Raw genomic sequence first — 72089 nt, 5'->3', positions numbered from 1 at the left:
TGGCAGTCAACTTCAATGTGTTTGGTGCGTTCGTGGAAGACCGGGTTTTTAGTAATGTGAAGTGCTGCTTGACTATCACAATAAAGACGAATTGGGTCAGGATGAGGAACATGTAGAGAAGCGAGAATGTCTTTAATCCACTTTAATTCTCGGGTGGTCTTAGCCATTGATCGATATTCAGCCTCAGCAGAGGAGGCAGAAACCGTTTGTTGTTTCTGGGTTTTCCAAGAGATTGGGGAAGTGCCGAGTTGAATAAACCATCTGGTGAGAGATTTCCGTGTCAGTGGACAACTTGCCCAATCAGAATCACACCACCCAAAGAGTTGTAAGTTGTTCTCTCGAGGTAGGAGTATTCCTTGTCCAGGATGCCCCTTTAAATATCGAACAACACGAAGAGCAGCTTGCCAATGCTCAGAGCGTGGATTTTGCATAAATTGAGATAAAGCTTGGACACTGTAGGCAAGGTCAGGTCGAGTGAAACACAGATAAATTAACCTCCCAACAAGTCTACGATAAGTAGCCGGGTCAGAAAGAAAAGAACCAGTAGCGGAGCTCAATTTGTGATTTTCTTCACATGGTGTAGTGGCGGGCTTCGCACCCAACAATCCGACTTCAGTAATGATATCTAAGGCATATTTCCTCTGACAAAGGAAGATTCCGTTGGGGGAGCGAGCAACTTCAACCCCCAGAAGTACTTGAGGCGGCCTAAATCTTTCATATGAAAGCATTGATTTAAGTAGCCTTTAAAAAATTGGATGGCAGTACCATTATTCCCTGCAATCACAAGATCATCAACGTAGACTAGCACAACCAACGGTATGTCATTATTATTGAGAGTAAACAGGGAATGATCCTTCGGGGATTGTTGGAAGCCGTAACGAGTGAGAGAAGAAGATAGTTTAGCAAACCAACACCTGGGGGCCTGTCGGAGGCCATATAGAGACTTTTGAAGCTTGCACACTGCCCCTGGTTGAGATTCTTGGAAGCCAGGAGGGAGTTTCATATAAACCTCATCATCAAGATCACCATGGAGAAACGCATTGTGAACGTCCATCTGATGAAGCTCCCAATCTTTTGCGGCTGCTACTGCTAGAGTTGTGCGAATGGTTACCGTCTTTAAGACAGGAGAAAACGTCTCGTTGTAATCCAAACCCTCCACTTGATGATTTCCAAGAATTACCAATCGAGCCTTGAATCTTTCAATTGTTCCATCCGAGTTGTATTTGATTTTGTAGATCCATTTACACCCAAGTGCCTTCTTTCCAGGAGGGAGAGCGGTGAGTTTCCAGGTGTCATTGAGTTCGAGAGCATGAATCTCCTGTGCCATAGCATCACGCCACCGGGGTTCTCGGACCGCTTGAGAAAAGAACAAGGGTTCCTGCTCGGTGTGTAAAGAGGCAGGAAAACTTTGATGATGGTTAGAAAAGGAATCACAATTCACAAAATCATGTATAGAATACAAAACACCTGAGGATTCTGTTGAAGGAGGTGACGGAACAGAGGGGCTTGACGGTATCGTGGTGGCTGCGACAAAATCGCGTAACCGTACGGAAGGCAGCTTCGCGCAATGCCCTCGCCCAAGGGGAACCGCGGCCGTCAGCGGTGGTGAAGAAACCGACGGCGCCGTCTCCGTCGGACGCGGCGGTGGATCCGCGGGTAGCGTCGAGGCTTCTATACACGGATCGGAGTCGTTGATAGTATGGTCGAAGTCATCTGTGATGGTAGCATCCTCCTTGGCTGGGATGGGAGATGCAATGGGTTGGTTGACGATGCATTCATCTAGGTTTGAGGAGGCAACTTCATGAAGAAAATGTGGGTCCGTTCCAATTTCTAAAGAATTGGCAATAATTGGGTTTTGCAATGGTGGTGCAGTGTCCATCTTTTTGGCTTCAAAATATGGAAATTTATTTTCGAAAAAATGTACATCACGAGAGACAAAGAAAGTTTTTGTTTCCAAATCAAATAATTTCCATCCTTTTTGGCCATATGGATACCCGACAAACACACATTTTCGGCTACGACTATCAAATTTATCCCGCTGTCTATTTTGATTATGAGCATAACATAATGAACCAAATACTCGTAAGTGCGCGTAGCTGGGTACACATCCATGGATCACTTCATAAGGGGTTTTTCCTTTTAGAATGGAGGATGGTGTGAGATTGATTAAGTAGCCTGCAGTCAAAACGCATTCCCCCCAAAATTTAATGGGAAGATTGCCTTGAAACCGTAATGACCGAGCAACATTCAGAATATGCCGATGCTTGCGTTCGACGTGTCCATTTTGTTGCGGGGTCCCGACACAGGAAGTTTGGTGAAGGATACCTTGTTGAATGAAATAGTGTTTTAGACACATGAATTCGGTTCCATTGTCAGAGCGAACCATTTTAACACATTTGTTGTATTGCCTCTCAACGAGTGTGAAATTTTTTTTCAAAGTCACTGATACCTCTGTTTTTTCTTTTAACAAATAGATCCAAACTGCCCGTGAACAATCATCCACAATTGTCAAAAAATATGAAGCACCACAGGATGAAGGAGTTTTATAAGGACCCCATATCTCCACGCCCTTTTTCTTTGTAGTTGGCCTGCATCGTGAGACCCACGACCAACCCCCTTTCTTCCGTTGATTTGGCCATCATTCTCATTCTTTCTTCTTGTACCAACATAGCATATACACGGTTCAGAGACGGCAATGGATCTGAGGCCAGAATGTTTGATCTTACTGTCCCGTAGCTTGCGTCATCCAACCCCATAAGGAGTTGATGAACCTTCTCTTCCTCCCTTCGTTTTTCCAACTGAGCACCAATCCCACACTTGCATCCACCACACGTACAAGATGGAATTTTGTCACTGTTAGCAAGCTCATCCCAAAGGACCTTCAATTTACCAAAGTAAGTTGCCACCACCATTCCCTCCTGCTTGCATCTTGACAAGTCTGACCTTAGTTGTTGAATTCTATGTCCATTCACGACCGAGAATCTTTCTTTAATGTCTTCCCACAAGTTATGTGCAGTCTCAGCATATGCTACTGTGGATCGTAAGCTTGGTTCAATGGTGTTTAGAATCCAAGATACAATCATGGACTGCACGGTCCACCAATCTTCAAGGTCAGGTGCCTCATCCTCTGGTTGGATATGCGTTCCATCAATGAAGCCCCATTTTCTCCGAGCACGAAGCGAGATCTTTACTGCTCTTTCCCATTCGTCGTAATTTTCTCCGCGCAATTGGACTTGCGTGATTATGTTTCCGGGATTGTCACTCGCGTTGAGATCATATGACGAGTAGGTCTTCTTAGCACCTCCTCCTTCGTGCTCTGCTTTGTTGGCATTATTCTTTTCTGGTGCATTTGCCATGGTTGTGCACCGTTGCCTTTGCTTTGTGTTTGTCGGGTATCAGAGTTTTGTGCTCTGATAATATTATCTGTTTTATTCAATCTGTCTTTCATCTATAGCAATGATACATATATATATATAACCATAGCATTAGAACCGTACAGAACCGTACAGATTCTTTTTCTCACATAACATCTGTAATTAAGACTAATTATAGTGATTATATTCCTATAATTTATATTCCTGTAATTAAGTCTAATTAAGTCTAATAATGATTTTGTCCGGTAATAGAGACACTACCTAGAAATCAAATATTAATGTCGCCTAGACCTATGCTAAATATAATAAAATATTAACTTGCTTTCACTTTGTGTCGCCATTCTCGACACAGTATCATTCTACAACTTTTTTTTTATTGCATCTACTTTGTGTCTTCATTCCAGACACTAACTTATTATTATTATTTAATAACTTTTAACTTGCATTCACTTTGTGTCCTCATTTTAGACGCTAACTTATTAGTATATTATTTTAATAATTTTTAGTGTGAGTTAAAATTCTTCATTTTGGACACAATATTTGACAATTATTTTTGTGTCCAACTTGAGTAGACTTTACCATTGCTAGTGACTTCTTTTTTATAGTCCTCGCTTTTTGTTGACAACTAAAATGGATTTTTCTTGTAGTGAATATTATAATTATAATTATTAATATTACTAATATTATTATTAATAATAATATTAAGATGATTGTTATTATCTACATTAATATTACTAATAATAATAATAATAATAATAATAATAATAATAATAATAATAATAATAATAATAATAATAATAATAATAATAATAATAATAATGATAATAATAATAATAATAATAACAATAAACGAAAATTTACATATATAATTTTTTTTCATATATAATAAGTAGGTGTATTTATTTTAATTTTTTTTTTGTATGTAATGACTATAACCATTTACATATGAATTTTTTTTATATAATGACGTGGAGAATTTACTAATAATAATAATAATAATAATAATAAACGAAAATTTAGATATATGACACTTTTCATATATAAAAACTAGGTGTATTTATATTTAAAATTATTTTCGTATGCGATGACTATAACCATTTATATATGGAATTTTTTTTTTAGATGATAACGAGGAGCATTTACATACGAAAATTGTTCCATAAATAATGACTAAGACTATTTATATATATAAAGATTTTCTTTTATGTAATTATTAGGATTATTACGCATGAAATTTTTCTCTCTATATAATAACTAGATGCAGTATTGTTATTATTATTTTTAGTAATGTTATTATTATTTTTATTAATAATATTAATAATAAAATAAAAATATTAATAATAATAATATTATTAAAAATAATAATATTATTATTAACAATATTAATAATAATATTGTTAACAATATTAATGATAATATTGTTAATAACATTCATAATAATATTATTTTTATTAATTAAAATTATTATTATTAATATTAATATTATTATTATTAATATTAATAATATTAATATCATTAATATTAATTTATAAATAATAATCCGTATGTAACATATATTCATATGTAATGTTTAGATATTATAAACAAATGTATCTAATAATTCATAGATAAGTTTGAAATTCGTTACAGTGAATCAACATCTCAAATTGACTAGTTAAATTAAAATCCTAAATGGTTAGTCTTTAAATAAAAGTAGGAGACACGAGTTTAAAGAAAGGTTAATTGAGATAATTGTGACTAATATATGCATCCAAAAGGTACAAATATGACCCAACTCAAAAGTTAACAGTAGGGTGGCAATGTAAGCCACTATGTTGGTCTCATTTTCTTTAACTCCCTATTTGATCAATCAAAAGTAGATTAGTCTAGTTTCAACTTTTTCAAAACTGAACTTGAATGATGATTAAATACAATGATTGTCACTAACCAAAAATATGATTAAGTAATGAGACTTGAAAATTATTAAATGAGACTTGAAAATTAATTTGTATTTTTTGTTTATACATATAATTATATCATAATTTTTTTATTCCATAAGATTAAACTAAGTTAATTCCTTAATCTTAGTTGACTAAAAATTTAATATCAATCAATAATCCCTTAATTAAAGTCATTTAACCCTTGCATTAATATCACAACAATGATAATAAAAAACAACCACTTTATTTTCAACTGCTTAAAACTTTGGTTGATTTAGTTTGTTTTAGACAAAGAAGACATTTCCCTATTGTCAAGTCCTGAGATTTCTCTATTGTCTGACATTAAGCACAAAACCAAATCAAATAAGAACAAATTATACTTGCATATATGAATAAAGTATGTTACAAAGAAAGTTTGAAATGCCAACACACTGGAAGTCACTCATGGTGAGTAGGATCTTTGACTGAATAGAAGGGGTAACTAAAACAAGAAGGAATAACACAACTCTAAGGTGTCCTCAGTTCTAATTTCTTCCATGCACCCTTTGCTCTTTTTTTTTTTTCTAATCTATTTTTACTTCAAACAAGTTGCCTTTTGCTGGTGGCTTACGCTCAATGCTTAGATGATTCGCTCACAAGATCACTTTTCTTCAAACTAAAGGCTTCTTATGTGATAATTAATTTTATAGCTCACTCAGTGAAATTTGGTTTCATATTTTATCTTTCTGGAACAAACCCATTCAACACCATTTGTCTCCACTTTGAGTAACATTTTGGGGGTGTTCTTTACCCTTAATTCGCTCAGCTCCAACATCCTATGCAGAGCATAAGTGCTTTTTTTGTTGCACCCAAACCTTAAGATAGAAATAGGAATGGCAAAGTGGGGTGAACCATGTGGGTCGGCCCCAGCCAGCTACCAAAAAGTGCGGGACGGACTCACTAATCTAGCTCGCTGACTCGCTTTGGCCCACCCTCCATAACTTGCAGCCCACGCGAACCAACAGCGAGGCAGGGCAGGGCGAGTTGGCTAGCATAAATAAAAAGATAATTATTTTATTTTTAAAAAAAAAAAATCATACCCCATCCATCCATTATTGTAGCAGTGTGACCTTTATTTTATTTTGTTTAAAAAATTGAATTTAATGTACTAAAAAGAAATGTCTTATTTTAATCATCTAAGTTAGTTTTAAGAGTGACAATGAATTTAGTTTTAAGTAAAATCTTATATTTAAAATTTGTTAATAAAAAAAATAATATAAAGAAGATATTTCAATAGGATAGTTAAAAAATTAGTCATCTTCATTAAAATATTTTGTAGTAAAACTTTCATAAGATACTATAAGAATGCAAAACAAAACTTTAATTATTTTTAATCAGGTCTTCTAACAACCCTCATACATGAATTTATATTTTTATCTTAATTGAATGAATTAAAACATGGATAAAAAATTAATTTTTCAGTAATAGAAATAAGTTTCTTTATAATTAATGAAATTTTAATTTAAAAAAAAAATTCTTATGCGAGCTGGCCTGTAGGCTCACGGGTTACCTCTTATGCGAGGTTAGTGAAATAAGCTCGCACTCCTTGCACGGGGCGGACTAACCCGACCCGCATTTTGTGAGTCAAACACAGGACAAATCAGTCTGCATTGCCATCCCTAGATAGAAAATCACAATACTTAAGTAACTTCTCTTAATACAAGTATTTCTAAGTTTCAGAGTTTTGTAAGAGCACTTTTTGCATAAAAATATTCAATATGATATAAATTAAGTGTCTAAATAAAGTATATGAACAAATAATTTTAACAATTATCAAAACTCCAACTTAGAAGTTTAGTTGCACTCAAACAAATTGCAATAGATAAAAAAAATCGACTCAAAAACTAATTTGGCAACTCTTCTCGAGATTGTTACTAATAAGTAGTGAATGACATTCCCATCTTCAACTGCATATATACATTTCATTACACAAGTTATGAACCTACACCTACCTTTCTCAAGACTGCTCACAAAATTCAATGTAGTTCTCTCAAGTGAATGTAGGTAGGGAAATGATTTTTTTTGGAAATGATTTTTCCTTTTTTGAATTTAGAAAGAAGTACCATAATGGAGGGAATGAAAAAACGCAAAAGTAAAAAAAAAACAATCTATTTATTAAACGATATTCACTATAAAAAAAATCAGTATTATTTACAGAATTTTACCCACAGATCTGAGTCCGTAGGTAAATTCAGCATTACCTACGGACAACATTACCTACAGACGTTACCCACAAATTCTGAATTCGTAAGTAAATTCAGCATTACCTATCAACCATTACCCACGGATCTTATTACCTATCAACTTTTACCCACATATTTTATTACCTACCAACTTTTACCTACGAATCTTTATTACCTACCAACTATTACCCACAAATCTCTATTACCTACGAACTATCACCCACGAATCTCTATTACCTTCCAACTATTACCATAATAATTATATACATATTATTAAAATATTATTATAATATGAAAAATTATAAAATCATAATTAATATTCATAAATAATAATAATCATAACTAATAAGTATACATATTATTAATATTATAAAATTCATAATATTAAATAATAATTTAAATAATATAGTTAGTATTATATTAATAATATGAATAATATTAATAATATAATAATAGTATTAATGATATTAATAATACAACCAAATTAATAATATTAGTAATAATAACATTAATAATATAAATACTGTTAATAAATATATTTATAAAATTAAAATTATTTATAATATTAATAATATTAAAACTATTTATAATATTTAATAATATTAAACTATTTATAATATTTAATAATATTAATAATATTAATAACATTTAATAATATTTAATAATATTAATAATATTTAATAACATTAATAATATTTAATAACATTAATAATACTTCATAATATTAATAATACTTCATAATATTAATAATATTTCATAATATTAATAATATTGCATAATATTAATAATATTTCATAATAATAATACTTAATAATATTTAATAAAATTAATAATATTTCATAAGTATAATAATAATCATAGCATGACAATAAAACTTGACTGGTGTAATGATTATGGCTTTTATAGAAATTCCTCAAGGAACTTGGCTTCGAGTAAATCTTTACTATTAACGTGATTTTTTCTAGTGATGCTAATAAGCAAAAAAATCTAAATTACATGCCAAGGGCAAGCCTACTTATCATAGGCCTAAGTCAACCCGAATCGACCTAGTACCAAGTTAGCTTAGGTCGGATTGAGCCCAGGTCAAGTCGAGTTGGTCTAATTCCAGGTCAACCTCAGTTGGCATGGGTGTAGGTAGAGCATAGTCGATCTGGGCCCATGTCGATTTGGACCCAGATCAAACCGAATCGACCTGATAGGTCGAGCTAAGTTGGCTCGGGCTCAAGACGAGCCGAGTCGGCCTGGGCCCAAGTCAAGCTATGTTGAACTAGGCCCAAGTTGATTTTAGTCCTGAGCCAAGTCAGTATGGGTCATGTCAAGTTGAGGTGGGCTAGCTTAGGTCGAGCTGAGTTGGCCTGAGTTATATCGAGTCAAGTCGATTGAGATTGAGTTGAGTTGATCCCACATCATGTCGATCAAACATGGGATTTAATTTAGATTTAATATATTTTCAATGAATTTGAAAATATCCAAATAAATTTGATCTATTTAAAATGGATATGAATTTTAGATCCAGTCTATTTTATTGGATCTAAACTGAATTTTGAAAAATCCATGATCACTTAAGAAAGAATATGATTCTTCTTCATATGCATGCATGATCTTTACCCATGTTGTTAAGCTTATATCACCTCATAAAACTGCACACAATTCATATCCATCTTGAAAATAGAAAAAATAAATTAGAAAATAGTCTATCAATTAATGTTACTAGACATTTAAATCAGAAATGAAAATAGAGTTTGAATGGGTGAATCAATCAACATTTCTGTAGCGGCGTGAAAATTAATCGACGAGACATGAAAATTGCGGCTGGTGCGGCGTCCCAAAACTAGGGTTTCGCAGGGCAACAACGGCGTCCCAGAGCTAGGGTTTCGTAGGGGCGACATCGGTGTCCCGAAGCTAGGGTTGCGTGTGCGTTCTACAGGTGTGCTGGCTTGAGACGACACAATAGTGGTGTGGAGCGCGAACAATGGTGGTGCGCGTCTTCGCAGTTGCGGTCCAGTGCAGCGGAGCGCCAATGCAGTGGAGACTGTGATCGGGTCTGTTGGTGAGTGATTTTGGGTGGTGCAAAATTTGTGTTCTTGATTAAAAAAAAAATTGCCAAGATTTGAAATTAGTTGTATCGAGTATCTCGACTAGTCGTTTGAGATGGCAGAATACGGGAAGTTCCGAATTGAAAAATTCGATGGTACAAATTTCAGTTGGTGGAAAATGCAAATTCAGGATTTGCTAGTTCACTTAATGAGCACATCAATAAAATGAATTCGATCTTAGCTAGACTTACGTCAGTGGGCTTTAAGTTCGGTGATGAAGTTCAAGTTTTACTACTGATATCATCATTACCTAACGGTTGGTCCGGAACGGTTATAGCAGTTACCAGTTTAGCGGGACCCTATTGATTCACTTTTGAGAAGATTCGTGATGTCGTTCTTGGCGAGGACGTCAGTCAGAAGAAGGAGTTCTGGGGAATTATCTAGTGAATCACTAAATGTCATCATAGGTACAAGAAATATCAGAGGTAGTGGGAGCAAGATCAGAAGAAGGAGTCAGTGAAAGACTCAGGATTGTTCAAGTGTAACATGTTGGAATTGCAAGGAGGTGGGGCATTTCGAGAATTAATGTCCAAATGATAAACAAGTCAACATTGCAGAAGACTCTGTGGACGAGGACCTCTTAGTCTGTTACACGGACAACAATGTGGATTTCTGGGTCATGGATTCTAGTGCTTCATTTCATGCTACCCACAACAGTGAAGCATTGCAGAATCTAGTTATTGGAGACAATAGAAATCTCGATGTTACGGGCATGGCTGACATAGTGTTGAAGACGTTAGTCGATTTCTGAACTTTGAAGGATGTCAGAGTTGTTCCAAGCTTGACGAAAAGTTTGATTTCTATTAGGCAGTTGGACGAACAGGGACATGATGTGAAGTTCGGAAATCAACAGTGGAAGGTCGTCAAGGGAAATATTATCATGGCCCGCGGAAGAAAGAGAGGTTCACTATATATGGTTGGATTACCGTCTGAGGGAATGACCGTCCCAGTTCGGAAGATAAACAAAGTCCGGTTCACAGAATCTTCTGGGCAGAAGAGGGTTGTCTTTACAAGAGAGAAACCTAGAGCCACAATTCAGATTCAGGATGAACGAGCATGGAAAGGTTCAAGTAGACCAGTCAGAGGTACTTATGGCCGGGGGAGCACGGTTCGTGCTTCAGATGAGGTTCCTAGACGACAGTGGGTTAGGAGAACCAGTATTCTAGCTGTTGAAACATCTCCAGGAAATTTCTTGTTAAGTATGAAGTATGTTTGTTCTCAGGCTATTCCAGGATCCGGCAGTTTGTGTAAGTGGGAGCCGGTAGGAACAGAGGACGAGTCAGTGGCAGTTTCAGTCATGACGAACGTGTTGAAACTCAGGAGAGTTTCAACGATGTTTTCAAGATGATTAAGAAGGCTGGTGGCAACTAGAGGTGGAACATTGAGTTTTGTTGATAAATAACAGAAGTACATGTAGACAGTTGAAGCGCAGGTGAATATTGTTTCGTGCCTTCAAGTGGGAGATTGTTGAGTGTGAAGCCAAAACCAATTGGGCTGGGCTGACTAGACACCATGTTTTAGTGAGTAAACTTAATTATTGTGTCCCCTCTATAATCTCTATTTAAGAGATATTTGTGCTTGTAATAAAATTATAACAAACAGAATGAAAACCTAAATAATTGTTGTGGACGTAGGTTGCAGATTGGCGACCAAACCACGTTAAATCCTGTGTTGTTTATTTTCTGCAGTTGATTCGTGATTGTGTGTTGCTTCCGCGTGCATTTTTTCCATCACCGGTTGCATGAACCAAACAATCATGATGATGATCTGACAAATAGTAATCATCATCACAACAACAATAATCGCAGACAAAGAAAAAGAGAAAAAAAAAATACACTACCCAGTCTTTTCAACAAAGGAACAAATTAAATATGAAAATGACAACTGAATGAGATCAATTAACATACCGGATATTGCGTTTGTCCCTAAAAGTTGCACCAGTTTATAAAGCATTTTTGAAAAATTTCTCATCTATTCATCCATAACTCCTCTCTAAATGATAGATAAAAAATACATAATTTAAGATTGTCATATATGTTAAAGTAAAGCCAGAGGATATATACATGTTCAACAACAAACACACCTTCAAAGAAGATATCTGGTTGTGTTTGAAGAGTCTGCATGTTGGTTAGGAGTAGAGCTATATATGTTCCCCTTGGTTGGTCGCATTGAACTTTTAATGTAAGACACATCATAGAATGAAAAACCATGAAACATACAACTGTTAGTTATTTACGTGTCAATAAGGCCCCTGAAATATAGGGCTGAACGGGTCTTTATTTGTTGCATTATTTACTCCTAGTTTAGTGTCACTTAGTATGCAGTTGCAGTTAGTTTGTTTTTTCAGAGTCTGTAAGGCTTATATAAGTCATTCTTTGCATTGAATAATATATTATACTCTTGTGAGATTTACACATACCTAAAGAAACAACAATTGGTATCAGAGCTCTGTAAGGGGCCTGATCCAGAAAGTGAGTTACGTGTGCAGAGAGAAATTATCCAGATCTTGTGTGAAGAGCAATTTGGTATAGAGTGTGGGCAATATCAATGAGAAGTGTGAGAGTAAGAATGTATGCACCAGAGAAGTTTGTTCAACCGGCCATTCCAAAGTTCGATGGCCACTATGATTTCTGGTCCATGACCATGGAAAACTTTCTGCGCAGTAAGGAACTGTGGCAATTAGTAGAAGAAGGCATACCGAAACTTGGAGCCACGCCCACTGAGGCGAATCTGAAGGATATGAAAGTAAAGAACTACTTGTTTCAAGCTATTGATAGAGAAGTCCTTGAAACACTACTAGAGAAAAGCACGTCACAAGCGATATGGAGGTTCATGCAGCAGAAATACCAAGGATCAACACGAGTTAAACGGGCTCAACTTCAAGCACTACGATGGGAGTTCGAATTGCTGAACATGAAAGACGGTGAGAAAATTGATAGCTACATGGGACGTACTCTCACCGTAGTAAATAAAATGAAGGTAAATGGTGAAACATTGGACCCGAGCACAGTGGTCAGCAAAATACTTCGATCCTTAACCCCAAATTTTAACTACGTGGTGTGCTCCATTGAGGAGGCCAACGACTTGAGCACTCTAAGTCTTGATGAACTTCATGGGAGTTTGCTTGTTCATGAGCAAAGAATGGAGAGTTTTCAACCTGACGAACAAGTGCTGAAAGTCATTCATGATGATCGTTCAGGAGCAAGTCGCGGTCGCGGTAGAGGAAATCGTGGACGGGGAAGAGGACATGGGAGACAACCCTTCAACAAGGCGCTTGTTGAATGCTTCCAATGTCACAAACTAGGACATTTTCAGTACGAATGCCCTGGAGTAGAGAAGCAGGCTCATTATGCAGCATGTGAGGGTGCAACAAAGGCAGAAGATGAGATTCTATTGGTGGCATATGAAGAGATGACACAATATGTTCAGAGAGAAGATTGGTTTCTAGATTCTGGATGTAGTAATCATATGACTGGTAATAAGCAGTGGTTCACAGAAATTCATAAAGAAGGGCTCAATAAAAATGTGAAACTTGGAAATGACACACCACTGAATGTTGCTGCCAGAGGAAATATTCGGGTTCAAATCAATGGTGTTACACATGTTATATCCAATGTTTACTACGTTCCAGAACTTAAGACCAACCTCTTAAGTTTGGGACAACTTCAAGAGAAAGGCCTGGCTATCTTAATCCAAAATGATACATGAAAGATATTCCATCCAGATAGAGGATTGATTATTCATACAAACATGAGAGGAAATAGGATGTTTTATGTGACAATCTCAATGACCTCCCAGCATTCTCAGTGCCTCCAAGTTGAAGATGATTCTGATAAGGCAGCTTTGTTGTGGCATAAACGATTTAGACATCTCAACTTTAAAGGACTCAGCACACTTGCAAATAAGAAAATGGTAATTGGTCTACCTTTTCTGAAAACTCCCAAGGATATATGCACTACCTGTCTCTTGGGAAAACAATATAGAGATGTCATACCAAAGCAAAGTTCATGGAGAGCAGCAATGAAACTCCAATTAATCCATGCTGATGTATGTGGTACCATTTCGCCAGCTTCACACAACAATATTTGGTACATTTTAAGCGTTGTTGATGATTATTCTCGTAAGACTTGGATTTATTTCTTGCATGCAAAATCCGAAACGTTCAATGCATTCAAAAACTTCAAAACATATGTTGAAAAAGAAGCTGGCACTCACATTGTGTGTTTAAGAACTGATCGAGGTGGTGTATTCAATTCCAAGGAATTTTCAACCTTTTGTAATCACCATGGTATCTCTAGACAATTGACAGCGGCCTACACTCCTCAACAAAATGGAGTTGCAGAGCGTAAGAATCGTACCATCATGAATGTAGTCAGAACAGTACTTCATGACAAGCAAGTTCCAAAATCCTTCTGGCCTGAGGCAGTACGCTGGTGTGTTCATGTCCAAAACCGAAGTCCAACCTCTGCGGTAGATTAAGGGACTCCGGAAGAAGTGTGGAGTGGAGTGAAGCCATGTGTTGATTACTTCCGCACATTTGGATGTGTTGCACATGTTCACATTCCAGATCAAAAGCGAAGCAAACTAGACGCAAAGAGCCAACAACGTATTCTCTTGGGTGTAAGTGATGAGTCAAAAGCTTACAAACTCTATGACCCTATTACAAAGAAGGTTATTGTAAGCAGAGACGTGGTGTTTGAAGAAAATAAGAGTAGGAATTGAAATGCACAGGTAGATGGAAGCACACCTCTTGCTCTTGATTTGGGAGACAAAGAAGAAATTGAAACTACAGAATCTGCATCTCAACAAATAACAGTCGGCCATGATCAACCAGAAACACTCGAGCCAACTTCAGATTCAGCATTCACTGATCCTGCAGTTGAAGGGAGGGCAATCAGGACCCGGAGACAACCATCATGGATGATTGACTATGAGACCAACCTATCTATAGAAGAGGAGAGCTTACTGGCGATGATGATAACTGATTTTGTAGATCCTCAATCCTTTGAAGAAGCTTACATGAGTCAGAACTGGAGGGAAGCAATGGACACTGAAATGAAAGCAATTGAAAAGAACAACATGTGGGAGCTTGTAGAACTTCCAGATGGTGTTAAACCCATTGGCGTGAAATGGGTCTTCAAAACCAAATTCAATGAACATGGCCAGATAGAGAAATATAAGGCCAGGTTAGTGGCCAAAGGTTATGCCTAGTAGTATGGAATCAATTACACAGAAGTATTTGCTCCTGTAGCTAGACTTGACACAGTACGGGTGCTATTAGCCGTGGCAGCTCAATACTCATGGGAAGTATTCCAACTCGATGTCAAAAGCGCGTTCCTACATGGTGAACTTCAAGAAGAGGTATACGTTCAACAACCTGCTGGATTTATCACAAAGGGCAAATAAAATTACGTATACAAACTCAGGAAAGCTCTCTATGGACTTAGACAGGCTCCACGACAGTAAGATAGAAGCCTATTTTGCCAAAGAAAAATTTGTACGTTGCTCTAGTGAACACACCTTGTTTACAAAAAGGGTCCATGGCAAGTTCTTAATTGTTAGTCTCTATGTTGATGATCTGATTTTTGCTGGAAATTGCAAGGATATATGTGAAGAGTTCAAAAGCTCTATGCAGTTAGAATTTGACATGACCGATTTGGGTAAAATGAGACATTTTCTGGGAATAGAAGTTATACAAAATGAGGTAGGAATTTTTATCTGTCAAAGACAGTATGCACGTGAGATATTACTTCGGTTTAACATGCTAGAAAGTAATTCTGTTCGCAATCCTATGGTACCTGGAACTATACTGTCTAAGGATGATGTAGGAGCACCAGTAGATGTCACAAAGTTTAAACAAGTTGTTGGTAGTCTCATGTATTTGACAGCTACACGGCCAGATTTGATGTATGGAGTAAATCTAATCAGCAGGTACATGGCCAATCCAAAGGAGTCACATTGGGCTGCAGCAAAACGGATTTTTAGGTACTTAAAAGGCACCATAGACCACGGTCTTTTCTATCAAAAAGGAAAAAAAAAATAGGTTTCACAACCTACGGTGATAGCAATTATGCAGGGGACTTAGATGATAGAAGAAGCACTTCCGGATTAGTATTTATGATGGGAACTACAGCTGTATCATGGGCTTCAAAAAAACCAGCCTGTAGTTAGCTTATCTACTACAGAAGCTTAATACATTGCTGCAACATCTTGTGCATGTCAATGCATTTGGCTTAGAAGAATTCTCAAGCACCTTGGGTTAGGAGAAAATGAAGCCACTAAAATTCTATGTGACAACAATTCTACAATTCAATTATCCAAAAATCCTGTTCTCCATGGAAGAAGTAAACACATTGCAGTAAGATTTCACTTTCTGCGAGATTTGGTGAATGAACAAGTAGTTCAACTGAAATACTGCAATACAAATGAACAAGTGGCTGACGTGATGACTAAGGCTGTGAAGCTCGATCAATTTGAGAAGTTCAGACACATGCTTGGTGTAGTTGAAGTTACTGAAATAAGCTAAAGCTTAAGGGAGGGTATGTTAGTTATTTACGTGTCAATAAGGCCCCTGAAATAAAGGGCTGAACGGGTCTTTATTTGTTGCATTATTTACTCCTAGTTTAGTGCCACTTAGTATGCAGTTGCAGTTAGTTTGTTTTTTCAGAGTCTGTAAGGCTTATATAAGTCATTCTTTGCATTGAATAATATATTATACTCTTGTGAGATTTACACATACCTAAATTGGTTGGTCGCATTTAACTCCTAATGTAAGACACATCATAGAATGAAAAACCATGAAACATACAACTACCTCAGATTTATACAAAAGTAAAATGGAGAGTTCGGGTCCAATTTAACAAAGGGTAACTGACATGGAATAAAATACAATGCTGAAGAAATTCAAACAGATCCACAAAGGCTTCGTGCTTCTTCAAAGCTTGATTTGGGGGTATAAAATACGTTTGAAATTTGTGTTTAAAGGGAAACTCTCCCCATAGATGTTTTTCCTTACTTAAGGGTAAGGTTATTTATCATGTACAAGTCATTATATTAGTGTAAAATTTCAAATGATTTTGATCTCTCAAAACATCACAATTGTTTATTTTAGTTCTATATGCATTTTATTTATTCTAGCCCCTCTTTACACTTGTTTATAACCCCTATATCCTAGAGAGGGATTAAAATAACTTTATTCTATTAAATGTATAGACTAAAGTGAATAAACTTTTTATAGAGCTTAAAGGAAAAATGAGACTTTCTAAAGCCCATGCTGGCTGACACAAGTGGTAAAGGATGAGGTAGGAACTCCCACCTATCCATGAGCGAGGGTTAAAATCCCTCTTATGCCACTTTCCTTCCCTAGGGTGATCCCTTGGTGCTTAGGGGTTAGTTTTGAGTGGGTGCAACTGAATGGAACTGCTTGCAGTTTAGACCTATGTATTAATCCTCAAGGTAGACCTCAGCTAGAAACTCGAGCATGGCATATGGCATATTGGAGGTGAATCTCTGAGCTACCTACAATTAACCAACATAATGGATTTGAGCAATATAGAAACACAGAAACCAGACAACAGAAAGAAAACCACTATTCTATTGAATAGAATAAGATTGCACTCACAGAGATCACATATTCAAATGCACATAGAGAAACAATCAACAATCTATAAAGACCTTAGTGTAACAGCCAGAAAATCGGTACACATAGTCGGTTAAAGGATTGTAGACCATTTCAACATTGTTTCTGCCACTAGTAATGGACAACATGACATCAGGTGTCTTTGAAGCTGTTGACAGCTGCGCTAGCTCAACAGATATGTCATCATTGGGTTCTGAAGGCACAATCTCTGTCGTTGCTATAAGTTAAGAACCCAGCGAAAGGGATATGACACCAAGCATAATATATATAGTGAATCTACGACTTATTGTTTGTGTGAAGATTGGTTCAAAAAAGTCTATGGTCAAAGGTTCCTAGATCTTCTTAGAGATAGTAGATCATCAGTAGACCATCTACTGTTCAAGACTGTCTAGTGGTTCAAGATCGTCTATTCGAACCATAGCTTTTGTTTAGATCGTCTACCTCCTCTGTATAACTCCCAAGCGTCAGTTGGCATTTTGCACTCCCCAGTGCACGTGACTCGTACATGTTTGGCGTGTTTTTTTTTTTAGAATTAGTTAGACAGTTTTATTTGTTTATATAGACCTTGTATTGAAAAAAAAAATTCCTTAATTTGAGTTGAGAGTTTACTTTTAATACTTGAGAGAAAATTTGTGTTGTAATCTCAAATTCTATTCATAGTGAATTTTTGACTGTGGACGTATACTAGGTTTCAAGCGAACCCTGTTAAATCTTTTATTTGTGAGATTCTTCGTATACTCTGTTTTTTGTTTACTTTCTCTGTTCTTGCGGTTTTCTTTGTTATTGTCTTGCATTTGTGGGTCAGACGGTTGAGTGGATTGTGGATTTGCTTTAGAGTTTGATTAGTGAGGTAAGCATTGGTTCATGTTGTGTGCTTTGCTTGATGAACTAACTGGAAAGCTCAATGCATTCCCTTGCTGTTGGACCTTTATTTTATTGCTATATAGTGTGTTTGTGCGCTTTACAATGTGCATTGACGGTAAAACATTAGGCATGCTTTACAAAACTCATATTAGGCATCACTATGAATTTTGACATCTCACCTAGAATGACACCTCAAAATCCACCAATCATTTGTCATCACATGAAACATAACATAAAAGAGAAAATAATGGAATACAAAACATGGAGGAATCAAACCAAACCCACGTAAGAAAAAAAGGAACACAACCTAAATACGGAATAAAGGAAATTCGTATCCCTTATGGAAAAAATCCAAACTAAGACAAGAAGGCATAATAAAGTACCAAAAAAAATGTCTAACTTATTATCCATGCCAACACATAGCTGCATACACCTTCTCCACCTCCCTTTAAGAGTCAAAGGAATCACTTAACAGAAGAAAAAGCTTGACAGAGCAAAGTAGAATCACTCTTCAGCCAAAGCTTTTTGAACCTAGCCCTCTGAGCATGTTTAGTGGCAAAAGTAGCCCCCATGACCTCAACATACAAGACATTTTGATTCCTTAAAAAAAGTAGAGAAACCACCAATATATTCCCCGCGAATCACTCTGAAGATACCCACACAAGCAGCGGGGCCTGGAGGCCCCCGAGCAACGCCTTTAGTGTTCACTTTAATCCAACCCACAATAGGGAAGTCCCAATACGCTTGCACATGGAGAGACCTAAAATATACCCAATTAGATGAGTCTCAATTAAAACAATAGATTTATTTATGATGACAATCCAAAAAATTGTGACAAAAGCTTTAAAGTGTGAATGAAATTATGTTTATCAAATGCTGTCACACTTATCCTTTTGCAATTTTGGGAAAAACACTTTATAGACTCGTAACAAATCAAAGGAACAAAGTAAAAGCGAATTGTTTTGCTCTTGCAACTGTTTGTTTTAGTGGTAGCTTTCTTTACCTAGGAGAAGGAAAAAAAAGATAAACATAGAGCATGCTCCTCACTATTTTCTTTACCTGAATTATGAAGACTTCCTCCTTTCCATAGTCATAAGTTCATAACATAACTGGGAAGACCACAAACACGTGTGGTTAATATTGTGAATTTAGACAGACAAGGTCCTGTAACATGCCATGCTTGGCTGTAACAAATTTCTTAATTCTTTAAAAGGTAAAGTGCATGAAAATTTAAAATATTGAGTTCATTAAAAAAATAAAGTTACCAATAACATTTTGCAGTGGGAATGTCATCCTCCAATTGTCCAACTGGTTTCTTTGCATCTTTCAAATTTTGTTTTATATTCATCCAGGGTATCACTGGTCCATTAAATGGATTTCGAACATAACATTGAAATGGAAAAGAAGCAAAAATGTCATAGCTTATTAAAATCACAGAAAATAACTGAAAGCCAAATATAGTGTGAATAATTAAAAAAAGCGAAGTATAAAAATCAAAATAGGATATGTAGATACCTTACGTGAGAAAATGATGGTTTCTTAATTTTCTTCGGATTTTGATTTATGTCTTAGACTCAATTTCCATACGTTTGAAAACTCTACAAAATTAGAGTTATAGTATAAACTCTAGAAGTTGGCATGAAAAATGGAGATTCATGGAGTATAGTTGAAGTATTAATTACCTTTGCACAGTGGTATTAAGATCACCATCCCAACGAAGATTTTCAGTCCATCCAAATCGTACATTTGAGAGACAGGGTGCGCTTACATTTCCATAACAAAAAGTTTTCATATTGGGACATCTAATCACACGTACTTTTTCTAGGGCTAGAAACCTGAAGTTATAACTTTCCTCGCAAAAGCTTCCAAGCCTTAGTAAGTGCTCCAAGTACAATTCTTTCAAATTCATAAAAACTATCTCATCTGCATCATCACCTTTATTTTCTTTAAATGGCATAAAAACTGCATCACTATTATTCTTATGCTTGCGAAGGGCACCACCACTAAGACTCTTTACAACAATGTTCTCTATGTTACTAGACCTTGATATTTGAAGCACTTGAAGCTGTTGAAGCTCCTTAGCCACAACAACTGGAAAAACATGATGCAGGGAACGACATCCTATAATTTGTATTTTATTCAGCTTGTGAAAAGAATTTGGACCTTGAAAGTTGTTCCATATTGAATTCAGACCATTCATGCCATTGATAAACAGTGTCTCCAAGTTTGGGAATGTAACCTATCATCAGCAACATATCAACATATATTCTAAGTAAATGCATTAGTATGTATTTGTTAGATTCAATAGGGAAGTCTAACATGCTCACCTTCTCTTGTTGGACAAATATCTCCATCAATGCAGGGCAAGATAGAATCTCAAGATGTTTCAGTTTTGTTAGTTCTCTAGCTGTCGAGGATGAGAACAAACTTTCTGTGTGATTGAGATAATCGTCCGCTATCAAATCCTTCAAGTTTTTACTGTGAAAGGGGACTCGCAATTTTTCATCCCATATCTTCCCATATGAACCGATGTTAGACAACTTCAAGTTTTCAAGGTTGGGCATTGCAACCTATTAGCACTCACAGTCATATCAAAATGTTATTCTACATGTTTATTGATAGGAGAAAGAGCATTATTAAGATAAATCATATTATTTGCATAGCTATAATGAGGTGGAGGGTGAGTTAGAAAATGAAATCTGTGCAGACTTTGGAACTTGAGTAAATTAAATAGATTAGGTTCACATTCCACATTGCAGATTAAAAACCACCATTTCCTTTTTTTAGAAAGCCCTTGAATATGGAATTCAATATTTAAGATGCATAAAAGATTTTAAATAGTGAAGAAGTAGTCATATACCTTTTCGTTGAACAGATTAAGCTCATTATCCTTTTGACCATTTTTACCTCCCCATTCAAGCTCTGTTCTTGTGGTTAAGTCTACATGACCAGAAGACTTCAAATTACATCCAATTATCTCTACTGTTTTCAATGAAGGAAATTTTAAGTTGTAACTTTCTTGGCAAAACTTTGTGAGCCTTGGCAAGTATTCCAACTTTAATTGCTCCAATTTTGGTAAAGTAATCTCATCTGGTGCGTGTTGAATATTATTATCTTCAACAATCATCTCTATCTTAGATGTGGATATTTCAAGCACTTGGAGCTGGAGAAGCTCCTTAGCCACAGCAGTTGGAAAAACATGATGCAGGGCATGACATCCAGTAATTTTTATTTCTTTCAGATTGCTTACAGAATTTGGAGTTTGTTGATTGTACCATATTGAGTTCAAACAATTCAAGTTGATAATAACCAGCATATCCAATTTTGGGGAACTAACCTGCCATCAATAACATTCAATTAAGATTTCAGCTAATACATCAGCATCAGATCTAGGCACATAACAAGTATAAGCAATGCCAACAAGTAGCAATAGACAGATTAAAGGATCTTGCCAATAGGTGATTAAAAATATCAAATTTGTTTCGACATTGAAAATTATGAAAATGGTTAATGACAAAGTGCATAGTATTATTTTTTAGGAAACTTGTAGAAGTTCAATATTTATGTTGCATAAAAGAAATTAAAGAATGAAGAAGAAATCATTCATAACTAAAGTGTGGTTTACCTTTTGATTGAATAATGGCAAAGGAATTGATCCATCATCCTTATTTATTTCCAATGGCAAACTAAAACTTCGAAGCTTAGGTAATGTATTCAACGTAAGAGAACGCAATTTAGGGAGCATGATCTTGGAAAATTCTTTCCCATCCTCAAGTTTTTCCTCAGATATGATCTCTTCTAGAACTTTACATTGGAAAATTTTCATCTCCTGAAGCTGAGGAAGGTTTTTAGCAAGGGCATATGGAAGTAATTTCTTCAACTTATGACAACTTTGGACATTAATAACTTGAAGTTTTTCAAAAGGATGTATGCCAATATCTTTCATATTATGCAGATTTTCATCCTCAAGTTTTTCCTCAGATATGATCTCTTCCATAACCGTACAGTTCAAAATTTCCATCTCCTGAAGTTGAGAAAGGTTTTCAGCAAAGGAATACGGAAGTAATTTCTTCAATTTATGACAACCCTGGACTTTAATAACTTGAAGTTTTTGAAAACAATGTGTGCCAAAATCTTTCATATTATGCAGATTTTCAATCTCAAGTTTTTCCTCATATATGATCTCTTCCATATCTGAACAGTCGAAAATTTCCAACTCCTGAAGTTTGGAAAGGCTTTTAGCAAGGGAATACGGAAGTAATTTTTTCAATTTATGACAATGATGGACTTTAATAACTTGAAGTTTTTCAAAACAAAGCGTGGCATTGTATTTTATATTATGCATGTTTTCATCCTCGAGTTTTTCCTCATATACGATCTCTTCCATGGCAGTACAATTGACAATTTCAATCTCTTGAAGTTGAGAAAGGTTTTTCGCAATAGAATACGAAAGCAATTTCTTCAACTTATAACAATCTTGGACTTTAAAAACTTGCAGTTTTTCAAAACACTGTGTTGCAAGTGGACCATAGCTTATGTCTTCCATAACACGCAGATTGCAGAGAAGCAATGTCTGTTTTGCAAGTGGACCATACATATCACGCAGATTGCAAAGAATCAGTGTCTCCAAATTTCGGAAAGCATCACTGTTTTGGACATATAAATGTCTCAAATTTTGAAAAGCTTCCGTATTCAGTTGATAAGACACATCATCAACAAAATTTAATTTACCTAAGCTCAGTTCCTCAATTGTAGTGAATAGCATTTGTACCCCACGATTTAAAAAAATGAGTGTATTCAAAGAGTCAACAAGCTTAAGTGTTCTTGAAATTTCCCTAGCATCGCCAGACCATAATGAAGACCACTTCCACATATTCCCAATGGATATGTTGTATCTTTGTAGCTGTTTAAATACATCCATATCTGCAGGTAAAACTGAAGCATCATGGATTGACAAGTCCAAAGTTGTAAGCTGATTCAAATTCCTTAGCTCACCTAGACTTGCATGGTTAGTTTGGCTTTCTCCTCCTTCACCCTCCCATTGAATATTACAATTCCCCATATACAACTCCTCCAAGCATGTTAAGCTAGATATAAGATTTTTGGGGATGGTTTTTAACTGACAGCAGTTTGTTAAATTCAACATTCTAAGGTAAGCCAATTGTCCTATATCTTTTGGGAGCTCCTGAATTTTAGATCTTTCAAGGGAGACAATTTCTAAATTTGTGAGTTCTGCAACAATTGTTATATCATCCAATACACATTCATACAGATTCAATGATCTAAGGTTTGTCAAGAGACGAAAAGAAGGAGGTGGGGAAGGGGCAAAGTTCATTCGATGTAAATTAAGAACCTTCACTTCTCCCATCCCAACAAAAAAGTTATCAGGGATTGTTAAGTGGCCAAGATTGCTTTTCAGTGACATTAGCTTCAACTCTGGACAATCTAGCTTCTCAGGAAGCTCATCTAAATTATACGAAGGAAAGTTAATATAATGACATTTTTTAAGTTGATCTATGTCCCATTGCTCCTTATGTGTGAAATTTGGTACTTCATAAGTCAGGTGAGTCCTTGAGGATATTGCTTTGGCCGTATCACGAACACTATCATGCATTCTAACGTACTCAATTTCAACTTCAATCAAAAATGAAGATGCCCTAAGATCATCAATTAATTTGTAATATTTATTTCTTGCCTTTGTTAATTCGTAAGAATCTCCATATAATCCCCAATAGCATGAAAATAGTTCTCCAGTGTGGATGCTGTTGATTTTGGCTTAATCCCAAGTCCCACATCGGTGGGTTCATTGTTTGGGAAGGAGGTTTGAGGGTTATATATTAACATCCCCTCCTTCACTGTTATATATCCCAAATTTGTAATATCTTCTCTCATAATAATAAAAGGGAGTTGTTTTTGCTGTGCTCGGAGATTAGGCTAAAAGGCCGAACTCCGTTAACAATTTTCGGGTGTGTTTTTTTCTTCTTTATCTCTTTTATTATTCCGCTTTATTTATTCAATATTATTTGTCGGGTAGCTGTTAGGGTTTTGTTTTAGTGGGAAAATTACCCGTTTTTCCCAACAAGTGGTATCAGAGCCGAAGGTTCGCCCTTGGGTTGTTTGAAATTATTTGTAATATTGAATATTATATTTTGAGTTTGTAATGGCAAATCAAGAAGAAGAAGCCAAGGATGTATCCAGAGTGTCGGGCTCCTCTTCATCATGGTTGAGGTTCCCGGTGTCCACCTTGAAATTGGCGGTGGAAATATTTGATGGCACTGGACATTTTGGCATGTGGCAAGGAGAGGTCTTGGACTCTCTTTTTCAGCAGGGTCTTGATATTGCTATTGAAGGAGAGAAACCAAAAGAGGTAGAGGAGAAAGATTGGAGCATCATCAACCGGTTGGCATGCGGAACTATTCGATCCTGCCTGTCCAGAGAGCAGAAGTACGCTGTAAAAAACGAGACTTCTGCACACAAACTGTGGAAGGCATTGGAGGACAAGTTTCTGAAGAAGAGTGGTCAGAACAAGCTCCTGATGAAGAAAAGGTTGTTCCGATTTGACTACCAACAAGGTACTACTATGAATGCACACATCACTATGTTTAATCAATTAGTAGCAGACCTGTTGAATTTAGATGTGAAGTTTGAGGATGAGGATTTGGCTTTGATGTTGTTATCATCTCTTCCTGATGAATTTGAACATTTGGAGACTACGCTCCTTCACGGGAAGGAGAATGTGTCGTTAGATGCTGTTTGTTCTGCTTTATATAGTCATGAATTAAGAAAGCAGGATAAGATGAGAACCAAATCAACGACATCAGAAGAAGCATTGGTGGCAAGAGGTCGTCAGCAAAGCCAAACAAAGGAGAGAAGAGGGATGTCTAAGTCTAAAGGTCGAGTCGTTGCCAAAGATGAGTGTGCTTTCTGTCATGAGAAAGGACACTGGAAGAAAGACTGTCCAAAACTGCAGAAGAAAGGGAAGACTCCACAAGATGCAAATGTTGTAGAATGCAAAAGTGACGTGGAATCAGATATCTCTTTAATTGTCTCGCTTTCAGCATCATCGTATCCAGATGAGTGGATATTGGATTCAGGTTGTACTTATCATATGTGTCCCATTCGGGAATGGTTCTTTGATTTTCAAGAACTCGATGGCGGGGTTGTTTACATGGGTAATGATAATCCATGTAAGACAGTCAGGATAGGTTCAATCAAGCTGCGGAATCATGATGGATCCACCAGAATTTTGCGGGATGTACGGTACGTGCCAAAGTTGAAGAAGAATCTCATCTCATTGGGGGCTTTAGAATCTAAAGGCCTAGTTGTGACGATGCGAGATGGAATTCTTAAAGCAACTTCAGGAGCACTGGTGATGTTGAAAGGCGTGATGAAGAACAATTTGTATTACTATCAAGGTAGTACAGTGGTGGGGACAGTAGCGGCAGCAACTTCTAGCTCTAAGAAGGATGCTGAGGCAACGAAGTTGTGGCATATGAGGTTGGGACATGCTGGAGAGAAATCCTTGCAAATTCTTACCAAGCAAGGATTGTTGAAAGGTACGAAGGCTTGCAAACTTGAATTTTGTGAGCATTGTGTTCTGGGAAAGCAACGAAGAGTGAAGTTTGGCACTGCAATTCACAATACCAAGGGTATTCTGGATTATGTGCATTCAGATGTGTGGGGACCTGCCAAGACTCCGTCAATCGGAGGTAGGCATTATTTTGTCACTTTTGTGGATGATTTTTCCAGGAGAGTTTGGGTGTTTACTATGAAGAACAAAAATGATGTGCTTGAAATTTTCCTTAAGTGGAAAGCTGAAGTTGAAAACCAGACAGGAAGGAAGATTAAGGTTCTCCGAACAGACAATGGAGGAGAATACAAGAGTGATCCGTTCCTGAAGGTATGTCAAGATTGTGGCATAGTTCGGCACTTCACTGTTAGAAAAACACCACAGCAGAATGGGGTGTCGGAGCGTATGAACAAGATACTTGTGGAGAAAGTTCGTTGTATGTTGTCTAATGCTGAGTTAGGCAGAGAGTTTTGGGCTGAGGCTGTGACATACGCTCAACATCTCGTCAATCGTTTGCCATCATCTGCTATAGATGGCAAAACCCCGTTAGAGGTATGGTCTGGAAAACCTGCAACTGATTATGATTCTTTGCATGTTTTTGGTTCTATTGCATATTATCATGTGATTGAATCAAAGTTGGATCCACGGGCAAAGAAGGCTCTTTTTATGGGCTTTAGTCCTGGAGTGAAGGGATACCGTTTGTGGTGTCTAGAGGCAAAGAAGACGATTATCAGCAGGGATGTTACCTTTGATGAATCTGCCATGTTAAAGAAGGTAAATCCAGAAGGAGCTGATAGTACTCCACAACAGGTGGAGTGTGTTCGGAAGCAGGTGGAGTTTGAGCCGACAGTGGTGATCCCAACACGAAATACCACAAGTGACTCTCCTATGGCAGAAGAAGAGTCAGATGAGGAAGAGGTTCCTACCCAAGAATCTCAACAACAATCAGCGCCAATTGCAGTTAGAAGACAAAGACGAGATATTCAGAAGCCTGCTCGTTTCATGGATATGGTTGCCTATGCACTTCCAGTTGTTGATGACATTCCATCCACTTACCCAAAAGCCATTCTGAGTTCAGAAAGTGGTAATTGGGCGGGTGCGATGGAAGAGGAGATGCAGTCTTTGAAGAAGAACAAGACGTGGAAGTTGGCACAATTACCAAAAGGTAAGAAGGCAATTGGGTGCAAATGGGTATTTGCAAAGAAAGAAGAATTTTCTAATAAAGAAGATGTTTGCTACAAGGCAAGGTGGTTACAAGGGCCAAGTTTGAATATTGTTTAGACTTGGTTAATATTTTGCACATTTGAAGTTGGCGCCCGGAGGCGCAAATTTGAAGCACTGTAAAGTTTGTTTTTTGTTATGTTGTGAGAAGATTTGTTTTAGGTGGGACTTGAAATTAAGCCAAGGTGGAGATTTGTTGATTTTGGCTTAATCCCAAGTCCCACATCGGTGGGTTCATTGTTTGGGAAGGAGGTTTGAGGGTTATATATTAACATCCCCTCCTTCACTGTTATATATCCCAAATTTGTAATATCTTCTCTCATAATAATAAAAGGGAGTTGTTTTTGCTGTGCTCGGAGATTAGGCTAAAAGGCCGAACTCCGTTAACAATTTTCGGGTGTGTTTTTTTCTTCTTTATCTCTTTTATTATTCCGCTTTATTTATTCAATATTATTTGTCGGGTAGCTGTTAGGGTTTTGTTTTAGTGGGAAAATTACCCGTTTTTCCCAACAGATGCGGCCAGGTCCAAGTGAAACAATGGATAACAACAATGTCCTCAGTTCATTACTTTTTAAATAACGATAGCCTAATTCTAAAGGGCACACAACTTCCTTAAAATTTCCTTTTTCATTCAATCCTTTCAATTGCTTCAAGGCATCCTTCCATGTTGAGAGGTCCTTTGTTCTTAAAGCCTTTGCCACAACAACTATAAAAAGGGGCAAACCATTGCAACACTTAGGCACATTTTCTACAATGAAATTTATTTCATCCAACGCAGAACCATAATTGTTTGTGGTAATCAATTTGATATCTTGACCCGCAATCTTCTCAAACAACTCCCAGCTATCCTCATCAGATAAAAGCTCAAGTCTGAAAATTTTTTGAGTACCCATTTGACGTTTAAGCACATTAAGTCGTTCAGATGTCAACAATAACTTGCATCCTTTATGGTCATCACCAAAAGGAATCCCCAGTTCCGCCAAATCAGCTTTCTCCCAAATATCATCCAAAATAACAAGAATATTCTTCTCCTTTCTTATCCTTCGACGCAATTTTTCCGCTCTCTCTTCTTTAGTCTCCTCATCAAATTTCAGAGCCAAGGCATTAGCAATTTGGCCTTGAATATTTTCCACATTTGGAGAATCGGTCACCTCAGCCATAGCTACAACATCAAAAGAACCATCTTTCTTGACTTCTTGAGCTAACTCTTTCGCTAGTGTTGTTTTTCCCACGCCATCAATCCCATACAACCCAATCTTGTAGATGTTAGGATCTTTCAACACTTGTTGAATTTCTTTTAATATTGGTGGTTTAGAAATTGTATCAAAAAATCCTTCTGCTAGGACTTGATCAATCTCATGCATCATCTTCTGCAATTTCTTGCTATGCTGGTGCCTAAACTGTATATTGGGAATGTTCATCGGATAATTTGCTTGGATACCATTGAAAATAAGAGTATTTGCCTCAACAATTGTTGCATCCATTTTCTTCAACCAAATCTGGACATTATTTAAAATTTTTTCTCCATTTCTTTTAGCCTTTTTAACCATTTCTTGCACACAACTTTTTCTGAATTCCAGGATTTCAACCTCCTTTATGAGCTTTGCATGGTTACTTCTGTAGGAGGTTATGTATCCTAATTGACGTCTAACATGTTCAGTCGTGGATTCACCAATTTTAGAATCCATTGCCACCACTTCCTTCTTCACTTTCTACTTTAAATCAATAACAGAAACATGGAATATATCAATAAACAGCGAATCACCTTAACTCTACTAATGGGTTTATTCAATATCACATAACTCTACTAGTCCTTTTATGAAAAGAAAAAAATAACATAACTCTATTAGTCAAGATTGGATGTTTAGTAGAGATTGAATGCTTATTGAAAGTCTATAAAGATATTTAGTGCCATTTATGTGACCCTTTATATTTCTAATTGTCAGAGCACTCTTATTACTTGAGTTATTATTTTTGTCTTTAGAATATCATTGAATAGGTAAGAAAAGAAAAAAAAAATAAAAAATAGAGACGGATTCCACCCTAAATTACCTTCCTCTTGTTATAAATTTTACAGCATAATTTTGTAGAAATTAAGTTCCTTGACTATTAGATACCAATATCACCTTCAGATACCACCAACAAGGTGGTGACAGAGTTGTAGATCCTTGCAAAAATAAAAAATCAAAGTGAAGAATAATGGTAATAAATAACACTCCATTCAGCAGCATTTGGTTATAGCTCCATGTCAAAGAACTATAGACCAGAAAACTTGAAGACGAAGGTGATGTTACTCAAGATGTCACATTTGATACGAAAGCTTATTGAAATTGGCAAGAAGAAAAGGTTGAGGAGAAAACAATTTAACTATTTTGCAGCATAATTCAACACCTAAAAAATAAGGAATTAGCATCAAATACATTAAGTTTTTCACCATCATCAGGCCCTCTTAGCTCAAGTTCCTCATTTCCATACTTAACTCCTCAAAAAGTAAGACTTTTGAGTGATATTTATATAAGGTGCAACTATTGTGTTGTGGAACCAGAAAACTTCAAAAGAGACAAGAGAAAAAGCTTGGGGGAATTAGGTACCAAGAAATTGATGTAATTGAAAAGTAAAAATAAATGGAAGTTGATTGAGAAGCCAAATGACAGATAAATAATTGGTGTGAAATGGGTGTACAAGTAAAGCATAACCTGAATGAGTCAATCTAAAAGAATAAAGCAACACTTGTTGCAAAGGGCTATTCAGAACAGTCCAATGATTTTAAAGAGACTTTTATGATCATCAAACTCTATGGTCAACTCAGACGAGTTTACGAGTGTATTCACTTTATCTGAGTTGACTCACATGCAAACCTATTTTTGGGTAGACTCAAATTAGACTCAGAGCAGACTCAATGAACTTGGATTAGACTCGCAAGTCCAAGTCATATGAATGAGTCACGTCATTTGGCAATGTGTTGCATTTGAAAATACCAAGGACCATTTTGATCTTTGACTCTCACATTCACGGTCTTTCTCACATTCGCAATCTCCTTCTTTGTGTCACGTGTCTTCTCCCACAACTGCATTGCTCGTCTACTTAGGCCATTGTGTCTTGCCAAGCCACACTGTTGTGTCTTCTTAGACCACGACACATCTTTTTTGCCCGTGTCCTTTTCGTTGGTGTCTCTTATTTTTACAATGGTAAGTTCTTTCTCTTGTTACAAGATTCGTTTTTTTATATAGTTTAATGGTTCTGTCTTGTTTTGTCCCTTTTTGCTAGAGTTGTTTTTCTATTCACTCTAGTGTTTAGTTTAGTTTTATTTTACTTTTTTCTTTCTTTCTATGTCACGGTAAGTTTCTAGAAATTTTAAAATGTCCAGAAATAGAACTAGTTCAAATTATTCTTATGCTAATGTTGGTACATACTCACTTCCAAGACCTAGAAGTGAAAATATTGCAAGAAATAAGGCAGATGTTGAATGGAAACCTAAACTAGATGTTTTGGGCAATGGGAAAAAACTTTAACATAATTATTTCTCAAAGACATTTAATGGAAGAATTTTCATATTCAAGCATTATATTGTCAGTACTAGATATGATTTTGAACCTTGTGCCTCAATGCTAGAAGAAGTTAAATTGTAATGGTGAAAGTTTTGGCAGAGACTGAGTTAAAATTCTTGAAGACACTTTTCTATTTAGTTATTTAATTTTTATGGCCTTTAGAACTTATATTTGTAATTGTATGGACTTATCTACTTGGTGTGGTTGGCACTTACATAGTAGTCATATGCACTATTGAACTTAATTATTTTAGAATTATGGAATTATTGTCAACTATTTTGATTAACTAAGCTGTTGAATGTTGAAATAGTAGGTCATTATATCTATTTTTCCCATGATGTAGACTCTTTATGAGTCTACTTGAACTCTTGAGTCTAATAACCTTGCTTTTGTTCTTATGGAACATCTAGACACACCATTAGAGCTTTAATTTTCCTTGCAACTGAAAGTGGATGTGAAGTCAATGTTTTTGAATGGTGAACTGAAAGAAAAGGTCTATGTTGAGCAACATCAAGGCTTTGTGATTGAAGAACAAGAAGGGAAGGTGTATAAACTAAAGAAAGCTCTTTTATGGGTTGAAACAAGTTCCAAGAGCATGGTAGAACAACATTGGAAACTATTTATGGAGAAAAGCTTTAAGAAGAGCATGAATAAGCCTGCCTTGAATGTCAAAGAACAAGACTGGTATTTTAATTGTTGCATTGTATTTTAACAAGTTTGGGTGAAATCCAACAAACATGCCACTAGCTGTGAATAAAAAACCTAAGAAAGAAGATGGAGGAAGGAAAGTTGATGCTAACAACTATAGAGGTGTTAGGGCTATGAAATTTTCAGAATGAATATTGTTATGCTGCCCAATTTTGACCATACAACTTGTTCTTGAGCTCTCTCTAGGGTAGTATTATTTGTAGCTAATCCTAGACTCCTTCCTAATCAGTTGACCTCACCTCTTACTTTGCTTATTACCCTTTCTCCACTTCAATCACTGAATATTATCATTGTCATTCATTTCTTCTGCACACATAATCTTCCATGCTTTATCCAAAGATGAAAAATACAAATATGCAAGAAGAAAGACCCTATCAAATGGGACTCTGAATTATGTTCATGTAGATCTTTGGGGATTGTCTGTTACTCCCTCACATTCTGGAGCAAAGGTAGCTACGTGTCTCTCTCAAAAGGCCAAAGACGAAGCATTTGAGAACTTTAAAAGTTGGAAGCATTTGGTGGAGAACCAAACCAATATAAAGAAGAGGTTTAAAATGGAATATGGCCTTCAATTCTATTTAGAACTGTAACGACTTTTGTAAGAAGAATGGTATGGCGAGGCGTCAAGTGGTGATTAGGACTCCTAAACAGAATAGCCTAATACAAAGACCACTATGTAAAGAGTGAGATATATGCTATTGAGTATTGAAGTTCTAAAGGTTTTTTGGTTGAAAAAACTATCATTGCTACCTATTAGATCAACAAATGTCCCTTATCTAATATGAAGACATGTGAGGAAACTTGATTAGGTCATTCGCCTAACCGTGAGAATCTGAGAATTTTTTGTTGTGTTGTCTATTTAAACAAGAAAAAGTAGATGATTCATATGTTTTTGATGATAACAAAAAATCACTATTGTCTTATTTGTGTTCACATGATTATTTCATATGAATATACTAACACGTTTTTTTTGCAACTGAAGGATCTTATAGATAATAAGTATCTATAGAAAGTCTCAAACGAAACGGTCTAATAGACCTTATAGTATGTTAATCTGAATTAAAAATAACTAAGTCGTAACATCAAGTTTTCATAGATAAACATTAACAATTCAAAATGTTTTTCAAAGGACTATAAAATTTGGAATTAAAGATGGATTATGATTAATAGTCTAACAGATTCTTAATAAGGAAACAAGCATAGTTATGCAATTCTGTTTTGATTACAATTAACTATCATATATTAAGTCTATTAATAAAGAAAACGAAAAAAAAATATTACTGTTAGAAAACATAATTACTTCCTTCATGAATACAAAACAGAAGTCATCTAATTTCAATGTTTTATTTATTATATGTTATATAAATTGGCATGCCAGTGGTGAGGTATGTGTCTATTTATTTTATTACTGCTAAAAAAATATTTTGTGACAGTTTTTCAAGAAATTATTTTTTAAAAATTATGTTCTAGCAAAGGAATGTTTTATATTTTAAATTATTCTTAAAAACATTATTCCACAGTAAGAAAATTATTAGGAAATATTGTAGAATAATCCATTCAGAATAATTAAAAATGGATTTTTTATTATGTAATTTGGTACCCTAAATCCTTATAATCGATTGCATATTATATATTCAGGGTATTACTTGAAAATCTATTTTTTTATTATAATGTTTGGAAAAATTATGTGTTTCAGAAAATTAATCATTTTTATCATTATGAATTAATCGAGAAGTGTAACAATAAAAATTGTCCTAATAACATCTCAATAATTGGGAGTTTCTTCCAACATCCAATACATTTCTCCCTCCATCGAAAAGATGAATTGATGGACCCAAATTATTTTTTAAAAAATTCTCAAAATAATTTAGAAAATATTGTTCCGAATATATTAAAATATATTTTCAATATATTAAAAAAGAATGCATAAAAATTGTGGAAAAAAAAATATGATAATGGACTAACCTTAAGACTTCAAATTCTTTGTTGATTGTCTCCTATGTAACTACTATATCTGTCACATGTAAAGAATATTTTTTAGTAATCCTAATAGAAGTACTCAATTAATTATTTTATCAACAAATAAATATTTAATTAGTTGTTGTCCTAATAATTTATATTTGAATTTTCATATTTTTATTAACATGTGCACAAATAAATATTATATACTTCTATATCTTTTAAGAAAATAAAATGAATAATTCCAATTCATAAAAATTAGTGGACAATTTATAATATCTTTTATTATTGAAATATGTGAATAATTTTTAATTTTTAATGTATGGTTGAAATATGTAAAATTACTTTTAATATTTAAATAATTTATTTTCATTTTTTAAAATTTTAAAATATAATTAAAAAAATAAAAGTATAAAATATATACAACTACGAACTTTAAAAAATCTATTTGTAGAAGGAAATTCCTTTATATATTAAACAAATAAATGATTTGGATACCTTCTCCTACATATAAAAACCACTTTATTATTTCACATCCATTTAAAACATAATTTCCTGTTTTATTAGAAAAGAAATTGTATTCATTTCCATTATCACGCCTTTTTAAATTACATTCACTTTAATTTTAGCTTTGCAATAGATATTTATTTTGTTATATTATTATCAATCAAACACTTAATTTTCGCTTCATTTACTTTTACATTGGTATAAAATAATATAATAATAAATTATATTGCATAATTATTTACTTATTTTGCATTAAAGCAACATTTCCACACAAAAAATGACGTTTTATATATTTATAGTAAAAATTATAATTGGGTATAATTTTTTTCCGGTGTTAATATAAAATAACTAGGTCATTCAATTTTTAGCTTTTAAAAAATCTTCCATTTTTTTAAATGTAATTTTTTATTTTTCTATTTTATGTGAATTTTTATTAATATATTATTTTTAAATATTATAAGGGATGTGAGTATAATTGAATTAAAAGTACAAGGAAATTGTTTTATTTTAAATAAAATATCGTCTTTCTTCTAATTTTGTCATTTTACAAGCTATATTTTGTTTTATTCCCTTAAAATTGCAAGAAAAACTACCCAACCTCATTATATTCAAAATTAATGTGTAACAAAAAATACACAACTAATGTATAACAATGCAGAGACAATTGCTGGACACCATAAAACTCTGTGTTCCATAGAATTTATTTTTGCAGTGATGTTTGAAATAATGTTATCATGCTACCATTTTCACATTAATTTCTTTTAAAATTAATATGATAAAGCATTTAAGTTTTCCTTTGGATTAAAATCATACATGTAGTTAGTGTATTACCAAAGCATCAATAAGTATTATCAGCAACAAAATGAGGAGCAAATAGATCATCCAATAAGATAAAAATACTCCTGTCATTTAGAAGATCACTATAATTTTTAGAAGAAAGAAGATGAAAGATAAGGGCTTAGAAATTATTTGATGTATTGATTGAACCTGAACAGATGATGAACACAGGCAACAGCAGTTAAGAATCCTTCTCTCTTCTCTTCTGCTAAAGCATCATCAATCATGGAAATGCAAATTATTTTGAAAATGCATATTTTATCATTAGGAGTTGAATCAATAATGGAGGTGACTAAAACAAACAAAGAGAAGATGCCAAGAAGAGGGTTTAAGAATTGATGCTATGCCATTCTTGCTCTGCACGAAACCTTCTCTCTCTTTTTTTTCTACTTTTTCTATCAGTAGTAGCATAATACAATAGAGAAACTAACCTTTTAATATGTTTTTACATCTATAGTTTCTTGATGAATCGCTAATATATTCTATAAAATAAAAAACATTTGATTTAAAATTAATTTTTATAAGAGCTAGAAATTAAGATTTAGTTTAGAATCAACTCACATCCTAAAAAATTTGTGGAAAAATAAAGAAATCTTTTGTATATAACACTTGTTTCGAAAAGAGCTACAATCCTTTAAAGGCAAATCACATAAAATGTTATTTTCATTCAAATATTTCGTGAAACTTTACAAAACTAATGAAAATTCGAAAAAAAAAAACTCATTTGATAAGAATGTAGAAAAAGTCTTACAAATAGGAAAAAATCTAATTGTGTTTAAAAATAAATTTCAGGTCTTCCAATCACTAAATTGGAAGCCTTTCAGACATTCACATACCAGATTAATTATTTATTCTTAATACAAAATTACTTATCTAGAATGAAGGTCTCAGAAGGCATAAGTGACTTAATTTAGGGATGCTCGTTCATGTCACAGCTATATGCATTCAGGTATCCCTTAAACTATGATCTATTTTTTTTTTAGTATTTCTTTTGTATTTTATTTAATTAAATTAAAACTTCAATACGTATTATCATTGTTTTTATTACTTTCAGATTATTGGATATATAAAATTATATAATACCTGAATGAATCTTTTGGTTTCATGAACCCTAATTTATTTGTGGGTAAACCATTAAACAGAGAATTCAGATACTTACGTGTATTTCTAAGTAGAGAATTCTTAAGTCAGTTGAAATTCTTGATCCCCTGCATTTATTATTAGACTTTGAAGTCTATGTTGAGTGCATAAAGAGAAAATGAACAAACATAAGGAAATTAGTGGCCAAAGAGCTAATAACATCTTAAAACTGTTACACACATACTTTTGGTCTATTTTCCCTATGGCTTATTGGAATAGACAACAATATTTCATTATGTTGATAGATATATTGTTGTTTATATTTGATACATGAGAAGTCTCATTGTCTAAACGTTTTTAAGACTTTCAGGCTGTGAACTTCAACTTGGCAAAAAAAGTAAGGTTGTCAAATCTTACAATGGTGGTAATTATTATGGTAGATGTGATGAATTAGGAGGACAACGTTCAAAACCTTTTGTGTTTTTCTCATTATTTTTATTTTTTATTAAGGACTACAAGTGAATTTCTTTTTTACTGAAATTAATTAAAAAAATATATTTTCAGGAATAAAAAACACATTTAAGTTTAATATATAGAAGAAGAGTATGACTAAAACTAGAGTCAACCTTAGCCAATTGACTTATACTATCATATTGTTATAGGAAGCCATATTGTTGATTCAACTCCTTGTTACATTCTACTCACGTACATGCGGTCCATTGTATATATTGTCATTTCAAGTTCAATTTTGATGCATAACCTCCATAAGTTGTCATAATTGGAGTTTGTTCCCTCTATTAAGACCTTCACTCATGCCCTAAAATTCTATAGGAGTTTTCATATATCTATGATGTTTTATTTCTGAACAACCTTAGAAGTTGGTAGATTAGAAACATAGTATTGTTTTCCATGTTTCCAGGGCATGACTCCATTTGAGTTGGTGTATGGTAGAATAAACCGCGGCAGTAATACACTTCATTCTCGGAGAAATGAAGGTAGAGGTGGTGACTCAAAAATTACAAGACAGAGATGAAGGTTTTCCTGCAATTGAAATACAATTTAGCAAAGGCACAAGAACAGATGCAAAGATATCCTGGTAAAGGGAGAAGGGTGCAGAATTTTAAGTTTGGGGATTGGGTTTTCCTTAAATTACAACCACACAGATAACAATCAGCGATTAGTCCATAGCTTGGCCAGAGGTTCTGTGACCCTCTTCAGGTGCTGGAAAAGTAAGGTGATGTGGCCTATGACCTACAGATGACTCCATCATCTACGGTTTGCTCAGTCTTTTTGTCACGGTTGAGGCTATTGGGGAGTACACTGCATAAGAAAATTTGCCGGCTGGAACATGATGATATTTTAGAATCAAAGAAGGTTTTAGCAACTCAGCATAGTTATGCAGAATGGCTGCAAATTACTTAGGTTTTGGTGTGGTGGAAAGGACTACCAATGAAGAGTGCTGCTACCTGTGAGGGTGAAGCCAATTTCCTCTCCTCTGGACAAGGCTGTTCTTTCTCAGGTAGGAAGTGGTAGAATACTGGACAAGGATGTGGGCTAGGATTCTACAGGGCCCAAGGGTTGGAAGGTGTAATGAATAGCAGTCAAGGATGTTAGGAGAGTCAGAAAGGGATACAGGGAGAGGATGGAATAAAGATATTTTGTTTCTTATTGGAGAGAGAAAACACTCTTTTCTCTTGGGAGCTTATGCTCTGGAAAGAGCTTAAGTTCTATTTTCTGATTTCCAATACAGTATTTCTGCACTGATGACTCTTAATTCAAATAAAACCAAACCCAACATCTCCAAAAAAGATAGTAAGGAAAAATCTATATGATCCATTAAAGCAATTTTAGTATAAAAATAAAACAAATAGTTTAGGTGCAAACCTGGAAATCCAAATCAACACACACATTGAAGAAGCAAATCATGTCTTCCATATTGGTGTTAATTTCAGTGACAACTTCTATATGAACTCCAGAAGAGGATTGCATTGAGCATTTTTTTTAAGCGCAGTGACCCATACAGCATCCTAGAACACAGAGAAAAGTCAGGGCCTTAGACAAGAATCTAAGTGGCAAGATAAATAACCAGTCTACTAGTTCTAGCTCTAAGAAAATAATTGTCCCACCTACTCCTAGTCTTCCAAGCAGTACTCAATCCACAGGAACAATACCAATAAATTCTGCATCAACTTTTCCAAACCTCTTCCTCCATTAAAAATAATAATAATAATAACAAGCCACCACAAATTTGGTTTAAAAGAAAAGAATTGTATGTTCCTGTATAGAATCAAAGCATGTAAGATAAGCAGCAATGGAATAGAATAAATGGTCAAGTTCACTATATAAGGTTATCTTCTTTCGGAACTCTGTGTAGAAGCAGCTGGATGGAGCTAAGTATTTATTGCATCCTATCCTTGAATGAAGATTTAGTATATATAGTCTGTGTGTGAGTCTATGTTTTGTATGAGTCTGTTTCTCCTCTTAGCAAGTTAATTGATCCATTAAAGTACCAAAGAAAGCTTTTTAAATTTGGTTAGAACTCAAGTGGTTCTAAGAAGGTATTTTTAATTTTTTAAGACTACTTTTTTAATAGATTGAAAATTCCCATGTTTTCAAAAAGTATGTTTCACATACTTTATCCTTTTGAAACCTTATGTTTGGAATACCAAACACAAAATCTTTAGAAATCAATTTATTTAAATAATGCATGTGAATATGAGTTATTTTCCTATGCCACAACCAGGATTCAGCTTTTTTGGACAATAAGCACTCAAGGTTAGATGCAGTATGTATAGACAAAGGAATATCAGAGGTTAAATATTATTAATTTAACAATATCAGTGAGTTCAGTGGCTCTACAAGCAAGGAAAATACCAGAGTCCAAGACTCCTCCCATAGAGAAGAATACTCTCCTAACAGATTTCTAACAATAATCCATCCTAATTCTCCCCATTTTCTTCTCTCCCCAAATACTGACTCCTCATTACACATCCCTCATGCCACCTCACCCCTTCACTAACTAACTCTCATTCTCTCCACTCCTAGGCCCAACTCTCTTTCTCAATCCCTCCACTACTGGGCCCTTCTCTCTTTCTCTTTCTCTCCACAACAGGGCTATCATTTTCATTCTTTCCACTACTGGGCCCACTCTCTTTCTCTCACTATAGATCTGCCATATTCTGGGTCTTTCAGTATGTTAGGCCCATAAGCATCTTGTGATGCCTAGGAGTCCTATCAGTATGGCTATTGTCCAACATATATACATTGTTTACCCTTTTACCAACCAATAGAATTTTTCTAGATTCAGCTTCACATATCAGGCACATGTTTGGCTCAAAAATGATTTTATAGCCCTTGTCACATAGCTGACTAATACTTAGCAAGCTATGTTTAAGTCTTTATAACATTTTTTATGATAATTGAGGCATGATCTCCTATGTCTCCTCTGCCAAGTATTCTTCCTTTATTGTTGTCACCTTAGATGATATATCCCTTATATTTCAGTATCAAATTTGCAAACTTTGAAGTATCACATGTCATATGCTTTGAACAACCACTATCAAGATACCATAGTTGCTTCTTGTGTCAGATGCACCTGCTAAACAAGTTTAAGTAGCAGGATGTGGTCCCCTTATTAATTGGGTCCAGTATTGTTATTCCTTTCATTGGCACTTTTAGGCACCCATCTAACTAAGCCATTTGGTATATCATGTTTTCTAACCCTGCAGCTTCTAATAGTGTGACCTCTTTTCATACAATAGAAATAGGAAATGAAAGGTGAAGTATGCATTTTGTTGAGATTAAAAAAAAAACTTTTAAACTGTTTTACTTTTCCTTGAAAACTAGGCTTGTATCCTAAGCCAACTTTGTTAAAATCATAATTCTGTGAACCAAGTAAAGCATTCAAATTTGCTCTGCCCATTTGAATATTTAGCTAAGGTTTATGTAAGATGATGAATTTGACCTTGCAAAACTTCACAATTTTCACAACTTTTGGTTGGTTCACTAGCTTCAGCATAATTACAAGAGTTTTTTTAAAAGATTTCTAAATTTTCAAAATCAGTTTTAGCACTTTTTAACTCTTCTTCTAAAGTGTTGAGTCTACTTTCCAGCCTATTGTTTGAAAGAGTCAACCTATTAGCTTCCTCATGAGTTTCTTTGAAAACATCTAACAATTGACTATAGTTCTCACAACTCACAGAATAATTGGAACCTACACTACTAGTTGCAGATTCATATCCAGCATTTAAACATAGTCGCTTCTTCTTACTTTGAGGTAGAGTTGGACGAGGAAGACTTGGTGTTAATGTATTGCATTCAAAACAAGATCAGAGTGAATTGGATCTATGTTATGAAGGACCACATGCTGAAGTGGAGAAACTGATAGATTATCAGTTTCCTTATGTTGTCCTTGTCTCCAAGTTCTTACACTACTTTGAATTGAAGTAAACCTTGAGGGGTAGAAATCAGAGGTTTCAGACCTAGTAATGACATTAACAATGTCACTCTGCACAATGGGGTTTGCCAAGTTTAACGATCGCTAGGTAAGCAGAGATGATAAAGGAGGCCCTTCTGTTCCAAAGGACACCAATGCAGTTGAAGCTGGACCAAGCAATGCTGGAGAGGCTGAGACCACTGAGGATGTGATGCATGCACTTATACCATATGTTCCACCTATTGATCGTGACATGCCTCTTTCCCAATTTGAAAGGTTGCTGCTAAAATGAATTACCATGGCCAATGAACAGAGGTAGCACTATGAGTTTTGTGCAACTAGGTTCCAGCATCTTGATGATCAGATTGGAGTGGTTTAGGATCAAATCATTGAGCTTCAGTTTGGAAGGGATACTTAGGACATGCATTATCATTTTTTTATCCTTGTTTTAGTTTGATTTGTATTATTTTGAAAAACATTACTTGCATTATCTTTTTTGTTTCTATTTCACCCTATTTGATGTATGTAGTCAATGGGGAAGAAATAGTTGACTTGTAGGACCGGTTTGACTAGTTTGATGTTTTTATTTGTTTTAGTTGGTTTGTTGACTTTAATTGTGCTATTTCACTATTGCTTATAGTTTGTACTTTAGTACTTGTGTTTGCCTACCTTGCCACTCAGTTTTCTTGGAGCAATTCTTTGGATCATAGATTCTTCGCTAATGAAGGTATCCTAAATCTTTGAACCTTGTTGATTTTGCAGTGATTCAGGTGTGATTGTTCCTAGTCTTTCATTTGTTTTTTGTAGTGTTAGACTGTTATTGAATAGGGTTTTCAATTGCAATAGGGTAACTGCGAGTTACTTGTTGAGTAGAATACTCTTGTACAGTTCAAGAGTGGTTTTCTTGGAGTTTTTGTGTGTTGTAAAAGACTTGATTTAGTGGAATCTTAGCTGGTGTAGCTGAGAAACTAGATGTAGCTCTTATGGAAGAGTGAACTAGTATAAAACCTGAACATGTGATCTTTCTCTACCCTCCTCTTTAATTTCTGCACTGAGTTCTTTAAGTTTTCTTGATTGGAACAAGTTTTAACAGATTAATCTCATTATCAGAAATAGTTTAATTGTTTGATTTTGCTGCATTCAGAGTTGTAATTGGTTTTTTAATGTGCTGTTTTGTAACCTGAAATATTTTAATCAAATAATTTTCTCAAGAATTTCAATCCAAGCTCAAATTTTTAAGAGAATATTGATTGTTCAATTCACCCCCCTCTTGAACTTAGCTTACATTATTTACACTTTGGAGTGTAAGGGTGGAAGTAGAAAAGAAAAGACCTTGATTCCAATGTAGTATTGGCATTTCTCATCTAGTTGTCACTGGATTATTATATTGTCCGCAGCTTCACTTGAATGAATCCCATTCCAGAGAATTAGAAGTATAGCCTAATTGGCTATCTATAAAAGTTGTACCTGCAAATAGTTATCACATCACAGTAGTTAGTTGCTGGCAAAACTTGTAACCACAGAAGACCATGGCATAAATGAAGCTTCGATTAAAACAGTTGTTTTGTCAGTTCAAGAAAAAGTGGAATGCGTAATATTAGATGCAATTTCTAGAATTGTCCATATGCATATTCAACTACCTAAGAACTGACTGAATACTCTAAAAGTTATTTTACTTATAAAAAGTATATAGCATGGCAAACCAGTGTCCTCGTCTTGTTATGAGTGGAGGGTTACAGTTACACATCTTAGGAAAACAACAAAGTTTTGTCTAAACAGAAAAAGCATTCTTAGTAAGTACAGACATACATACATGCATGCATATATAAATGAATTATTGGAGAGGCCAGAACAAAGATCAAAGAAAAAATTTATGGGTAAAATTATACGACTTTGATTAGGCTGCATACTTTGGTTATATATGTAATCAAATTTCTAGTATATGTAATCAAATCAATAAACAATAATATACACAAAACTCAAATAATTCTTGACAAATTATAAACAATTAAACATGTATAGTCTCCCCACTACTCATTTGAAACATGCCCTGAGTATCACCAGTACTCCAATCCAACAACAATTAAATCCTTCAATTTTAACCATTCCAAACACATTTCAGAAGTGTGTTCCTGGATTATCTCACAAAATCCTAAACCCTAAACAATATTTTATGATAAAATAAAAACCAGTCAGAATCACTGATAATATATTCCCTAACCAAACACATTTTAAACTTTGACCAACTCTAACACTTACTTGGTTAGTGCTAATCCGTACAGCAGTTGAGGTCTGAGGCAATGGTGACCCAGAATGCTTAAATGGCATTAAGTAGTGTGTGGAGTATGCTAATGATCTTTAACTTAGACGTCATTACATCAGGTGCATCCAAGAACCTTTTGTTGAAAAAGAAGCCTGCTTGCTTACACAATGATAACATTGCAACAACAGAGAAGTTATGTTCGTAAAAGAAAGAAAAGAAGACTGTCAGTCAGCACCCACAATGATACAACAACTGCATTTCCCTATCCATAGTCAGTATTATGGCTTTCATTTCTTCAATATTACCATGTGATTGATCCCCTGCAAGAAACAGATGAACCTCATCTTTCATTGTAATCCAACTACAACCTGGACTTTTTTTTATTCCTTTAAAATTTTTGGTCTTTCTTACTAAGTCACTGTCAATCTTCTCACCAGAAGCAGAATACATGTTAGATAGTACCACATAAGGAGTTGCATTTTTAGGCTCCAGCTCAGTAATGTTTTGAGCTGCAAGCTTAGCAAGGTCAAGACGAAAGTAGGTATTGCTTGCACCAAGAATAGCCCCCCAAACCCCAGAATGGGGCTTAAATGGCATTGAACTTATTAGATCAACAGCTTCATCAAGCAAACCTGCACGGCCAAGGAGATCGACAATGCAAGCATAGTGATCAGCTTCTGGCTCAATTCCAAAACGTGATTTCATGGAGTTAAATAAGTTCCATCCCTCTTCAACTAATCCTGCATGAGTACAGGCTGAAAGGACAGCAAGGAAAGTAACATGGTTCGCTTCATGGCCTTCACTCTGCATTTTTTTATAGATACAGAGAGCCTCTTTGCCAAAACCATTTTGTCCAAACCCATTGATGATTGAGTTATAAGAGATGACATTTGGTTCAATTACATCTAAGAAAATCCTGTGGGCATCAATCACATTCCCACACTTGGAGTAAAATGATATAAGAGAGTTTTGTACAGACAAATTATACTCTAGGTTCATTTTCAGAATACAGGTATGAATCTGTAGCCCTTCATTTAGCGCCACCAAAGCAGCAGAAGCTGCGAGAACACTACTAATAGTTAAAGGATTTGGCCTACATTCCCAAATCATCCGAGCATACCAATGCAAAGCTTCCTCATACTCCCTATTATTTACAAACCCCGATATAATAGTCGTCCAAACAAAATCATCCTTCACTGGCAACATATTAAAAAGCTCTATGGCATTTACAATTCTTCCACTCTTAGTAAACCCTGTGATCATTGCTGTCCAAGAGATCAAGTTTTTCTCTGGCATACGCTCAAAAACCCTATACGCAGCTTCCACTTCATTGTTATGAACATATCCAGAAATTAAAGAATTCCAAGTAACTATATCTTTGTCGCTCACCATACAAAATACTTTGTCTGCCATGTCTGTGCAACCAAACATGCAATACATAGTAATCACGGAATTACTCAAAACACTTTCCAATTCAAATCCCAAGCGTGAAACCAACCCATGTATTTGCATGCCCTCTGGCATCCTACAATAATTTCCGCAAGCTTTAAACATGATAGTCACTGTGGTAGAATTAACATCAACCAAACCTTCCCTCCTCATATCTGTAAACAAGGAAAAACCTTCTTGAAAGAAACCTTTCCCCATGTACCCATCTATCATTGCACTCCAAGAAACCACGTTTTTCTCAGGCATCCTGTCAAACAGCTCCCTAGCAGCAGCAACCCTCCCATCCCTGCACAAACCATCAACCATGGCAGTCCAAGAAACCACATCCCTCTCAACCATGTTCTCAAAAACCTGCAACGCCTCATTCACTTCACCTACCTTCAAATATCCATTTATCAACGCATTTGAACAAGCAGGGTCCCGGAACTCGGGTGGAGCCTCACGGTACAGTTCTTCAGCCATGTGGAACTTCCGTGCCTTTACAAAACCCGTGATCATGGCAGCATACGAGACCAAGTTGCGTTCAGAAAAAACTGAAAACAGCTCATAAGCTTTGGCCACGTTGCAACCATTGCGGATATAAGCGGAGATCATAGCGTTATACGAAACCGTAGTTCTATAAGGCATTTGGTCGAACACTTTGCGGGCATTTTCTATTTGGCCATTTTGGGAATAGACAGTGAGCATGGCGGTCCAAGAGGCAGTGTTCTTTATGGGCATCCTCTGGAATACTGATTCTGCCTCATTCACGTTGCCATTTCGTCCATTCTCTGTGATCTGTTTGTTGCACTGAATCAAAAATTTGCTGTCTCTAACACCACTGTTTGTGGAGTCATTAAGTTTCGGATTAAGCTTGAACTGAAATTGCTTCAACTTAGTGATTCGTTGTTGTAAAGTTCTGAAGTGCTGCTTCATATTCTAGAGGAAATTCGGGGAAGACGGATAATTAACAAAACGTTGAAACATGAAACACTCCTTCTCGTAATTAAATACACAAACTAACAAAAATAATTAATTTAATTCAAATTTTAAAAATATTATATTGATACGAAATATAAATAGTCATAATATTTAACATTAATAAGAAAACGTATAAAAATTATAAAAAGTTGGATTAAAAATCAGTATTTTTCTTCTAAAATGTGTAAAGTAAAAATCAACGGGAGTAATTTTTTATAAGAAAAAAATTTAGCTTACTGAACATTTTAAGAAATTAACATGTTCATGAAATGGATATAAACTTTGATCACAATAAAATTTTCTTCACACAGAAATAACTTCTGTTGTTTTTTATGATTTGTGGGTGTAAAGAAAAAAATATTGGTTGGAACTACTTCTCACAAGATGATCCAAAACTATAATAAGTTTTTGCCAAGGTGATATCAGGATAAGATTATAGAAAATTATGGAATGAAGTGGTAAGTAATAATGTTGACATGTATGCATTGAAATTAATGTTTTATTTATTAGAAAAATTAAAATGATATTCATTGACAATTGTAAGATCGTGGTAAAATGAAAATGGTGTCACGTGATAGAAAAATGAATAAGTTATGGTCACCACAAGAATAAATAGAAGTTGTGGTTGAGTTGTTGGCGTTAGTCAGATTTAGTTCATTCTAGCTACAATAGTGCAGACAAAAGATGGATATTTGCCTTTGTAGAGAGGTGTCATCTCAACATATATTATTTTCATCAACCTATTGGGGACTTCACCATCACATGGGATGATGTGTCAAATGTGTTGCACCCGACCATCGTTAGACAATTCTGTTGAAGATGGATGAAGCCTCTTCTCTACCTTGTGTTAGTGTGTGTTTGGTGTAGAAAATAGCTAGTTTGTTTTGAAGTTTGTAATAGGTCTAGATGATCTTGTATGTAGGCTTGTGTATGTGTAAGGTTTCCTTTTGCTATATGATTTATCCTAGATGTCTAACCAAGCCTAGAATAAGCACATGAAGTGGTTAAAAGTTTTTCCAAAAGCTTTTTAGAGTTTTCTCCTAAAATCAGGATACTGCACAAAAATAAATTTGTTTCTCTGTAAAAGAACAGGTTTATTCTTTGGTCTGCTGAAAGGATTTTCGAAAGTTAGTTAGGGCACCAAAGGTACAACTCAGACAGTTATTTCAGTTAGCTGAGTTGGCAGTTTTCACAAAATAAATCTGTTAAGTTCAAAACTGAATCTGTTGTTTTCATAACAGCTTTTCAACTGTTTTTTTGAAAAGAAGTTAGAAATTGTTTTCTATATAAAGAAAAGCCTCTCTCACATGAAAGGATGCTGAGCAATTACGTTTTTGACAGAGATCAAACATTTTCTATGTGAGTAGAAGGATTGAAAAGGTTTTTTGAAAGGTTTTCCAAAGGGATTTTCAAGTGTGCTTGTTCTAGGAAACCTTTGATCTTGGTGAAGGTGCTGGTGCAGTTCTGTAGCAAATTGAACTACTGGTTTTGAGTTCTTGCATCTTCTTTTCAGGTGTAATCTTTCCTTTATTTTGGTTTGTAAAGGTGTAAGTGTTAGTCACTCCTTGATAGGGTTTCTTGGAGTGCAAGGTGTTCTGAAATAGGGTTTTACAGCATTGGTTGTGTTGTTCTTGTAGTGTTCAAGAACTGGTGTGGTTGTAAGTGATTGATACTGTTTCTTAGTGGATTCCACCTTGGAGTAAGGTGAAACTGGATGTAGCTCTGTATGAGTGAACCAGTATAAAAACTTGCGTGCCTTTTCTTCTCATCCCTGCACTCGTTTCTGGTTTTGCTTAATTCTGTCAAGAACTAAATCTGTTCTTTTGAATTTGAATCTGTTAATTCTGGGTTTAATAAAAACTGTTCTTCCTGATTTGTTAAAGCTCTCTGATCACAAACAAGGCAGTTGTATATGATGTTTTAATTGATCGGTGAACAAATAGTCTATTCATTAAAACCAGAGAAAGAGTCATTCTCCTTAAAACCTTGTGTTGAATGAATTTGATTAATTTCTGAGCATAGCTGTATTCTTCATACTCATAATATCCAACTAATCTGATTCTGTTATAACCTTCTGTTGATCACAATTTTAATTTGAACAAATTCAAATTGTGCTAGACTGCTCTGAAGAATCAATCTGTTTCATGTAAAAACAATTTGTTCTTTTGCCTCTGATATACTGAAAATTGTTTGTTCTTGCGAAAATTTTATAAGCTCAATTCACCCCTCCCCTCTTGAACTTAGACACTAATAGACCCAACAAATTCTACATGTATGCTACCTTAAATGCGGTTGGAGCTACGAAGTTGTTGGTAGAGGCGCTCCGTGTTGACCGTGTTGTTTGATGGATTTTGTTTTACGGCAAGTGTACCTAGTCAAAAGTAATAATTTGTCTCTAAGGACGGATATCGAACCTACCAAGAACAATTATTTAAAATCTTAATAATAGCATTCACTAAGTATAAGAATACGTACAATAATTTGATTTGATTCGATATATAATGTAGTGTAGGATCAACATAGGTCGAATCCAAAGGCAACAACACATATGCAAAAATAATTGTGTATAATTTTTCTGTTACAAATTAACAAAAGGGGAAAGAAAATGAGATTTAAGCAAAATTGTAACTAAACTAAAAAAATTTAGGAAAACCAACAGTAGATCGTCTGCAAATGATCGTTCAATAGACTCTTTAGTGAACCTAACTATGCAGACAGAAACATAAACGAGATGAATGTATAGACGTGAAAATAAAATTCAATGTAAATGAAAATAAAGGTAAAGAACTCACCCAATAAGATACAATCATCATTTAGTCTAGCCTGCAATCGTTAGTTACTTCGTCTAATAGTTGTTTAACAAAAAACAAAATGAAATTCAATGAAAGATTATGAACTAATTAAAGTGACTTTCACTTGACTATCAAACAATCTGAGACCAACATGAATTTCATAAAAACGTAAATGATAGGAAACTTAAGTTGCAATAAAAGGTAGAAAAGTAAAGTAAACAACTGGGAATGTAAATTGTAGAAAATTAAAGTGCCGAGAAAATAAATTGCAGGAAACATAAATTGCTAAATATGTAACATAGAGCATGGTAGAAAATGTAAATGAACTTTAATTATAGTGTAATTGAATTGATAAGAAATTGTAACTAGAATTGTAAAGTGCAGAAATGTAAACGGATAGAAATTAAAACAAATTGAACACAAGAAAAAGTGAAATTCAGAACTAGAATGAAAAACAAGGAACTAAAACCATGGTTAGTAATCTTTATCTTCAATTTGCAAGAGACCCAAATCTGGAATCCGTGTTACTAAAGAAAACACAACCAATCGGTTTGCATGTTGTTATAGAAAATACTTTCAATCAAAGTTTACCTTGCCTCTTCTAAACCTCTACTTCCACAAATCAAATTCATCTTTCTAATTTGAATTCTACCTTCATCTACCTTTTGCATTGCCTCCGTAAAATCCATTCAAAAATATAAAATCCAAAACAAGCAAGGATTCAAGACCGATTTTGCATCATACAACAAAATTGAGAGTTATCATGAACAAACTAACTAATTATGAGATATAACTAACTAACTAACCAACTAACAAAATTAATTGACTAACAAACATAACTTTCTTGGCTAACCAACATATAATGCACATTATGACACTTCATTACCACAAAGATGGTAATGGAGTCGTCTTCATAAGGTGCCACACCTTCCAAGTTGGGTATTATTGGCTGACGATGAAGGATGATTGTCTGAAATATGTCCAACGTTGTGAGCAATGTCAGAAGCACACCGATTGGTGTCATGAACTAGCTAAGGAACTGCGATCAATTTATAGCACATGGCCTTTCCATATGTGGGGATAGACATTTTAGTCCATTTCCCTTTGGTGATACGTCAAATGAAGTACCTCATTGTAGCTTTGAATACTTCACCAAGTGGATTGAAGCTGAGCCAGTTGCACAAATAACTCCTCATAAGGTCCAACATTTTGTGTGGAAGAACATTGTGTGCCATTTTGGGATTCCGAGACACCTAGTGTCCGACAACGAAACTCAGTTCACTAGTCAACAATTGGTAAGCTATGCTCGAAGCTCGGAATAAAGCAGGTATTCGCCTCGGTAGAACACCCTAGACGAATGGTCACGCTGAGCCAACAGAGTCCTACTAAGGGGGTTGAAGAGGAGATTAGAAAAGGAAAAGGGAACTTGGTAAGAAGAAATTCCCAGAATCTTGTGGTCCTAACACACCATTCCGCAATCGACAACCAAAGAGATACCTTTCAGCTTGGTATATGGGTCAGATGCTATGATACTAGTGGAGATACAAGAGAATTATCCTAGGTTCTAAAGTTTTGTTGTTGAAGAATCTAATGAAGGAAGGAATGTGAAACCTAGATTTGTTGGACGAAGTGTGTGATCATGCCCGTAACTCAAAGGCTTTAAAGAGAAGGGTGGAGTTAAAGCACAAGACCAAGATGAAACCTTAGCAGTTCAAGGTTGCCGACTTGGTGATGTGAAAGGCCCACCCCTACTAGCTGGCGAACAAGCTATCTCCAAAGTGTATTGGCCCGTTTCGCGTAGTCGAGGTGCTCGGAAATGGAGCATATAAGCTGGAAACCCTGGAGGGGGAGCCATCCCACGAACGTGCAATGTGGCTAATCTCAAGTGTTACTTTAGTTAAGACATTTCATTTTGATGCTTTTCTTTTAAACAATATGATGTTTAAGGTGATGCTCTTTTTCCCTTGAAGGGATTTTTTAACGAGGCCACCTAGTGATAAATTTGTTCTTAGAAGATGGTGCATTAATTTTGGTTGAATAACGTTGATGTAGCACATGGTAAGTCGACCTAGCTCGGCGTAAGTACGTCTACCCGAGCATAGGCGCCCTGTGAGATTAATTTGTTTGTTGATTTACTTGAGTTAGTACATTGTAAATTGACCTAGCTCGACGTAAGTACGTCTACCTGAGCATAGGCGCCCTGTGAGATTAATTTGTTTATTGATTTATTTGAGTTAGTACATGGTAAGTCGACCTAGCTCAGCGTAAGTACGTCTACCTGAGCATAGGCGCCATGTGAGATTAATTTTTTTGTTGATTTACTTGAGTTAGTACATGGTAAATTGACCTAGTTCGACGTAAGTACATATACCTGAGCATAAGCACCGTGTGAGATTGTTTTGTTTGTTGATTTACTTGAGTTAGTACATGGTAAGTCGACCTATCTCGACATAAGTACGTCTAATCAAGCATAGGCGCCCTGTGAGGTTAATTTGTTTGACGATTTACTTGATTCAGTGCATGGTAAGTCAACCTAGCTCGACGTAAGTGCGACTACCTGAGCATGGCACCCTGTGAGATAAATTCATTTGTTGAATTAGCTTATTTGGCACACGGTAAGACGTCCTAGCCCATAGTGAATAGAGTCATCTGAGTATAGGTGCCTTGTGGAGTGGGTTTATTAGATTTAGTTTGGCACATGCTAAGACGATCTAGCTCGAAATGAATGGAGTCATTCGAGTATAGGCGCCTATGATGAGGATGTTAGAAAAGATGGCTTTAAACTAGAGGGGGGGGTGAATGGTTTAAAGGGGTTTTCGCAAACTTTTCAGAGCTAGAATGAACTTATTTCAGAAACCAATTGATTCAGCAATTCAGTTAGCCAAAACAGCAAGCAAAACAGTAATACCAGGAAAAACAATCGGTTGTTTCTTTGAAACAATCGGTTGTTTATACCAGCAAACAACAAACAAACTGAATTTAAAGAGATAGGGATAGAGAGATTGTACACAGTTGTTTATACTGGTTCACTCAAAACTAGAGCTACATCCAGTCTTCTCAGAAACCTTGAGATATCCACTAAGCAATCACCACTTGATCACTTACACCACAACCAAGAGAATGACCTTGAACACCTCAAGAAACACACTCTCCTTGGCCAACACTAAGATTGCTGATCTTGAACACCTCAAGAACACACAGCCAATCTCAGCAACACACACAAACGAATTGTTCAGCAGTTTACAAAGATTACACTTGTTACAGATGAATATCTGAAATCAATACAAGTAAAATCCTATTCAGCACCTTGATCAATCTCTCAACTCTTTAGCAATCTCATAACTCTTTTTAAAAACTCTTAGATGAACACTTTATTTCAAGATCCTTAAAACATTAAAACAGTTTTTCAGAATATATCTAAGAATATAGTTTGTTATCAAATCTTAACAAACTCTTAATTGTATTTAAAGTTGATTGGTCAAAGCATTTAATGACTGGAGCGTATTTAGTTAAAGCATTTAAAGCTCAGTGAAAGAAAACAGTTTTTATGTTATGGTTTTAAAACAAACAATCGATTGTTTCCTCGAATCAATCGGTTCTTTTGTTACTTAACAAAAACACCATTCAAAAAACAGTTTTCAAACTTTCTCAAAACACCTAAGTGTAAACAATCGGTTGTTTCGACAAAACAATCGGTTGTTTCAACTTAGTTTGAAAAACATTTTGCTTTGATAAAATTGAGATGCTAATTGCTTTGAGATTTAATTTAAGGGTTGATTACAACATTGAACTACCCCAGAACAAAGCTAAAACCAGCACAACAACATCAAGCAAAGCAAAGGCTTCATCATCCTTCAAAGGATTTGGATTCTTCAAAACATTGAACACCACTTGGTTCAACAGAGGAGTTTACTTGTTCTAGTGAAGATGATCGAGCATGGGATAGGTGCAACTACCTAAATAGACACCCTATGATGCAGTAATCATACCAAGGGCCGCCCAATAAGGGGGGGCAGAGTTATTCGTGAGATTCAAGTTGAAGTAAAGGTTGTCCTAACTCCGAATACATCACTTACTGAAGGGTAGATGTTCTGCCAAGGTAAATAAATTATTACTTTACACTTAAGTTAGTAGAAATTTGCGATATTAGTTGTGTTAAGATGATGAGAATGAGTTAAGCATTGAGGCATACATTTGTATACGTAAGAAGGTCTACAAACGCTAAAAAAAACATGCATAATTTTTTCAAAGGGTCATAATGTCAAGTAAGTGTGACAAGCCAATAAATATTATAGTCCATAGGTATTATAAAAGTTAAGACTAGTCCTCTTAATTGGCCGTCGACCACGGTTTTGCTTGAATCTAGTGCGGAAAGGTCCATGGTAGGATGGACTATTGTTGCTTACTCCAGAGAAGTTTCGAAACCGACCAAGAAGGATCGGGTAGCGTCATCTTTGAGAGACTAAATAATCTTGTTGGAGTCCTCTTCTTTATGAGTCATCTCTTTCATTAGGTTCTCTATCTCACCCAGAAGCTTGTCCATCTCTTCGGAGAGGGCAAGTGCCTCTCGGGTCTTCTCGGTGTAGAGATGCTGAGCTTTTTGATGCAGGTGATTAAGTTGGTTGATCTCCATCTAAAGGCGATCCATTCCTTGGCGGAGCTCAATGATCTCCTTATTTTTGTGGTCTTCAGACACTTTGTGATCTTGCACTTTGTCATCAGCCAGGCAGACCAAGCAAATGCTTGGCTGAATAACTTCAATGAGTCACGACAAAGTAAGTCTTCGTAATGGACTGGTAACCTGTTTTTGTTTTTGAGGGACAAGAAGAAAGCCTTGCCATGAGCAAGGACGTCGAAGTCAGCATCCCATAAGCTTTTTCTGCGTGAGCTTTCGGACACACACTCTTGGATGGCAATGACCTCCTGGTGTGGAGCTCGGCCATCCGAGTTGGATTGTTCAAGGGAAGCTGCCTCTCGCCTTTTTCTCTTGAAAACAAGGTCCAAGTTGGTTTGCTCGTCCTGGGATTGGACTGGAGCAACCTCGACAGGTGCCTTCCTTTTTGGTACCAACGAATCCTTGCTCAGACTGGCAGCTGCTTTCATCTTTCTAACGTGCTCATCCATCTCCGCTTTGCCAATGTTGGACAACATCCTTTCAGCAAAAAAACAAAAGACAAGTAAGTGGTTAATGACAATGATATAGGTACCTTTTACAAGGGTAGGAAATGAGGAGTACCAATATAGGTCTTCAAGGAGCTAGGGAGATACTCTTTGGTCAGTAGATAAGAGGTGTCAAAGACAACCTTCAAGCTTGTCAAAAATTCACATATACCCTGGTCTTTTGGAGACAAATCTTCCAAGCACCGAGCACTCTGGAATTTGAGTTTAAGGGACCAGTACAAGGGAAATCCGTCTAGTAGGGTCGGATCTCCTCTTGAAGCTCAGACTTTAACAAATTTACCTTTGAAATTTTTTTATGACGACTGGAAGAGGGTAAGCAAACCTCTTCCAAGGGTACCGTTTAGGGATACCCACAATTTACTGCTCGTGTGCTTAGCCTTGAAGAAATAAAGAAAAAATTTCGCTTGGCGAGATGCCAAGTTATGAACACAAAATAATAAAAGCTTGGATGAATGCCCAACTATTTGGATGTAGCTAGGCAAGAGCTACATTGAGCTCGGTCAGTAGCTCATTTTCAAAAATGCATAAGGGAAGACGAAGGAGAACCTTCTTGGAAAAGGTGGCATAAAAGTAGCAAAATGGATCATCGAGGTCCAACGACTCGTCACAACAAATAGGTTCCCCCTCCCTACACTCCACATTTTTTACACACCCCTCATATTTTTTACTCATGGTACACCCATTTTCTCTCAACTCCCTAAGATGTAAATGGGTTGTGTAATAGGAAACCTCTTTTAGAAGCTCTATTTTTGCCCAGGGATACATTGAACCATGCTAGAACGCAAGCATAAATGCAAACAAAATACAAGCACAGTTCAGGCCATGCAGAGAAAGCAAATCAGAATAAGATTACAATTTAGGCAATGCAATCAGTAAGATGAACAAATAATTGGCAATAGAGATTAGTGGAGAAAAATACCTGGTACGACGGAGGTGGGTGATAACTCGACGATGAGAAGAAGTGCGAAGAAAGTTTTTTGAGTAAGAGAAGTTCTAAGAGTAGAAGTTTGCGTAACAAATAAGGGAAGAGAAAATGGGTTTTTAATTATTCGAAAGAAGAAGATGAAGCGACAGTGCTTCCTTGTCGTTGATGCACGTGCCACGTGGACGCTCTAGATTTAGTGTGGTAGGATGTCTCATCAGGAAACGCTTCGGTAACTACGCCTCACCTACCCACTACAAAAGCGTAACGTTAGTTGCCAACGCTACAAAGACTCTTCACCCAGCCAAGCTCGTCTCGAGCCTGGAGGGTTTGTGTATTGTTGAGATTATATTCTCCTTGTTGAAATCTTGCTCTGTTGAGATTGGAGAAAACCGTTGAAGGGATATTTATAAAAAGGGCTTGAGACCCTAAGTAAATGTATGTTGTTTCTGAATACTTGAGACTGAAACTGATTTGATATTTTGGAATGCTCTCACTGACTTCATTGTCGGAGTGTGATCAACAGGTAGAGCCCCCTTTGTCCTATTGGAGCACCAAGTACCTCGAGGCACTAATTGGAGACAAATCAGAAGAGGAGCTTGCCCATTCAATCTGTCCGAGGTCTACCAACGAGAACACTTGTTATAGACTTGTCTTCCCCAAGACACCTCCCCACGGTGGATGCCAAATGTTTTTACTGGACTTAAGACAGAGTCGTTCGAGTTGGAGAATCCGATTTGAGTGAATGAGTCAATTTCTTTTAGAAAGGATTGTCGAGCTTTAGTAATAAAGTCGAACGGAAGTCCACCGGTAAAAGACTATTCAACGTTCAAATATAAAAATATATAAATATATCCTAGTAATAAGTAAATGTAAAGTATTAAGTAAGTGAGAAATACTCTTGAAATTATATTTATACACTTAACCTGTAACATCTATGACATGTATGACATGTACGAATAACTATTGCTTGAGTTATAGAGTGGTGTTCATCTTTATAAGGGGTGGTTATAGTTACGTTGAGATGGTAATTTCTCAGTGATTATAGAACCAGGCAGTATATGATTTAATAGGAAGCCATTTCAATTTTTCAGGAATTTGTTAAGTTCAATTCATAGTTGTTTCATACAACTTGAGAGTCTTATGTTATTAACAAGGAGTTGTGGCTGTCATGGGAATACAAGTCTTCGATTTCTGATGCCAATAAACCAATTCATTGAAGATTAGTATATTCTGACTTAACTAATGGAATTTTAACAAAGGCTACACAATTCTTCATCATCCGATATTCCATAAGTAGACATACTCCAACTCCACAAGAAACCGATCTGTTGGGGATCCACATATTCCGAATCTGCTTGTCCAAGTTTACCTCAATGATCCAAACACAAATTATAAAATTGTTACAAATCTCGAGCATCAAACAACACCTTGTTCGCCACATGACAAGAAGAATTAGGATCCCTAGTTGAAACTACACGCCAGCATGCATAGAAACACCTAAATCTTTCAATATTTAATTTTGATATCATAGCGTGCATGCGCAGAGATATACAGATATAAACACAATACCTAACACGTATTACAAGTCTCCATCAATTAGAGACTTTCTCCCTTAAACAAGAAGACATACATGGCTAAGTAATCATAAATATATACATTAATTATACAGATGGGACTAGTCGTGCAAGTGTTGGTTTCACACCAAACGAACACCCACGTGGGTGCCTCGTGTGCATATCCCTCTACCAACTGCTACCACGTACGTCCCTTCTCTGCATGCCGGTGGTTCATGTATAGGACGCATCTTCATATGAACCTTTCTTTCCAAAGAGATTTAAACACCACAACAATTATTTTGCCACCATGATTCTAAACCACACTTCTCATCTGTTACAATGCCACATCCTATTCGTAAAGCCATATGTGTCCAAATTATGCTCAGATATTCTTCTGAATGCACATTAATATATGTACTGTTTGTCTTGAAATGAAATATATATACTTGAAAAGATAAATAATCACTTATGACAAATATAGACAGGAATAATATAAGCTTTATAAAATTGTAAAGGGGAGTTATTTAATTTTAAATATACAACATTACTCTTTAAATGTCTTTTAACCATGCTTGAACTTCTAGTAAAAGGGATTAATTATTAGCTAAATTACACAAGTGATTATTGAAAATCTCTAGTGATAAAAATATTTCATATATATTATTGGATATCTCACATCAAGATAAACATATTTCATAATGTATGAGTTCAAATCTTATCTTATAAATCGGTTTTATAAAGTCGAGTTAGTTTAAAAGTTCATTTCTTAAAAAGATATCAAAGTCATTTAAAATCTATTTTAACGAAAGTTTGTTAAACTTGTCAAACTATCCGTTGTCAAACCACTATTAAATCATCCATAAATATATAGTCTCATATTTGAGATGACAATTTTAACATGAGGGGTATGTTGAGAATCACATCAATTAGAGATAAGTTTAAAAGTCCATTTATAATAGTCATCCTTTCAAAATTCATTTGGACCTGCAGATTTTCCTGTGACTTAGTTGAACAGATTGACTTTGATTTCTAGCTAGTGCTGGTTCACTCTAATTCCAATAATTCTCATTCAACATTCTGGTGTTTGTGGTCGAGGGTACTCAATGGTTGAGTGGGGTATTCATTCCATACCTCTTTGTCATATTCCAATTCCTCATTCCTTTATTTGCATTACAATTATAATAGAGGTCTCTTTAGGTACAGGGTGTCCACAAAAAGAAGATAATTTCATTCTTGGACATGCTACAATTTTGACATTGAAACTTCCTCTAATCAAGAATCAAATCATTTCACTTTCTTCTCTAACATGGTCACATTGAGGTTTCCAACCCATAGCCGACAGTCTTACAAAATTATTAATCATGGGTGGTTCCTACAAATTCCTTTTAAAAAAAATCGCATTACTTAATTATTGGTCATTAGGTGGGCATATTGTCTGGTTTCTGATGCCCCACTGTTGCAACCTTTAGTGGGTGCATTATGGCTACCCTAATACCATATATTGTCCACCCCCAATGCCCTGTTGCTCCACAACTAGACATCAATGGGTCAAACAATTAATAGTTTTTTCATCATAATTATATAGGTATTGCCTTAGCCACAATTCTATGAATCTTATCTTTCATTGCATAATTTGTTCTTCATATATTGTACTAGAGTAGCAACAAGCAAAACAAAAGCAACCCCACCTTTTATATATATTAATTAGTGTACCATGCATTATTTCCCTATATAATGGTCCCTTCTTCACCTTTCAAAGCAATCTGCATCTTCCATTGCCTTAATTACTTCCCTCACTCTAACCATATCCATAAACCAAAGAACAAAGCGTCTCTCACTCTTTTTTTCATTTTTCCATTGTAACATGTCTTCCTCAGAGGGTGTGTTTGAGTTTGGAATGGAGTTCTCAGAGGCCAACAATGTTCTCCTCATGTCACTGATGGAAGAAACACAGGAAGAAGAGTACTATGGCGATGATAGACTTGTGAGCATGATTCAGTCATTGGAGGCAGAACTCAGTGACACTGAAATTGGTCAAATTTATGAGATGGGACACCTGGACACATCAGACAGTGAACCTGATCATTGGGTTGACATGAACATCATCTCTTCCTTACCCTTTGATGAGATGAATGCATGGATCCCTTATGGAGATGAGATGATGGAGCATGCATCCATGGAATATGAAGCTGCAAATTATATTGATGATTTTCAGTTGTCTTATGGAGTTTTCATTGAGCAACAATATAGAGAGGCTAATTATTTGGCACAAGGGCCAAGTGATGTAGTTTTCTGAAATTAATTAACATTTAACAGAATCATACAAGGAAACAAAAGACAATTAACCTGGTTTTACTTTGTAATTAGTTTGTGAAGGATTTAAGTACATGTTATTGCCAAAACTTCTTATTTTTATCTTGTTTACCTTTTCTTCCTTTAATTTCATGTAATTCCCTAGCTCAAAATTAATTAGAATGGATTTTTCTCGTTTACTCAATCATACTTGCATACAAGAAATATGATTTTTTATGAGAAAAAAAGATATAATAAATGTAGTCCACTTTAGAGGTAGTCCAACCCTCTTACAAAGTAAAAAAGACACACACTTCAAGAAAACTCCAAAAGACACACACTTCAAGAAAACTCCAACTGCCTACTTTATCATAACTAGCTAAAAAGCGACTTAAAATTCAAAGACTAACTCCATCACCCTATCAACAACTATTAATGAGTACATACATATCAAAGGATATAGGCACCAATCAGAGAATGAGAAACTCACTGATGGTACCTTTAACGAGATCAAAGATCATACCTTAATCTGTGTCAAGGAGAAGTCAGAATAGTCTACCACTCCTCCGTTGAATAAACAATTATTCATATGCCTCCAAATCTCGCTTACCAATGCAATCCAAACATTATCCAAAATAAGATTAACTGAAGTTGTCGCATCAAGAATTTTGAATTGCTCGAAATGTGACACAGGAGAGAGAAGATTTGCCGAACTCACTCCTAACCAAGCGTAACAAAGATTCTAAGCTAGTCAAGTGACTCTGCAACAAAAGAACAAATGACTTGTCGACTCCCACTACAAAAAAACGTGTATAATGCGGCGGTTATTTTCGCAAAAACTGACGTTTTTAACCGCCGCATTATACGTCTGTGGCGGTATCGTGTACCGCCAGAATTCTTGCCGCCACAAAGTTTAATGTGGCGGTCAATTGAGAACCGTTGTAGCAGACGCCATATTATGCATTGTATAAAGAGGCGGTTTTAAGCGTTTAATTAGCGTCAGTTATAAATGTCGTAATTTTAAAACTGGGTAAACCAATTTCAATGTAAATAACAACAGTTTTAAACGCCACTTAATACGGTATAATATGACATTTACAATAACCATTATCATTATTGTAATTAGAATATTAAATTATTTTTTTTAATATTTTTAATAATTTATTCAATTATGTTCTTATAATTGATTTTTTCATAATATAATTAAACTTTATATTATAAATAAATTTCTTATCACAATTTAATTTCATAATATAATTATGTCATAACACAAATTAATTTCATAATATAATTAAACTTGATAAATATTAATAATTGAATGATAGAAATATATCTATAAAAAAATGACCTCATTCATTCATTAAGAGAACAAAGTTGATAATGTCAAAGGAATCAAAACTACAAGCAAATCAAAATGATAACATTAAATTGTCAAAATATTAATATTCATATTTGAACATATTACAAGTCACGTTCTAATTCGTCTTGTTGCCTCCACTTGATCCTATAATGTTTTGGTTTGGTGATGGAACATCACTTCCAACATCTGGTGCCTGAAATAAATAAAATATGTTTAAAGTTAATTTTTAATTTTTAAAAAATAAATGAAAATAGTACTATAATGAAGAAAAATATGCAGGGAATTATATAGGCAGATGTGCAAGGAATTAAATAGGCAGATGTGCAAGGAATTATACAAATGGATGGACTATATCAAATATGAAAAAGTTATGCACCATGATTGCTAGAAATGTAGCACTGTTAATACAAGGGAAACAATGATAGTCCACCCAAAAGTAAAGGTGAAACAAATATTATAATTATAAATTTATTACCTGAAATGTGATTCAAAACTTCCAAGATGCTCTAAGAAACAATTTCGAATAGACAAAGGTAAAAAAAATGCTAAAATCAGTCTAACAAAAATAATAATAAAACATATTTTTGAAACATTGTCCACCTTCACAATTATAGTAATAAAACATGTGTACAATGATATCACAAGAAAAAAATATATATACTTAAATTATGGAGCTAAAAAGAAAGTAGAAAGAGGTTATGAGATGATATATACAATTGATATATGTTGCACATAATCTTGTAAGATATATAGATTAGCACCTCTACCCTAAAAAGACAGATTAAAAAACTGTTGTTGTATATATCATTATCCATTATAAATATTCTACTCTTAGAAAGGAACTTTAGATAAGCTAACTAGAAATAATTATTCACAATTTACATTTAAGATAATTGCACAAACAACTAACCTGCTGCAGTCTATCATAAACTCCTCAAATTCTAGAAAATTTTATTCCACCGAATTGAAGAGCTACGAGAGCAGCTGAAAGTTCTTATTTACAAGTCAGTAAAACTCACAAAATCATGGCTATTAGAACGGTTAGACACGATTTAAAAGTACGGGGATGCAGCTACAACTTCACAACTACATAACCATTCATTATTGTAGTCAAGAGTAGACCGTTTTAACGCCCAAGAAAGTGTAAGGACATTTCCTGACAGCACTTGGCATATATGATCCCAAAAAATAGACAACTAGCTGAGACACCCCGAAAGGTAACCCAGAAGCAAAGAATAGTAGTGAGGCATAAGAATAGATGAATGATGCAAAAAGTGAAATTCAAAAGAGGGGAAACAAACTCACTGATATAGCAATAGTTTTCATTTCTCAATCGCATGATAAGGTATTGCGAAATAATAAAATATAACTAGCAAATAAATCCAGAAAGAAAAAATATATTCCAAAATTGCCATAAAAGTGATATCTTATTTCAATAACAATAGTCACTCTAATAACTATAAGGGAACATAATTAAATATTAATACCCAAGAGTGACAAAGTCCTTGGTCCATGCATCAAAATCACGGTTTACAAGATGTAAACAAGCTTCCATGAATCCATCACGTGATTCTTGCTTGAACTCACATGTCATACCAAAATATAGTGCATAAGAAGTAACAAAATGCATCATTGAATCAAATGAATGATCAATTGATTCCAAGAGTTTAGCTTATTTTTATCATTAAATTCTTGAAACAAGACATATTTATTATTTAAACATTAACCAAAAAGCCAAAGGATTTGAAATATTAAATATTAAACTTCAATTACCCAAATGATATATCACATGAGGAGATCGTCAAGAAAGGCGTTGGTGAATGGTATTTTGATGCCTCCAGAAGCTATTAGGAACAATGTTATCCAAATTGGAAGCATCCATTGAACCAAAAACAGAAATCTTCCTTTTCCTACAACAGAAGAAGAGAAGAATGGCGTTAAGATTATTAGCATTAAATTAGAAATGAGATTGGAGTTGGTGAAAGGAGAAGGTACTGGAAGAAGTGATTTTGGCCTCGGCATTAGCGGCAACCCACTCTCCCGTCTCCCTCATCTTCTTCTCCACTCTCCCTTCCATGGCTTGTCCTAGGAACAAGTTCATCATCGTCTTTCGAATGTCAGACCTCTGTTCATCAAAATCAACCACGTTTTCAAAAGCAAGTCAACCCCCAAATAAACAATTAACTAAATTTTATGAATGATTCTGCTCAATTTTACATAACAAAAATACAAAAACAGAAAGATCAGTGCCTCCTTCAAGTATTTGGTATCGTGCACCCCTGACCAATGTCCCACGAATCTAAAAAAATTTAAAGGCTTGGGTACCAAAGAGTACTGGAAATTAAAGCATCGTTTCCCATTTGCAAACCACAAAATTAGAAGACATACCTCTTGCGACAAACGGTGGTAATGGCGACCAAAAATTGCACAAACGAGAACGATTTTTCGGTGAGAACGACTGCAGGGAGAACGAATGCGACTGAAAACCCTAAATCGAGAGTGAGGGGAACGATTGCGGTGAGAGAACGAAATAGGGCGGTGGGTGAGGGTTTACGAAATACAACTGAGAAGGGAATGATTGCATTGAGAGTGAGGGCGAGGGTTTACGAAATGGGGCTAAAAAGGAAACGATTACGGTGAGGGTGAGAGGGAGGGTTTATGAAATGGGGCTGAGAAGGAAAGGAGGAACGTGAAGATTGAAAGAGGATGAGGGTGAGAGTTAGGGTTTAGAGGTTGAGTGAAAGAAGTACATTTCCAAGAGTCAAAGGTATATTTTCGAAGAGTGAAAGAGGGGAAAACGAAAAAAAACTTGGGGAAAGATGAAGGTTATGGAGGGAACGAAAAGCGGGAGAAATTTTATTTTGAAAGCAAGTTATGGCGGTTCTAAATGCCATATTTCGAAGGAACATTATGGCGCTTACGAAGCTGTCGTATTATACAGCTAATTGTGGCGGTTTTTAATAACCGTCATATTATAACCGCCACTATATACACGTTTTTTTGTAGTGTCCTCTGACACCCTACACAAACAACAAAGGTTGCTCTCAACCTGAATCCCTCGTCTTTCCAGGTTGACCTTGGTAGCAATGTTGTTTTCAATCATCCTCCAAGAAGTGACATGAGCTGAAGAAAGAGTCTTAATCCTCTGTTTTCTCTCCCCTTAATAAATCGTAAGTCGACTTGACAGAAAACTCTGCAGATTCACAACCCTTCCAAACCCATTTGTCCTCAATCTCTTAGGCGAGGCTCTTACAGGATACCACCTCAAACAACTAGCATACCTGAGACTCTTCCCAAGCAAAAATCCCCTTATCCAAGTTAAGTTTCATTGCCAAACATTGGTGGTGATATTTATCTTTAGAACAGGATGGTAAAACGACGGAATGGGTCTGAGTTTGACTATTTCATCCCAATCATTGAAATAAAAACTTATTTCCATCTACGTTCATATATTTAATGCTAATGAATTTGTTGTCTCATTTTTATCTCTATCTAGAAACAAGTATATTGTACTTGTCCTTAACTGATTCGAATATCAATTAAATAATTATTTATAAAAACTAAAAATTACAGCAAATGAAACATGATATTATGAACTATCTAATATAAAAAGGATACACATTTCTTTTCTTTAATGTCAATTACCAAGAAAGAAATTATAATTATATAAATATCAAAAAAAAAATTATAATTATATAAATATCAAAAGAAAGACATTATAATTGTATAAATATCAAATGAAAGTATCAAATAACAAGTTGATAAATGTCAAATAATTATATAGAAAAGAGTAAGAATGTTTAAATGCATAACCTAGAAATAAGTTGCATAATTAAGAAATAAAAAAATAATATAATTTTTTTGTAAGTTACCTAATAAATTTTAAAAAAATTAGTAATTTAAAATGAAAATAAGGTATAAGGATGGAAATCAGTGTTGGGACGGATATGTGGATAGCCGGATATGTACACACTCGTCATCTTCCACTATTTAAAAAATTGTATATAATATATATATATATATATATATATATATATATATATATATATATATATATATATATATATATATATTCCTTACGCAAATTTAACTTCAAGATATTAGTTAATTCTTTTTACTTGTATTAGTTTTTAAATTTTTAGTTTATTAAATTTATAATTTTTTTTTTCTTCGTGAGAAAATAGGATTAAATTAAATTAATGTTAGAACGAATCATCATAGAGCTTTTAAACGAAACAGTACGTGGTACACTTTGAATTTTAGTTAATGCCCCAAAGTAAATACTTTTCTTTTAAGAAACGTGAGAATTATAAAATGGAAAGATAATCAAAATTTAAAAAGTTTATTAGTAATCACATGCGTAATTCTAAAAAAAATTATGTTCATATTTATATATATATATATATATATATATATTTATATATTCAGTTTTCATTTGCTTCTAATTTGACATGTTTCATGTTACATACACATAGCTTAACAAAATTAAATATATATTCAGATATGTTATTTCTGATTAACTTTATTCTAAATAAAAATTACACTCCAAGAAAATCATGAAATAGAAACTAAATTTTAGAAACAAAAAATAATTAGTTACTATAGTGACTAAATTAGAAACAATTTTAGAGGCTAAAATTCTTTTTTTTTCTAAATTAGTTTTAATTATTATTAAATGGTTTCTAAATTGGTATCTAATTAGCAATTAAGGTTTTTGCTACCAAATTTAGAATCTAAATAATTGGTACTTAAAACTTTGGTAGCTAATTAGATACTAATTTAGAAATTTTTTAACAATAATATAAAGTAATTTAGAAACCATTTTTTTTTTTAGTTTTTAAAATAGTTTCTAATTTAGTCATTATTGCAACTAATTATTTTTTATTTCTAAAATTAGTTTCTATTTGATGATTTTCTTGTAATGGTACATTATTTTTTTAGGAAAAGCATATCCATATTTTGTACTTGTCCATGCCAGAAAACATATCTATTAGGGAGTCCTCAAAGGCAATTATGAAAGAAATCTTATCACACCCTAATATTTTTTTTTATTTAGATATAGGTTGAGGGGAATCACACATGTTTATTTATTGTACTCTCAAAGTCACCCATTATTCACTCCTTTTTTAAAGAGTGGTGTGGATTGCTTTTTTCTCATATGCTAATAGAGTGGAGCCTATTATGCCTTAACATAGGTATAGGTACTAGATCATAATCAAATACGTCTATATGGTAAGGTAGACATAAATATTAATTCTCAATAATTAACGTATTTTATTTTCAACTTATTATCGTAAATTTTAGCATCTCCACAAGTGCTTAAGACATAAGTACTTATGTTGAATGACCTAACTCAAATAACCTATTGTTAGTGAAAGTATTGAGCCTGAAAAAGACAAGTAACGACTTGTCCCAAACAACCCAATACTTAAAGCAAGCACACTTCAATAAATATGACGAATTTTCTTTTTCTTTTTTTTGTGATGTGAGAATCTTTTGAAATAATAATAATTAGATTTATATACATTAGAATTTGAAAAATTATTCCTCCACCTCCATACCTTACCCCCACACTTCCATATTAATTGTAAAAAATCAGTTTTAACCTTTTTAAAAATTTTAAATAGCGATAAATGAAGCATAACCACACATTTTTATAATAATCTCAATTGCACCCTACATCCCTATAGCTCCGTCTAACAGTAACACTTTCCTTTTTTTCTCCAGCCGCAATATTTAAGTGAGCAATTTTATCATTTGAGCGTGTGTAGGAGGGTTGATGAGAAGATTCGTTTGTGAAGATAAATTTTATTTTGAGTTTTGTACTCGATTTTTGCACCTCACTGTTTTTTTTTCTGGGTTTTGTGCCTTCCAAAAGAATGACTAAAAGTAAAAAAAAGTTATTTTTGCTCAAACTAATAATAAAAGTTAACATATTTTTTAAATATTTTTTTATTTGATTCAATTTTTTCATTATTTGAAGAGAAATAATTTAATCATTGCAAAAATTAGCTCAAATAACTTAATACTCTTATTTATCTTGTTTTAGCATTTAAAAATAAACAATATCAAACAAATTTTTTTAAAATAAAAAGGAATCAATTTAAACTTGACATTTTATTCCACTACAAAAAAAATCAGTATTATCTATGAATTTTTACCTACGGATCTGAGTCCGTAGGTAAATTCAGCATTACCTACGGATATTACCTACGAACAACATTACCTACGGACATTACCTACAGATTCTGAATCCGTAGGTAAATTCAGCATTACCTACCAACTATTACCCACAAATTCTGAATCCGTAGGTAAATTCAGCATTACCTACCAACTATTATCTACAGATCTTATTATCTACCAACTTTTACCTACGGATTTCTATTACCTACCAACTATTATACATATTATTAATATCAATATAATAATTTAATAATATAAATAGTATTATATTAATAATAATAATATTAATGATATTAGTAATATAATAAAATTAATAATATCAGTAATAATAACATTAATAATATAAATAGTGCTAATAAAAATATATATAAAATTAACATTTTTTATAATATTAATAATATTAACATTATTTATAATATTACTAAATATTTATAATATTAATCATATTTAAATAATATTAATAATATTTAATAATATTAATAATATTAATAATATAAATAATAGTTAATAATATTAATAATATTAATAATATTTAATAATATTAATAATATATAATAATATTAATAATATTTAATAATATTAATAATATTTAATAATATTAATAATAATAATATTTAATAATATTAATAATATTAAACAATATTAATAATAATGATGATATTAAATATTTGAAGAATGTTATTAATTTTTATTTTATTAATTATATTAATATTGATAATCATACTTATAAATATAATAATAATCATAACATGACAACAAAACCTGACTGGTGTAATGGTAAAAGCTTCTATGGACATATCTCAAGGGACTTGGCTTTGATTCCCACCTGTGGGTGGGTAATGCTGTTTTTGTTACCTACGGACATATATCTGTAGGTAAATTACATACAGATTTTTTTTCGTGAGTAATCCGTAGGCAATGTTGATTTACATACGGATTTTGTCCGTAGATAAATTGGATTTTCCTTGTAGTGTTCACTATTCTTTTATAGAAAACTTTATTTCAGACATCTTGAATTTTTAGTCACTTTTCATTTTTATATATATTTTTATTAAGAAGAAGTTTATGTAAATTAAATATTTTGTTAATTTTAATTTATGCTTCAATTGAAGTTGGAATTATAAAAATATTAATAATAAGCTATGGAGATATACGGAGAATTTGTCTTAGAATTACAATTGATAATAAACGTCTTAAAGATCATATCGAAATGAAGATACAAGGATATAAGAATCTTTAAAGTAATTTTATTGCTAAGTTTCTTTAGTAAATTGAGGATTGACATTGAGATGGAATTGTTTTATAGAAAATGGTCATATATGCATCTGAATTAATTAAAAAAAAGGAACAATGATATATATAATATATAACCATTCGATTTAAAAAAAATGGATTACAACAATTTTCAAAAATAGTTTAAAGATTAATGTCTTACTATTTTATATTTTCAAATGAAGAAGATTTTCTTTTTCCTTTTCATCAATTGTATTCATAGAAAAGGTTTTGTATAATTAACTTCTTAAAATGTGATATTTTTTGTGAATACTGTAAATTCGGTACCTACTAAAAACCGAAACTGGCTGAACGTGCTTAGGTATTCGGTCCAAGTATAATTAATTAAACTTGCCTATAATATCTTTCTATTCCTTCCTCTGCTTCACAAGTTCTGACACTGGCTGAACGTGCTTAGGTATTCGGTCCAAGTTTTCAAGTGTAGTAAGTTCGGTTATGATTTTTTTGATCAGCAAAGAATAGAATAAAATAAAGGAGGTACTTTAGGAGTACCTCAACCCGTATACAAAATCTATGAAATCCAACACTACAACCAGCTCGTATATAATAACCATGAGACCCACCAGAGACTAAAAAAGAGACCCTACAACCAGCTACAACACATACACAAAAATCTCAAAATCCACCTGTGTACTCCCAAAGGAAACATAGCCAGCACCTAAGGCATCTCATTCTTCGGTACCTACTAAAAACAAAGGGATTGTGCCCACAAAAGCTTATATACACCGTTAGTCATTAAAAGATAATGGCTTAGAAACCACGTGCTTACTCCTAGTGACTCCAGCACAGTTGCAACTTGCGTAAGGCATAGAGATTGCCACTTGTCTGTACAACAGACCATATGCACAAATGCCCTGTTATGTCCTTGACCTCATTCCTTCATCTTCTCTCCTCCACCGAGTACATTACCTAATCTGCAAAACTTCTCTTTTCATTGTGTGTCCGAAGAGAAGAGCCAACTACCCTGCACCCCTTAATCCATAAGAGCCTTTTCTCTAATTAAAAAAGGGATTAATTATGTGATGAAGATCTGGATTTTTTCTAGCTCCCAGCATGCATCACGAAACTACCTTCACCCAACCAAACAAGGTCTAACCATATTTCCACTCTTCGCTGCTCTGCGTATCTTGCGGGTTGTCTCTCCAGAGCTGCATATAAAGTCTTGGATAGATTTAGTCCCTGTTGTTATCATAACACAAGTATATTTTGTGCTCCCTGTTTGTACCAAGGGAGCATGATTATAGTAACGTAGTTGCCTTAGTATGTATTGGCATCATCTCCCACTGCTCCTTCATTCACCAGCATTGACCCCAATCACGAGATTACTATAGATATACAGTTGTTATGCCCCCTATACTTTCCAGCAACTCCTCCATCTCTTCTAAACTTCCTTGTAGTTAACCTGCTAAAACTGTTACCTGCTTACAGCAAGGGTGAATCTGCCTCAGACTTACCAGGAAACAATGTCTCACATTGTTATACTGCCTCAGTATATGATCACCCCTGCCTCCACCAGTAAGTTCCATAGCTTCTCATCTGCAAAAGGGGTGTCTCTTCGCAGTGCACTACTACATATATGTTCCCTTTTACACCAGATCAAGCTCATCGGATACATAGAAGGCACTGATTAGGATTCAAGTGCCAATCAGAGAAAGAGTATAAGAAAGAGCCTTCCCTATGTTTCAACCATAGCCGAGAGAGAAGTTGAGCCGCTTGGAAGATTTCCTCAGAATTAGGGACCCCTTGTCTAAAAAACACATTATTCCTGTGCTCCCATATACAACGTACAATCGCTGCCCACACTCCTTTCTATACCTGATTCTGTTTCTCGGACATATGGACTAGATGAAAGTTCACAAAGTGACTGCCAATATCCTTATTATGTACTCCCAAAATACCAATCCATCTGCAACACAACATCCACACATGATGTGCGAAAATACAGTCCAAAAATAAGTGCCGGGTAGTTTCTTCTGCCAGGTTACAAAACACGCATAGAGATGAGCTCACTATGATTCCACGTGACACCAGATTCCTCCTAGTTGGTATTTTGTCCAAGAGAATTCTCCATGCAGTGATCATAACTTTTGGCAAAGCTTTGGTCTTCCATAATAAACTAAACACACCACTACTTGGTTCGGTACCTTGGTTGGCTAGCAGAGTATATGCTGATTTCACATAAAAAAATCCTCTTGGGATCCCCTCTCCATGTAATTAAATCCTTGGAGTCTTTATATAAGACTACCCTAGCCAAAATTGTCAGTAATTCTTCCTCCAAGCCCAATTCCCATTGAAACCTCTCCCTCCTCCATTTTAAGTTCCATTGTCACCCACATTCATCCCAAAAACCAGTCTCACCCATTTTCATCCCTTGATTTAAGGACAAAGAATATAATCTAGGAAATAAATCCTTGAGATTATTGTTATCAACCCAGGGATCCTCCCACAATCTGATTGAATCACCAGATCGAACTTTCCATACTATAGTTTTATAAAACCAACCTTCGCCCTCACCCTCTCTACAAATGTTAAGTAGATCTCTCCACCACCATGATTGCTTGTTCAACTGGACATGGTTATTACTAGATATCGCTATATATTTAGACTTCAAAATATCTTTCCATTTCCCCTCCTCATCACTCATCATCCTCCATTTCCATTTCGCCATTAGAGCAAAGTTGAATTTCCTGATATCTTTTATTCCTAACCCACCTTCTTTAAAGGCTTACAAATATTCTCCCAACTTACCCAGGGTTTAGACCTATTGTCTCTACCCCAGGCCCACAGGAAACTCCTTTGTATACTCTTGATCATGTTACAAACCGAAACCAGATCTTTAAAGAAAGACAAATAAAACAGGGGGATGGATGTAAATATTGATTTGATCAAGCAGATTCTTCCTACCATAGACAAGAATTTCCCTTTCCAAGAACTCAGTCTAGCATTGATTTTATTAAAGTCAGACTCCTAAAATTGTGCCTTCCTTAGATTACTTCCTATTTCTAGACCCAAATACTTGAAAGGAATCTGCATGGTATTGCAGTTTAAAGTCTTCACATAAGTTATACTCAACTCGGCCTGGGACAGGTATGGGCCCATGACTGCGAGGTCGACTTAAATGTTTGGTAGTCTATACAAAAAAGATAATTAAAGTGAAAACAACAAAAGAAATAATTGAATTGGTTAAAGCATATATATATATATATATATATATATTATATTTTAAATACATTAAAAGTTGTTGGGAATGACATGACATTGCACCCGAAATAAAGGTGCACGTTAACAAAATGTTCTTATTGTTGACTTATATTGTTAAAATTATTTTCTTGTTGTTGAAATATATAATATTATGGTTGATGAAAATTGTTGAAGGGATGTTTATGAAAGGGGTTTAAGACCCCGAGTAAAGGTACGCTCTTTCTGAATACTTTAGAATGAAACAAATTTTATAGTTTGAATGCTCTCACTGACTTGATCGCCGGAGTGTGCGTGTGCGAGTGCACGTGTGTGTGTGAGAGTGTGTTTTTGTGTGTGTTTTCAAATTTTGAGACTTATAATTAAATTATATTAAATCAAAGTATCAATATTAATAATTTAACTTAAATTATATTGTGAATGGTTTAAATTTGAAGCAAATTAATATTTTTTATGTGTAAAGCAAATGTTTTTAAACTCTCAATTTTAAACAAAAATTTTTATTTTTTAATTCAAAAACTGAATGTTGTCCATAGAGATTTTCTTCACATTTTGTTATTGTTACTATGAACTATTTTTTTTATGAACTTCCTACTTCTGTGGGTTATTTTTACCTTCAACCATATGTTCAAAGTCAAATCCTTTAAATTTCTTTATAATCCGAACTCTCTGAACTTCTCCCAATTTCTGTCTTCCTTTATAATTATCTTGTCTAAGAAAATATCTTATAAATTTTCTATTATCTATTCTTTTTTAAATTGATAATTTTATTATTATCAAGAAAATAATTGTTATAAAATATATAAATTTTTATGTTGGAAAAATATTTTGTTTTTTTTGTTATTAAAGCAACGTACAAAAGAGATTCTAAGTGTTAATTAAAACTAAAAAAACACTTTGTAAAAATGAGTATTTGACTAATGGTTAATATCTAGAGAGACTTCCTTACATATAAAGACGATGGAAGATTTTCATAGCAATAAGGATTTAATTTCATGATTAACTAAAGTTGTCCTTCATAATGCTGCATTAAATATTATAAACACGAGTCTAATTTATCATGTTCAGGTACTTATATATAGGTTAATAAATATCAAATCTGCATTAACTATGTTTGTTTTATTTATTTGATGCTTACTCTCTCGTCATTATAGAAAAAGATTATTTGAAAAAAAGTATTTCTTTATAATATTTTAGTAAAACCTATTTCTTCTTTTATGAATTGTATTTAGAAGAATTTGTTATTGGGTTCTCAACTTACCATACTTTACATATTAATCATTTATATCTTTAATTATCAAACACTGTTTATGCTTTTATTTTATTTTTAATTTCTTGTGAATCTTGCACTTAATTATTGGAAATAGAGTGAGCATATATTGTCTAGTTTCAGATATTGCTCACCTGGAATGCTTTGATTTGTTGCTCGACAAGTAGACACAAATGGGTCAAAGCATTAATTTTTTCCACTTATTATTTGAATCTTATCTTTCACTACACAATTTATCATTCATATGCATTATTTGCCTATATAAAGGTCCCTTCTTCACCTTTCAAACTCATCATGCACCTTCTACAACCATAATTGCTTCTATTTCACTCTCACTTTAACCATATCCATAAACCAAATAACAAGGGTCTTTCACTCTTTTTTTTTCATTTTTCCATTGTAACATGTCTTCTTCAGAGGGTGTGTTTGAGTTGGGGATGGAGTTCTCAGAGGCCAACAACGTTCTTCTCATGTCACTGATGGAAGAAACACAGGAAGAAGAGTACTATGGTGATGACAGACTTGTGAGCATGATTCAGTCATTGGAAGCAGAGATTAGTGACATTGAAATTGATCAAATCTACGAGATGGAACACCTAGATACATCCGACAGTGAGCCTGATCATTGGGTTGACATGAACATCATCTCTTCCTTACCATTTGATGAGATGAATGCATGGATCCCTTGTGGAGATGAGATGATGGATCATGCAGCAATGGAATATGAAGCTGCAAACTATGTTACTGATTTTCAGTTATCTTATGGAGTTTTCCTGGAACAACAATATAGAGAGACTAATTATTTGGCACAAGGGTCAAGTGATGTAGTTTTCTGAAATCAGTTAACATAATACAAGAGAAGAGAAGATAAGATGGATTAATTTGTAGTTAAATTGTAAAGGTTTTGTTAAGTAAATTTTATTACCAAACCTTTTGATGTTATCTTTTGTTTACTTTTTCTACATTTAGTTTCATGTAATTAATTACCTACCATAACATTAATTAGAATTGATTTTCCTCACTTCCTCAATTGTACTTCTATCCAAGATATAGGCTATCTTATACAAAGTTAACTAGCTAATTGATAGTTGAAGATCTTTTAAAGCAGAAAAAGTAGTTGGTGTTAAGCTAGTTTACAAAAAAGTTATAAATATTTAATGAAATTGTATATATGTTGAATAGTTAATACATTTAAAATAATTTTGTATAAGAACCCTTTCAATTGAATTAATTTTAGCGGATAAAAAGAATATATAAAATAATAAAAATAAACACATTTAAATGAATTTATTTTAAATTTAATAATAAAGATAGTATCAAATAAATTTTACTCTTTTGTATTCGGTCCTCAAATTTTGTCTCATGTTTTTTTATCTTTGATATTTATG

The 72089-nt window shown here is 34.4% G+C and overlaps 2 protein-coding genes and 1 long non-coding RNA gene across 3 annotated transcripts; all 3 read right to left on the bottom strand.

The window, feature by feature from the left end:
* Positions 1-18262: 18262 nt before the first annotated feature.
* On the bottom strand, positions 18263-37397 carry LOC137835096 (probable disease resistance protein At4g27220). The gene is made up of 11 exons (XM_068643443.1): positions 34615-37397; positions 33127-33175; positions 27417-28620; positions 21740-23889; positions 20975-21451; positions 20442-20684; positions 19797-20353; positions 19630-19712; positions 19380-19473; positions 19174-19298; positions 18263-18874 (listed from the first exon to the last, which is right to left on the bottom strand). Exons 3-8 carry the CDS (start codon positions 28591-28593, stop codon positions 19676-19678), a joined length of 4641 nt encoding a protein of 1546 aa, XP_068499544.1. The 5' UTR covers positions 28594-28620; positions 33127-33175; positions 34615-37397; the 3' UTR covers positions 18263-18874; positions 19174-19298; positions 19380-19473; positions 19630-19675.
* Positions 37398-37428: 31 nt separating this feature from the next.
* Positions 37429-44650, bottom strand: LOC137835095 (pentatricopeptide repeat-containing protein At1g53600, mitochondrial). Its single transcript, XM_068643442.1, has 3 exons — positions 42239-44650; positions 41312-41446; positions 37429-37571 (listed from the first exon to the last, which is right to left on the bottom strand). Exon 1 carries the CDS (start codon positions 44604-44606, stop codon positions 42471-42473), a length of 2136 nt encoding a protein of 711 aa, XP_068499543.1. The 5' UTR covers positions 44607-44650; the 3' UTR covers positions 37429-37571; positions 41312-41446; positions 42239-42470.
* Positions 44651-58731: 14081 nt separating this feature from the next.
* On the bottom strand, positions 58732-60543 carry LOC137836239 (uncharacterized). Its single transcript, XR_011085219.1, has 2 exons — positions 59233-60543; positions 58732-58950 (listed from the first exon to the last, which is right to left on the bottom strand). It is a non-coding gene; the product is annotated as an uncharacterized lncRNA (long non-coding RNA).
* Positions 60544-72089: the final 11546 nt, after the last annotated feature.

This window comes from Phaseolus vulgaris, chromosome 5 (assembly GCF_000499845.2).
Source record: "Phaseolus vulgaris cultivar G19833 chromosome 5, P. vulgaris v2.0, whole genome shotgun sequence".
NCBI lineage: Eukaryota > Viridiplantae > Streptophyta > Magnoliopsida > Fabales > Fabaceae > Phaseolus > Phaseolus vulgaris.
This window is presented reverse-complemented; position numbering and strand designations above follow the sequence as displayed.

What these genes read in the sequence shown, in the direction of transcription:
- LOC137835096 (XM_068643443.1), bottom strand. Translation starts at nt 28,593, where the DNA reads ATGGATTCTAAAATTGGTGAATCCACGACTGAACATGTTAGACGTCAA. An exon ending in ACTTGGACCTGGCCGCATCT is followed by an intron (nt 23,890 to 27,416) that starts GTTGGGAAAAAC and finishes CTTGGGATTAAG; the next exon opens with CCAAAATCAACAGCATCCAC. An exon ending in TATTTGTCCAACAAGAGAAG is followed by an intron (nt 20,354 to 20,441) that starts GTGAGCATGTTA and finishes TGCTGATGATAG; the next exon opens with GTTACATTCCCAAACTTGGA.
- LOC137835095 (XM_068643442.1), bottom strand. Translation starts at nt 44,606, where the DNA reads ATGAAGCAGCACTTCAGAACTTTACAACAACGAATCACTAAGTTGAAG.